The sequence below is a fragment of the Maylandia zebra genome, linkage group LG18 (genome assembly GCF_041146795.1).
Source record: "Maylandia zebra isolate NMK-2024a linkage group LG18, Mzebra_GT3a, whole genome shotgun sequence".
NCBI classification, from domain to species: domain Eukaryota; kingdom Metazoa; phylum Chordata; class Actinopteri; order Cichliformes; family Cichlidae; genus Maylandia; species Maylandia zebra.
Genome location: NC_135184.1, coordinates 1093535 through 1165623, shown reverse-complemented (window position 1 = coordinate 1165623; position 72089 = coordinate 1093535). Strand labels below are relative to the sequence as shown.

General features: G+C 37.4%; 2 protein-coding genes and 1 long non-coding RNA gene across 3 annotated transcripts in view; all 3 read right to left on the bottom strand.

Moving 5' to 3' along the window:
• The window catches only part of LOC143413522 (uncharacterized), a 3859-nt gene extending 281 nt beyond the window's left edge, over positions 1 to 3578 (bottom strand). The window contains exons 1-2 of the long non-coding RNA XR_013094121.1: positions 903 to 3578; positions 1 to 821 (exon numbers count right to left, since the gene is read on the bottom strand). The exon at positions 1 to 821 is cut by the window's left edge and continues 281 nt beyond it. This is a non-coding gene — a long non-coding RNA (uncharacterized LOC143413522). The remainder of the gene's footprint in view (positions 822 to 902) is intronic.
• An 8825-nt stretch (positions 3579 to 12403) lies between these two features.
• Positions 12404 to 58476, bottom strand: LOC101471379 (M1-specific T cell receptor alpha chain). Its single transcript, XM_076876971.1, has 6 exons — positions 58460 to 58476; positions 58289 to 58350; positions 15065 to 15271; positions 14815 to 14859; positions 14620 to 14727; positions 12404 to 12735 (listed from the first exon to the last, which is right to left on the bottom strand). Coding segments are annotated over exons 1-6 (441 nt in total). The 3' UTR covers positions 12404 to 12733.
• A 3930-nt stretch (positions 58477 to 62406) lies between these two features.
• Positions 62407 to 66917, bottom strand: trdc (T-cell receptor delta constant). The gene is made up of 5 exons (XM_076876746.1): positions 66718 to 66917; positions 66410 to 66557; positions 64193 to 64474; positions 63891 to 63917; positions 62407 to 63269 (listed from the first exon to the last, which is right to left on the bottom strand). Exons 3-5 carry the CDS (start codon positions 64341 to 64343, stop codon positions 63160 to 63162), a joined length of 288 nt encoding a protein of 95 aa, XP_076732861.1. The 5' UTR covers positions 64344 to 64474; positions 66410 to 66557; positions 66718 to 66917; the 3' UTR covers positions 62407 to 63159.
• Positions 66918 to 72089: the final 5172 nt, after the last annotated feature.

Below are 72089 nucleotides of genomic sequence, written 5' to 3'. Positions count from 1 at the left end.
CACATGTTGTGTCCCTCTCAGAGCTTCCTGCTCTGCTTCCATCAGCGATGAGAGTCGCACCTGATTGGTCGCTACATTCTGCATGTAAAGTCCAAATATGAAAATAACATAATAATAATAAAGATGACAGCACTGACCTCTGGCTCGTTCCTGTGTTCCCTGGTTTGCTTGATGCTGTTCTCTCTGGTCTGCACACAGACTCAGTCCAACACCAGCTGAGGTCCAGATGAGGGGAAATAACAGTGCTGGAGCTCAGTGAGGCTCTTCAGTCTGATCTGTGCAGCAGATTCAGTGTTTGAGGATCACGTTTTACACGCATGCTCAGCTGTCAGTCTGCAAACATTATCTGTTTCTTTCAGTCTCGTCTGCTGCGTTTTTGAATCCAGTTACTAACATGTTGTTACTGTTTGTCTCCTTTAGTGTTTATATGCAGCAGATAAACATGTGATGCACAGATCAGAGCACAGCTGCATTTCCCATGTGTCTGCAAAAGACTTTAGCTCTGCTGCTACACTGAAGAAAGTGATGTTGCTGTATTCTAATGTATTATATAGAAAGCATATTTGCCTGTATTATAATGACTTTAAATGGCCATATTTTTATTTCTTGAGAGGCACAAAGTTCCTGAAAGTGTGCAGGCTGCTTCAGCTGCAGCTTTTTTCCACCACGTGTGTTGGAAACATTCTGAGGTCGGGTTTTTCTTCTTCCGCATCTGCTGCCGGATGTTTGTCAGGTTGTGAGGCGACCTCAGAGCCTCCCACCGCTGCAGCGCCGCTTCCTCGCTCTGCCCTGCTGCTGCTGGCTTCCTGTCAGCGGTGAAACTGCAAAAACAACAAATAAAACCCACCAACAAACAGACACGGTGATGTTTGTGTGGTTACAGCCACGTCTCTGACACTCACACAAAAACAAGGTCGCACTCTTCATAATGAGGATGATGATGGTGACATCTGTAAACATCTGCAGGGACTCTAGAACAAAGCAAAGGACACACAAGGACAGTGATGTCACACTGGACAAATGCAATGATGAAATGATGAGTGAAACTGAAAGATGTGTGATGACAGTGGACGAAAGAGAAACACCAGAGTGAACGAGGTCTCCAAACATGCAGGGCCTCCAGCAGCAGCACCCAGGGTGGCGTCTGGGACCAGTTCTTCCAGTCTGAAACACTTGTTGGTTTATTTTCCTGTGTGGAGCTTTTTACTAAATCAAGTTGTGTTTCTTCAAACTCAAACACAGAAAACATGAAGCAGGTCAGAGTCCAGCAGACGGCTCTGATTGTGTTCATAATATCAATAAGGGAACATCGCTGCAGTGTGTAACACACGATGAAACAGTCCTAATAAAATACACAAAGTAACACTAAAATAATCCCTGAAGCCTTTTTCTGTGTCTGTTGGTGGAGACATCAAACAGTTCAACACTGATCTGACTGCTGCTGCACATAACACAGAAATCTCACAGCTTGTCAGCCTTCTTCAGATGCCAACAGACTTAATAAACTGATCCGTAAGGCCAGCAATGTTGTGGGGATGGAGCTGGACTCCCTCAAGGTGGTGTCGGAGAGGCGGATGCTGTCCAAGATAAAGACAATGTTGGATAACACCTCCCACCCACTCCATGACATGCTGGTCAGTCACAGGAGCTCGTTCAGTGAGAGACTGAGATTACCCATAATGCACCACTGAACGACACAGGAAATCTTTCCTGCCTGTGGCTCCCTGTACAACGCATCCACTTAACACACTGGTCACTGCTACAACTACACATGTTTCTTTTCCAGCTATTTATTTATGAGTGACTTATGTATGTATATATATGTATATATTGTACTATTCTTAGTTAGCGTATTGTCTGTCTTGTCTTAATGTTGGTTTATAATGGAGCACTGTAACAAAAAATAATTTCCCCCAGGGATCAATAAAGTATTCTGATTCTGATTCTGATTCTTCAGATGCATATGGAGGCTAATGTAGCAGTTTGTTTGCTTTTTGAAGCATTATCAAAATTCATTTTAATTTCAAAGCTACATGTGCAGAATCAGGAAAATTCACCATCGGAACACAAAGTCAAGGAAGTGATGAAATAATTTCAGATAATTACAGAAACAAATACAAATAAACTGAACTCGTGTCCTAGTAAATGAATCTTCTCATCAGACTAACTGACATATTTGTACATTAAAGAAATAAAACAAGCAGATTTTATTAAAAATAAAACTTTGTAAAGTCGTTAAAGTTGACTCGACTGTAACACTAAACTGTGTTTTTAGATGATGCGTCTTAAAGGCCCAGCCAAGGTTCGGTTTTGCTTCTGAGTTCTAAAAGTCCATAATTACTCAGTAAAAGGATTAGAAACTAAAACTATATAGATTTTCTGTTTATGACCATAATTGAGGTGTTTTTAAACATGAATTATGTTTATTTACTTTCTAATCAAATGTCTATTATAATATAAAGTGGAGCTTCTAACATCAAAGGTAAGCTGTGATTATTAAAGCTGCTCCAGTTTTCAACACTGAAACATTTGCTGCCAAAACACAGGAAGAAAGAAAAGTATCCAAGTAAGACAAAGAGCTTCGTTTATGCAACATTTTACTGAAACGTTTGGACTTTAGTGAAGATTTGGGAGCAAAACTTTTACTTTGGCCTGAAAAGTGTTTCCTGTTTGAGTTCTGACCTAACCTGGTACAGCAAACCCTGCAAATCCACAAGACTGCATTCTTTATTTATTCTACATGTTCTAACATCATCATAAACATACACGTGTGCTCACAGTAATTATCTGTACTCGTGTGCATTTCACTGAATACTGAACTTAGAGAAGGTCGGGCTTCATCGGAGCAGCTTCGTCATGTTTGAAAAATAAATTTAAAAAAGAAACAATAATTGTTTCTGATGCTGTGACATCCTGAGAAGGTTCTGACATCACAACAACAGAAGAGCTAAAGTCTGTTTTCAGCTTCCTGTCATGTCTCTCGACCCTTCGAGCTGGACGTTCAATGATGCTTCAGAATCTGCAGAAATCAGTGAAATTCACCCATGACAGTAAAGATATTATCAGACATAAATAAAAATAACTGCAGATATTTAACAGTTTGAGCTGCTGCACACTAACAAGAACAGCCACGATCACGGAGTCCTTCTTTCTGTTCACGTCTCAGAGATGAAAGCTTGGTGAAAAACAGAGTCGTGTAATATGAAACAGGTTTCTTTGGTCGTTAATATTTTCTGTAACACGTGCACAGATGCTTTTGGGTCTCCTGCTGCAGCTGTTGGCGTGTCCACCTGCAGACGCACCTGAGGTCGGATTTTTGGCCTCATCTCTGTGACGTGGAAACTGCGGCGGTGCCACCGGCTGCACACGTTTCATATTTAGGCGTCTAATCTGTTTTCTCACACCGACCGTGAGGCCACACCTGATCGTACATCCTTACCTCCAGCACCGCCTGACCTCGATTTCCCCGCCCACCCCCACTGACACGCTTCCTGTCCCAGCAGGCTTTGAGGCAGAAACCGCAGCCGCCTTCGTCTGTGACGCAGCCATCACGCTGCAGCTCGATCACATCGGGCGACCACATCCTGTGGAAACAGTGAGGCAGAAGATTTTCCAGAAGCAGCAGCAGCCAATCAGATCGCAGATACAAACACCTCCGCAGAATGACAGCGAATCTCTCACACTACAGAAAATGTGTCAACTTTCACACTGAGATAAAGCAGATTAGAATGAGATGCTTTTGATAATCATATGCATTCAGTTGTTGGATGTAAATGTGCCTGCAAATGAAAAACTTCTGTCACAACATTTCTGAAAAAGAAAAACTGCAGTTTTCTGCAGAAAACAGTCCAATATTCTAAAACTGTTCTTTGTAAATCATCCTTTAAATGAGCCTCAAACACAAGTAGAAAGTTGGCTTTGGGACAAGAATGCGACCGAGCTGAGGGCAGCATCTGATCAGACATGCACGGGCTTGTTACGCACATCTTAGATGAAAATGTCACACAAACAAAATCACACAAATTTGACTTTAAGGAGAAAAGTCGCATAGCTTTGCATCGCCTGCTGCTCCTGCGACTCAAACCCGCACAGAAGAAAATGGAAGGAGAGTTTTGAGCCTGCAGACGGCTGCAGTTTAACAAAACCGAGACACGCGTGCAGTCGTTCTGTGAGCAAATGCTTCCATTCTTCAATCTTGATAACCAAAAGTATTTGGACAGCAGGTCGTTCTACCCAGATGCATGGTATGGTTTATTATGGGATTCATCTCCCGGTTACTGTGACAACTGATGTTACCTCATGAAGCCTTGATCACAATTCAACTTCTTCAGTGTCTTTAAATCGCTAATTAACATCATCTAACAAACACTGACTGAGTGGAAACTGTTCTTAACGATCACTGCGTGCTGCAGGATTAAGATTAAGCATCATTAGAATATGTGGACGGGACTGCTCGTGCACTTCGAGCACAGAGTCAGTGCGCTCAGACAAACAGGATGTTTCACAGGTTAAATATTTATTTGAAAATTTGAAGCATTTCTCATTTTTTCAAAGATGTAAAACTTACAAAGAGAGAAGGTTACAGTTTGCAGCTAAAATGTCTTCATCTGTACATATTATATTAAAACACACAGTATATAGCAATAATGAGTGTGTTTATGTGTATATATGTATGTATTTATTAACTTATATATGTATATTATATCTTATCTGTAGTCATTTTTATTTAATTTAATAACTGTACAGTACTCTGTATATAGTAACCATCATCCTTGATGTAAATATGTAAAACTTGTGTATGTTTCTGTCCTGTGTCCTGTTTGTTTGTATATGTGTCTTTTTGGCTGCTGTTACAACCAAATTTCCCCTTGTGGGACAATTAAAGGATTATTCTATTCTATTCTATTCTATTCTATTCCAGAACACAAGTTTGCATACAGTATGTGTACAATACAGAGGTCAGAGGTCATGCATTCAGAGTGATGAACTGGATAAACTGACTTCATTTAAAAACAAAGTTTGTCAGCTGCAGTCTGAGCGTTTAATCTGCATGTTGTTCCATTAAAGACAGAAAAGAATCTAAAGAATAAACACAGACGGATCCTCTCTGCCCGTGGAAAACAGGTGGAGTGGAAGTGGTGTGGATGTCTCTCTCACACACACACACACACACACACACACACACACACACACACACACACACACACACACACACACACACACACACACACTGTTTCCACTGAGTGTGGTTGTGTAACCTGGAAGTGTCAGACCGACATGATTCATCCTCACAGATCTGATGATCTGCACTCAGATCAGTAAACAAATCAACTTTATATCTCACAGCAAAACATCCCAATGACGAGAAATGTGTGATTGGACCGTGATGGTGAACACGTCCTCTGTATCATTATGAAATGTTATGCTGTGTATGCACATGTAAGGTTCATCCAACCTGTTAGAAACTTCAAAGCACAAATAATCAAACTAGTGACACTGACAACTATAAATCAGGGTTATCATGATACTAAACTTTAACTTGATACAACTCGAACTTTTTCTGTTCTCAAACTGATCTCCCTGTTGGAGCTCAGTCTGGGGGGAGTTATTTTTTCTCCTTGTCTTTCCTCATGTGGTGCATTTCCATTGTTATACCTCTGACCTGTCTTCCCCATATGATGTTTTTGTGTAATGTATGTATGGTCGGAGGGTAAGATGGCGCCGCCATTGCGTGCAATAGGTCGGCAGCCTTAACATGAAATTTCCCCTTGTGGGACTAATAAAGGTATCTTATCTTATACCAGGACCCAGGAGAACTCTGGGTAGTCCTCATACTTTTCTGTCCCACGGGAAAAATCTTTGTCTCCGTCCTGCAACAGCAGAAACAGTGAACAAGTCATTTCTTGAAAAAGTTGTTAATCTTTCATTTATTTTCCAAATTATTTATTAGATTTGCCAAAATAAATCCTATTATAATTAATTAATTTTTAGGGGTTTTATCTGTTTTGAAAATCATTTAGATCGTTTCATCACATTTCGTAAAGGTAAAGTAAAATCTTAATCTGCAGGAGAGGCCAGCCACCCTTCGGAGGAAGCCCATTTCTCCCGCTTGTGCTCGCGATCTCGTTCTTTTGGTCACTACCCACAGCTCGTGACCATGGGGGAGGGTGGGGACGTAGATCAACCGGGAAATCGAGAGCTTAGTTTTTACACTCAGCTCTCAGACTGGTGCAGCGGCTGCAGTGATGCAGTGATGCTCCCGCTCCCTTCTCCCGTCATTCGTGAACACTCGTGAGATATTTAAACTCCTCCACTTGGGGCAAGAACCTGACCCAGAGTGGGCACTCCACCCTTTTCTGGCTGAGGACCCTGGCCTCAGACTTGGAGGTGCTGATTCTCATTCGCACTGCTTCACACTCAGCTGTAAACTGCTGCAGAGCAGTTCCAGAAAAAAACACATTACATAAAAGTTTGCATGAATTTGCATGTTCTTTATGTCACTGACAGAAATCTGACTCCCACAGATTACAGTCAATCTGTCAGTTACTGATACTCATCTCTACCTGTTATAAAGCACATCTGGCCCAGATTCTGTTTCTTCCATCCCAGCTTCCATAAAGTGAAGAAACCTTAAATTCTCCAGTATTTGTATACTTTTTTTTTTTTACTTTAAATCAGCTGTTTTAATTAAAACTTGTTTTAATTAACACTTGTTTTACTGCTTCAGGAAGACAAGACTTTGTTTTTGAAGTGAGATATTTTTTAAGGAAAATTGAGACTGTAATTAATATACACTTTATCAGCTTTCATGATTTATATCTCTTTGAAATGAAACAAATCTGAAACAAATAAATATATTTTCTTTGTTTGCTGGTGACACATCCCAAAGCCTCACGTCCACTTTGCACCAATGAGTGAGTTTCTACATTATTTATTTAAGTTTATGTTAAAATGTACTCACATGAAGATAAGAGCACACACACACACACACACACACACACACACACACACACACACACACACAGTTATCTTTGTATTGTTGTTGTATTTTGCGCAAACAGGAAACACAACAAACCACAGAGAGGATCGCAGCTCGCTCCAGTTTAAGCAGCTCTGCTGATCTCAAACACTGATTACTGTTTTCTGCATGAAAGAATTATCTTTAGAATCAGCTGCATGTTACAGACATCTTAGGAGTCATGATTGAAAATAAAAATTTAAATTAATTAAAATGTAAAAATGGTGCCGTGAACAATGCTGTTGACTCAGCAAGAAGGTCATGAGTTTAAATCGATGATGTTTGGAGTGACTGTCCCTGTGTGTTTACCCTGTAAGCTGTGTATGGTACACGCTGCCTTTAATCCTGTGGCAGCTGGAATTTCTCAAAGTCCATCACGTTTCAATGCAAAAAACAAAACAAAACCAGTTGAATTACCTATAATGTCCTGTTATTTGTTTAAATACTCACATTTGTTTAATCAATACTAAATGTTGTGGGTTGCAAAGTAACATTATTCTCTCTTTTTACATTCTGTGTGTAGTACAGAGGGTAAACCTTTCACACTGATACATAATACAACTGAAATATTATTAATACGTCTTCAGTGTGTTCAGTGTGAATTGGGGGCAAAATTTCAATTGTTTTAATTTATTGATTCATTTTCAAAAAAAAAGTCTTCAGATCAATTCAACTTATTTGAATTGAACTTGAACTTGTAAGGTAACGATTCTATTAATACAGAGAAAAACCCAACAATCAGATGACTCTCCATGCACTTTGGTGACAGTGGGAAAAAAAAGCTCCCTTTTAACAGAAAGAAACCTCCAGCAGAACCAGGCTCAGGGACGATGTATGTGAGGAGCAGGATTTTGAATTCTGGATTTAACAGGAAGCCAAAACAGGAGAAATCTGCTCTCTCTTTCTAGTCCCTGTCAGGACTCTTGCTGCAGCATTTTGGATCAGCTGAAGGCTTTTCAGGGAGTTTTTAGGACTTCCTGATAATAATGAATTACAGTCGTCCAGCCTGGAAGTAATAAATGCATGAACTAGTTTTTCAGCGTCACTCTGAGACAGAATATTTCTAATTTTAGAGATGTTGCACAAAATGGAAGAGGCCATCCAGGTCTTTATGTCCATAACATGCAACTGTTTCAGTTAGATTGATTGTCATTTTAACTGACTTTTTATTTTTATTTGAACTTTATTGAACTTTATTGAATTTTTTTGAATTTTATTTTATTTGTATTGTTTCATTTATTGTTGCATGTGTGTTGTTGCTACCTGTGTTTGATTGAGTAATTTCTGTAATTGTGAGACCTGGCCAAGATAGGCAGCAGCCTATCAAGGTCTGCCTTGAAAATAGGTTTTTAATCTCAATGGGATCTTCCTGGTTAAATAAAGGTTAATAAAATAATGTCTTAGTCCCAGGATGCACAGAGTGTTTCTTCTTCACTCAGTCAGTAAAATTATAATTCAGATCAGCAGTAATGACAGACTGATTCAATATTGAATCGGTGTGCAACTTTGCCAAAACAATGTGGGACTCTGTAGTTTTCTCTGGTCCCCTCCCCAATCAGACCAGGAGTGACATGTTTAGCCGCATGTTCTCCTTAAATTGCTGGCTGTCTGAGTGGTGTCCCAGAAACGATGTGGGCTTCATAGATAATTGGCAAACCTTCTGGAGGAAACCTGGTCTTGTTAGGAGAGACGGCATCCATCCCACTTTGGATGGAGCAGCTCTCATTTCTACAAATATGGACAAATTTATTAAACCCCCCAAAATATGACTATCCAGAGTTGGGACCAGGAAGCAGAGTTGCAGTCTTACACGCCTCTCTGCAGCTTCTCTCCTCCTGCTACCCCCCCAAAAACCCATCTCCATAGAGACCGTGTCAGCTCCCAAACAGACAAAAAACAAACTAAAAACCAGCAACAAACAACTTAAACATAAACAATTACAAAGAAAGAACAATACAGTATCCACATCTGAACCAAAGAGTAAAACAGTGAAATGTGGATTATTAAATATTAGGTCTCTCTCCTCCAAGTCTCTGTTAGTACATGACTTAATAATTGATCAACACATTGATTTACTCTGCCTTACAGAAACCTGGTTGCAGCAGGATGATTATGTTAGTTTAAATTAATCAACACCCCCGAGTCATTCTAACTACCAGAAATCTCGAAGCACAGGCCGAGGGGGAGGTGTGGCAGCAATTTTTCACACCAGCCTATTAATTAATGAAAGACCAAGACATACTTTTAATTCATTTGAAAGCCTGATGCTTAACATTGTCCACCCCAGCTGTGAAACTCAGAAACCAGTCTTACTTGTTATCATCTATCGTCCACCTGGGCCTTACACAGAGTTTCTGTCTGATTTCTCAGACTTTATATCTGATTTAGTTCTGAGCTCAGATAAAATAATTATTGTGGGTGATTTTAACATCCATGTAGATGCTAAAAATGACAGCCTCAACATGGCATTTAATCTGTTATTAGACTCAATTGGCTTCTCTCAAAATGTAAAAGAACCCACCCACCACTTTAATCACACTCTAGATCTTGTTTTAACATATGGCATAGAAACTGAACATTTAACAGTGTTTCCTGAAAACCCTCTCCTGTCTGATCATTTCCTGATAACATTTACATTTACAATAATTGATTACACAGTGGTGGAGAGTAGACTTTATCAAAGTAGATGTCTTTCTGAAAGCGCTGTAACTAAGTTTAAGAATATAATTCACCCACTGTTATCATCTTCAATGCCCTGTACCAACACAGAGCAGAGCAGCTATCTGAACGCTACCCCAACAGAGGTCAATTATCTTGTTAATAATTTCATCTCCTCACTACGTACGACTCTGGATACTGTAGCTCCTGTGAAAACTAAGGTCTCTAATCAGAAGTACCTGACTCCGTGGTATAATTCTCAAACACCTAGCCTTAAGCAGACGACTCGTAAGCTGGAGAGGAAATGGCGTGTCACAAATTTAGAGGATCATCATTTAGCCTGGAGAAATAGTTTGCTGCTTTATAAGAAAGCCCTCCGCAAGGCCAGAACATCTTACTATTCATCACTGATTGAAGAAAATAAGAACAACCCCAGGTTTCTCTTCAGCACTGTAGCCAGGCTGACAAAAAGTCAGAGCTCTGTTGAGCCAACCATCCCTTTAACGTTAACTAGTAATGACTTCATGAACTTCTTCACAAATAAAAGTTTAATCATTAGAGAAAAAATTACCAGTAATCATCCCACAGATGTAATATTATCTACAGCTACTCTTAGTACCATTGATGTTAAGTTAGACTCTTTTCTCCAATTGATCTTTCTGAGTTAACTTCAATAATTACTTCCTCCAAACCATCAACGTGTCTTTTAGACCCCATTCCTACAAAACTGCTCAAAGAAGTCCTGCCATTAATTAATTCTTCGATGTTAAATATGATCAACTATCTCTAATGATCGGCTATGTACCACAGGCCTTCAAGCTGGCTGTAGTTAAACCTTTACTCAAAAAGCATCTCTAGACCCAGCAGTCTTAGCTAATTATAGGCCAATCTCCAACCTTCCTTTATATCAAACATCCTTGAAAGAGTAGTTGTCAAACAGCTAACAGATCATCTGCAGAGGTTTATTTGAAGAGTTTCAGTCAGGTTTCAGAGCTCATCACAGCACAGAAACAGCTTTAGTGAAGGTTACAAATGATCTTCTTATGGCCTCTGACAGTGGACTCATCTCTGTGCTTGTCCTGCTAGACCTCAGTGCAGCGCTCGATACTGTCGACCATAATATCCTATTAGAGCGATTAGAACATGCTGTAGGTATTACAGGTACTGCGCTGCAGTGGTTTGTATCATATCTATCTAATAGACTCCAGTTTGTGCATGTAAATGGAGAGTCCTCTTCACACACTGAGGTTAATTATGGAGTTCCACAGGGTTCAGTGCTAGGACCAATTCTGTTTACATTATACATGCTTCCCTTAGGCAGCATCATTAGAAGACATAGCATACATTTACACTGCTATGCCGATGACACCCAGCTCTATCTGTCCATGAAGCCAGATAACACACACCAATGAGTTAAACTGCAGGAATGTCTTAAAGACATAAAGACCTGGATGGCCGCTAACTTTCTGCTTCTTAATTCAGATAAAACTGAGGTTATTGTACTCGGCCCTGAAAATCTTAGAAATATGGTATCTAACCAGATTCTTACTCTGGATGGCATTACCTTGGCCTCCAGTAATGCTGTGAGGAACCTTGGAGTCATTTTTGACCAGGACATGTCCTTCAACTCACATATTAAACAAATATGTAAGACTGCGTTCTTCCATTTGCGCAACATCTCTAAAGTTAGAAATATCTTGTCTCAGAGTGATGCTGAAAAACTAGTTCATGCATTTATTACTTCCAGGCTGGACGACTGTAATTCATTATTATCAGGAAGTCCTAAAAACTCCCTGAAAAGCCTTCAGCTGATCCAAAATGCTGCAGCAAGAGTCCTGACAGGGACTAGAAAGAGAGAGCAGATTTCTCCTGTTTTGGCTTCCCTTCATTGGCTTTAAATCCAGAATTCAAAATCCTGCTCCTCACATACAAGGTCTTAAATAATCAGGCCCCATCTTATCTTAATGACCTTGTAGTACCATATCACCCTATTAGAGCACTTCGCTCTCGCTCTGCAGGCCTACTTGTTGTTCCTAGAGTATTTAAAAGTAGAATGGGAGGCAGAGCCTTCAGTTTTCAGGCCCCTCTTCTGTGGAACCAGCTTCCAGTTTGGATTCAGGAGACAGACACTATCTCTACTTTCAAGATTAGGCTTCAAACTTTCCTTTTTGCTAAAGCATATAGTTAGGGCTGGACCAGGTGACCCTGCATGAAATTATTCATCTCTGGCTCTCTTCTATAGTGAGTCTTTGTCCATTCTTCCTCCCCTGACCCTTTGACGGCCACAGCAGATGGTCACTCCTCCCTCTCCTGGTTCTGCTGGACGCTTATAGTTTGTCAATAATTGACTTGCTTGATCAAAATCTGACAGTATTGTTCATAACTTCATCAAGTTTGACAAGGTCCTCTAAACTACTCACAGCCCGACACCATGACACGGCCTAAACCTGACAGATTGTTGTATACACTTACTGTTGTACCTCTCTCAAGGACGCTTCTTACATAGTGATAAAGATTTAAATTTTTCACTCCATCAGACCTGTTGACACTGATTTAGAGCTGTTCCTGTGTAATTTTACATATCCTAGCCTTTTACAGGTTCTTTGGAAAGTCTTCTGTAAAATTATAGTTAAACATGTGACCTACAGTCTGACGTGCTGTTGTCAGTAAAAATAGAATCATGCTATATAAATGCAAATAATCCAGAATAAAAACAATCTCACTGTGTTTTTTTTTCAGCTTTTATTACCACATCACACAAAGAAATGATTGAAAGGACAATCTGTTAAACATAACTGTGACATTTACATCATCAAGCGAGACAGAATTTAATTCATTCATAAAAAACATCAGTGACAATATGTAAAGATAACATAAAATCAAACTTTTTGGATCAATCAACAATGTATTAAAGGATAACTTCTATAGAGAGTTATTAACAGATGTATGATAAACAGGTAATATGATATTTATACATGATATACACGCTGAAGCTCAGTGAACTTCAAGTTTCATCCAGTCACACAGAAAGTTGTCCTCTTGGGATTTCTGTGAAGTTTCTGAAAGACAAAACATAAAAAAGAAATTTGATTCATGTGAACTGAACCTGCTTTAATACAAACAGTAAAAACAAACTTCACATGCTGCTGGTTTGAAACTTGACGTGTGTTATTGTCACAGTTTCTTTTCTATCCAGGAGACAAAGTAGATACAAGAAAAATGACACATTTACATATTATCTGTCAAGGCGCGGCTGTGTGGCAGGCAGGAGGAGGACCCAAACGCAAAACTCACAGACACGGGGATGAACTCAAAATCACAGCTTTAATGCTGGAATGGCAGAACATAGGAAATACAAAACTAAACTGGGAAAAGTAAACTAACATACGCAGAGAGACACAGGGAGATCCACACAGCAAGAGGGACGACGTCACACTGAACAGAGGGAGACGCAGACAGAAATACACAGAGGGTTAACGAGGGAAGTGGGAACACACGGGGAACACAGGTGACACTGATAATCATAACGAGACAGGGCGGGGTGAACTGAACACTGACGGGAGAGGTGAAACAGGAAGTACAGGAGGAGAGAGAGCACGAGTAGAACACCAACGTAACAGGCAGGGGAGACATGGAATAAACACGAAAGGGGACGAGGGCTCATAAATACATAGAGGGCACACAGGGGGAAGAGAGAGCACGGGGAGAACTTAGACATAATGGGCAGGGGAAGCATGGAATAAAACATAAGGAGAGACGAGGGCTCACAGATACACAGAGGGGCACACAGGGAGACATGAAGGGCAAGGGATCAAAACTAGAAGCCATAGAATAAATCACACACAAGTACAATAATACGAAAATCACAAAGAACTAAAAACGCTGGGTCAGGAGACCCGGGACCGTGACATTATCTAAATATGAAAACTGACCAAAAATATTCCTGCTGTTTTAAAAAAAAACTGTTGATTAAGACGTCAGGTAGCTCTCCTTTCTTTTACCTGGTCCTGTGAGAGAGTTTTCAGGAACCAACACCAAGAGAATCGTTTTCAAATGTAACAATTTCTGTTTTGTATGTAGAAGAAATAAAAGAACAGCTTTTCATACAGACAGAGCTTTAAAGAGTATCAAAGAGAAACCCATACACTGTTACTGAACCACGCGAGTCACAGGTGAGGACTCTGTAATATCCTCTGCTGCTTCCCACAGGGAATTTTTAACTCTGATAATCTCAAAGGCAAAACAAAAGATTTTATAAGATCACCCAACGTTCATGAGACAGAGTTTAGGAAGTTTGACATTCACCTTGGTTTTATCCACATCCCTGGATTAGACGATCAGGGAAAAAACAACTTTTCTATCTCGAGGTCGATGTATAAACTGGATCTTCGTGTGTCGTCTTGTATCATTTCCACTGAGGCAACACAGCTCCATGGACCGTATTTATCATTTTTTAGGATTTGTTTTGGTCAGTTAAAAATATTTCATCAAATTTTCATGTTTAAATATTGGAAATTATTTTTTTTTGTTTAAGAAGTCCAAACCGTTACCAAAATGATTTTATTGCCTCAACGTGACAGGATGTGGACTATGAACTCTGATCCAGAGCTTTGATTATCCAACAACTCCCAATGGACGTAAAGCAGATTTCCATTTCTAACATGCTCTAAGCTTGTATCACAGCTTGACTGATCCTGGGTTATTCTGCAGTCCTCAAATGTGGAAAATTGGCAAATGCAGGTAAAAGTTTCCCAAATGCAGGCTGCATATTAACTGTCAGTGGTCTGTGTACTAAAACGTTTTCTTCTCATTGGAAAATGAAGAAAAAGGTTCAATAAAGCTCGAACATGTTTGTCTGTCTGTGTGTGATGGAGATAACAGTCAAACATCTCCCCAGTCACCAGGCCACAAATACAAACACGTTACATTTGTTTTGTACTCACACTGACTAATCCACAGCCGCAGAGTCATTATGATGTTAAAGATGATGGTCTTGATGAAGATCACTCTGAGAGCCAGGATGGTCAGAGACATGAGGTTCACCTTTGGATCTGCAAACAGCACAATCAGAAAAATGTCAGCCAACAAACACAAACAGCTTCTTTCAATCCACCTGTTTAATCAGATCTAATACATACCTGGCTCCAAAACATCAACACATGGGCTGTCACCACTGCCTGGAGCTGGAAAAAATCAAACAGATAAAAGTGGTAATTAGCTTCATTTCAAAGTAAATCTGCCTTTAATGCAGATTTATGCAGTCTGACAATCAAATACAAATATGTAAGTTTAGGATTAAAGGGTTATGTACACACTATATATAATATATTCTTATGGAAAAGTAAATTATATGATGAAAATAATTCGTATGAATTTCTTGATACTTACATTCACAAATCTTTGGATCCTTCCCTGGAAAAATCACCTGGTTGTACAGATCCAAGTTTGGTGATATTGCCACAGCTTTTGTCTCACTGAATTCCGAGCTATAATTCCAATGATGTGATGCTGCTTTGTGTCTGCTGAACCCAGTTGCCAGGCACGCCGTATTGTTGCCTTCTCCCAGTTTGAAATAGGATGGCTCGTACTCTGTCCCTGAAAAACACAAACGAACAACTCATGAACAAACTGGAATAACGTGGAATTATCTGCATTCGTCTCAAAACCTCTGATCACTTGTTGACCAAAGAAACGAGGTTTAATCCAAAGAGACGAGTTCACTCACAGACACACTGTGATTCAGACATGGTCAAAAACATCTGAGCTGCCAAGATCAAACTCATCAAAAGGATAATCAGAATGATGCTGCACTCTGTAAAACACGGTTTCTAAACTTAGTAAAACTCTGCTGATGGTGTTTGTAGAGTTTTCCATGTTGGTAACACGAGAACACTTTCACTTAATGGCCTTTCCACAGGAAGTTTCTCATGTGGATTTGTCTTCATTTGGTCCACAGCAGGAATTTACTACTTCATCACAACACAATTACAACTTCAGGAAGCAGCTGTTGTGACTCACACGAGTGGACATATATATGTTGAAATTATTTATCTAATATTTTAAGTTAAATATATATTTTTTACCAGCGTTATAAAACATGTTACGTGACTCAGTCTTTCGTTTTAAAGTAACTTGTTTAAAGTGCATTCATGGTGTTTGGTGCAGTAGTTTCATAAAAACAAGTTATTTGTCTGTGTTGTAGTATTTAGTATTAAATAAATATAAATCTGTTCTCAAATACTGTACTCAATTAAAATATTAAATTGGAGCTTTTTAGTTATGAGCGCCTGCTTGCTATGTATTTATACAAAAGTTCATTTAGTTTCAAAAATATTTCATACCGTGAGGTGAAATAATGGTCAGATATTACTTTATATTACATTAAGTGCAGAGTATTTCCTATTGAGATCATATATTTAACTCACTTCTGAATTCAGGGAAATGAAAAACATTTAATAATTTCATTAATTTTTCAGGTTAATCAGACAATCCACTTACTTGAGGATGAAATTAGTGTGATTCCTGATCCAAATATGACTTTGTAATTATTGTTATTCACACTGCAGCTAAACCAGTTACAAAAACCAGTGCAGCTCTTAACCATGTATATGTAAATAATACTAGTTCAAAATTTGGTTCCATCACCAAATATGATGATAAGTTAAAGTATAAACTAACGTGCGCTTAAACGTCTCACCAAGTATAATAATAGTACGTTTAATTTCAGATCCTACATGGAGCTCGATCTGGATATTTTACTTGCTTCCTCTAAACAAGACGTCACCAACAGAGCATGTTTGGGACATGCAACGATAACAAATGTTCATGTTTGAAACTTACTCTTTCGTGATGAATCAGGATTTACGTTTGTTTACTGAGTTCTAATATTTTAGGATGTTCAAAAATGCTGAACATGTGTGAACAGAAAAATAATTTACTGATGGAAACTAATTTACATTTAACGACCGCACTGATACGACCACCCTAAACACTGCAGACAGATTATACGTAAATGCACTTACGTGACTGTACAGTAACTCTGACCCCAGAAGCAAAAACCAGCTTGTTGTTATTACTGTTCACACAGTGAATCAGTGGCATTCAAAAACTCAAACACTCCGTGTTTCACTCAGCTTCTGCTTCTTTTGCTAAATAAATAAACACATTTTTCTGTGTTATATAAAATGTTTTCCATCATTACAACCTAAATCAGAAATTCAGAAACAATAGTTTGGTTTACAGTTTGTGTTTTGCTGACCTGGAAGAGTTTGTTTGATTTAAGTGACATCATCTGTCCAAACAAAGACTGCTGCTCCTGTGGTTCCATCATCGCTCACTAAAATCACTCAGGTCCCATCAAATCCATTCAAGTTAAAAAGACTCAGTCTGGACTGTTTGGGAGTCAGAGCTGAAGTTTCCTCTTTTTCTCCACATCACTACTTTATTTTGTTGCTGTAGAAGCTTTTTTCTGAATAACACTTTTTCACTCACTTGTTTGAACTCTCAGACGACTTCCTGAACCAAAAATCAGTTTCCAATTATTACTCTTCACACTATGAACGATCCAGCAACAAAAACCTGCGATTCACATGCAGCAGCAGTGGAGCCCAACAGACAACAAACTGATATTAACTGAGTCACTGATCATGTGTTTACACTTTCCCTTTTCCCCATAATCTCTACAATTTGCTTTTGTTAATTATATATTTAATTAATCTAATTGGGTAAAAGATCCTTTGAGGTTTCAGGAAAAGTATCCAGTGTTTAAAAGAAAGAAGGAAAAATCAGCCAAATGAAACTGTGAATAAGGTGAAGCTGAACGAAGCTTAACTGAGGTTAAATGTATTTGTGTAATAAAAAACATGAAATAATAAATAACATTAAAAGTCTCGACCATGTAAGAAAATCCCAGCAGGTTGACTCTGTTCATCTGAGTTATATTTGTTTTCAAAGACTTATTTTTCATTACATTCACAGATTTGTGTGTGTGTGTGTGTGTGTGTGTGTGTGTGTGTGTGTGTGTGTGTGTGTGTGTGTGTGTGACTAAATGTGATAACAGAATTATCTTTAGAAAATTATGTTTTGCTCATGTCATTTAAATCTAACATTAAAAGCCGGACAGAATAATAATATTTACATTTTTAAAGTTGCAGATGCTGATAACTTATCTTCTGTCAAACATGCTGATGATGTGAGATTGGTGAAGTCGTGATTATTTAGAATTCTAACAGTGTGAGATTTACTAAATATCGAACGTTGATGTGCAGTTTTAATGAAGGGAAACTCTTACTCTGATGTATTTTCAGCTCAGTTCCTCGTCCAAAGATCAGCTTTCGTGTCCCATCATTCACACACTGACTTACTTCATCACAGAAACTGAACAGGTCAAAGTGTCGCCTGCTGTTTATGGATCGAGGACATTTAAGTGCAGACGTAGTCAGAACCAGTGTCTCTGGCCTGCTTAAACCTTAAAACCAAACATTAAGCTGTCATGTGAATGAAAAGCATTATTTCAGGACATTAGTTCACTCACTCGTACCTCGCACCCTTAAAGCTGCACTTTGTAACTTAAATGGTTATATAAATATACAGTGTTTGGACTCTTAGAATGAATAATAACTATCAAATTAAAATCAAACTAATAACTAATAACTTCTAATAACGCCTCGTTTTTCTTCTTCTCTTGCAGTAAACACGACTCACTCACTGTCAGAGAGGATGAGTTTCATTCCAGATCCAAACTGTAGTTTTTCATCAGCTGATGAGAAGACTGATCAATAACTTATCTACACCTTACAGGACGTTTGTGTTCAATGTCATTTTTCTCTCTGCATGTTTTTAGATAAATGATCTTATTTAAAAATTATTATTTACTAAAAATCTTTTTTGAGAAAAAATATAGATCAGTATTTTCTGTGACTTTAGAAAAAAAAAATCATATTCCAAATGTAAAATGAGAAGTGTTCAGTGATGTTTGTTTGTTTCATAAACCTACTTTTCTCTATTTTCAGCTCGGTTCCGTCTCCAAACACGAGTTTTCCCGTCCCATCGTTCACACAGTGAAACACTTCTTAACTTAAACTCAGTAATCAGCTGACATCTTCACAGTAACTAATAACATATATAATTATAAGAGTAATGATATTAACAGCTAAGCACATTGGATCAGTTGTGTATTTACCTCAAATTTAACCTAAAAGACTGAAACTCAGTGGTGATAATCTTATTCATCAACTTTGGTTTGCAGATGAAGCTGATCGTTTCAAGATTATTTTGGGTTGTTGAAATATTAACTTGTAAAATCTCTTAAGAATACAATAAATACAATTACTCCGTGTTGTGCTGACAAACTGTGGCTCTGTAACAGACGTATTAAAGTGTAATGATGTTCAAGAAGACGTCAGGACAAAAGAAAAACGGTTTCAAAGACAGAAAGGACCCATTTAGTTCTGAGTCATGATTAATAAATGATAAATGGCTCACGAGTTTGAATAACCAGCCTGGTTCCACCTCCAAAGCGGAGTTTTCTGCCTCCAGAGTCAGTCACACTGCACGCTGCTGCAAACCAAAAACCTGAACTACAAAACTGCATTTAGTGTAAACGGTTTGTTTGTGACAATAACTGCTGATAACTCAGTGAAGTGTTTCTTACATATAAACTCAAGTTTCATGCATTCAGTCATGAAATTATGAAATTTTGTCCAACAACTTTCTTGAACACATGAAACTATTGTGATGTTTCTTTTAAGTAACTGCAGGCACTTTACATTTACTGCTGAATTATGACTTTTTTCAATGGTTGGAGTTTAAAGCATGTTTTTGTGTGTAATGTTGTAGAGTTAATCTGAACGATTGCTCCGCTGTAATGTTGTGACTGATAACTTCTATACACCATCTTTGGATTATGAATAAAACGAGCTTACAGGCATCAACTGTGAGTTTGGTTTAAGAAAACAAAACCCCAACAAAGTAAATCACATCTGCATCTGATGACAATAATTCACCAGCTGATGTTACAATAACAGCTGACCTCACTTTTACTTAAGACTGAATATTAATGTAGTAAAACTACCTTCAGCCCCATCTACAGTTCAGACTTACTGGTTTCTACATGCAGAGCTGTTCCAGTGCTGAACAGGAGCTTAACGCCGTCATTCACACACTGAGAACAGACTCAGCAAAAACCAGTGAGGACTCAGCGAGGGCGAAATACATGAAACCAGTTTAAGGCTGGACTTTTGTTCCTGTGTTTATAAAGGATTTAAAGCGACTGGAAATAAAAAACACATATTGTTACCATAAGGTAGACGTGGCAGACACAATGTAACTGTAATTACCAAGGTTACCAAACCTCCACGTACTGAACTACTCCTTTGGTTAAACAGATGGACTTACTGAAGCCTTCACCACAGGTGAGTTTCTAAAGCCCAGAGTCAGTCACACACTCAGAGACTGAAACAGCACCATGAAGTGTGATACATGTAGGGGCCCGGTGAAGAATAACCACAGAGACATGTTTCTGATGTCAGTCATAGTGATTTAGTTCATCATGTTTTTGAATTATATTATGTGATATTTATTCTCCTGTGAGAACGCCATCTGACCATGATGAGGTCAGACTTCATAAAAAACGTAAAGTTATTCCTTTTATTTTTACATGATTTCATTTTAGTTGTTTTGATGGCTCAGCAGGAGAACAGCGAAAGAAATTAGGATTTATTTTAAGTCTTCTTTCTCCAAACTAACAGACTGGTTCGTCTTACACGCTTGACTCAATGTGTTTTGGAGTCAATTAATAAAAAAACTGTTTTTTATTAAAATGTTTTTGTTTTTAAATCTCAGAGTTAAACTGATTCTGTTAACAGCTGTTTAAATGTTCTGACGTGTGGCACGTTAAAACTACACGTGACTTTTATAAATCATTCTTTTCCAACTGAATCAAACTCCAACACTGTCATCAATAAACTGTATTATATATCTGGAATATTTGAATCCGACTCACTGCTGTTTACAGTCAGCTTAGTTCCTTTTCCAAAGAGAAGTTTCCAGTTTGCTCCTGAGGCAGTCGCACTGTAGAGCTGATCTCAGCATTAACTGGAGTCAGAATCAAATCACTGATGATGGGACAACTTTGGCGTTTTGAACACTTTGTTACTTTTAGTACGTTTTTTATCTGTGAGACAGTGAAGAGTAACAACATGCAGATGTTCTAGAAACAGACTTTGTGTCTACTTTTACTTCACAGATATCTGTGGACTGCTGGTATAAATGGGGATAGTTAGCTGAGAAACGTCCGCTGTATCATTTCTGTTCCCTAAATAAAAACAACTTACTTGATTCAGTTCTAACTTTTGTGCCCAAACCAAAGACGACTCTGGAGTTTCCGTAGCCAGTCACACAACAAAAAACACAATCACACAAACTGACTTCAGTTAAATGCATTTCCTGAGTGCACATGCCCACAAACAACATATCAACTTATTCATAAAACATCTTTGGATAATAATATTTTACTTTTTATTTTATTTTTTACCAAATCTCATTTGGCTTAAAATGAAATATTAATATATATAAAAATATAAGAGTAGCCAAAATCTACACGTGACAGTTATATGCAGGTCAGAGTGTGATGACGTGTATGTCAGGTAAACATTAACAACATAAGTGATAATTACAGAACTGAAAGTTTAAAGTTTCTGTCCAAATAAGTAAAAGACAAACTCAGATGTTTACAAACACTCACCTGACTGAACTATGAGTTTACTACCAGAACCAAAGACCAGCTTGTTTCCATAGTTATTCACACAGTAACACTAACAGTGACATAAACCTAAGCGATAAGCTCTGACACAGAAACTAAAATTAGTGCTGATGAAATGTGGAATAATCCAAAATGCAGGAATAATTTTCCATGTTTGGACTAACCTGGTTTTTATTACTAACTGTGGTTTGATTTAACGAACTGCTGGTAATAATTCCACTTACTGTCCATCACCGTCATTTTTATGCCGTTCCCGAAAACTATTTTCCAGCTCCCCGTCCCAGTCACACAGTGTGTGTGCGCTCAGCAAAAACGACCTGAGAAGGTCGTCGTCTGTAAGAAGCTGTGCGCTAATCAGTAAAGAACTGCTAGATTACTAGATTATTGGTTTGTGGTAATTTATGTGTTATGTTTTTTATCTTTATAGCTAAAAACCTCAACATAACTAATTATAACATGAAGAATATCATTAAACTGCAAACACATACAGAGGCTGAACTGTGTTTGTACAGATGTGAACAGTTACAGTATCACAGCCATGCGCCTGCTGGGTTTCTCTCTGTGTGTGATTGTAGGGTCTGCCTTACAGTATGAAGCACCCTGAGGTGACTGTAGTTGTGATTTGATGCTGTATAAATAAAACTGAATTGAAAATTGAATCATTACAAGAACTGTGTTTGTGTCTAATAATAATAATAATAGTGTAACATTGTTTGGGATGTGAAAAAGGACTTACTGGAGCTAACTGTCAGTGTAATGCCAGAACCAAAGCTGAGTTTGGATGATCCAGAGAACGTCACACTGTGACCGCTGTCAGCACTTAAACCCAGAGCTGCAGGTGAGCGTGAGTGAACGTCTTCACCTTTAAAGGTGTTTAAATAAATCATGAACGTCTTGATTAATCGAACTGCAAAATGAGTAAAATCAGTTGATTTAAAGTCATTGTCGACAACGCCACATAAAGGACTCACTTGGTGTTTAGTTGTTGCAACACGTGTAACTACTTAGGTAACTAAAGTACATGAAAATTATTTTTAAGTCCGATACTTAATATTTACTAAAGTTACTCACTGGTTACTATGGTTACTTTGGTCGTCCCTCCAGCTCACACAGTGGAGGCAACATGAACATTTACCCACAGCAACGATGGGCAGATAAGTGAAAACTTTGTCTGGACGTCATGTGTGTATTTTATATATTGTTGTTTTATTGCTGCTTCTCAAACAACTATTTAGCAAATTTGTTTAATCAAACTAACAGAACAGCAAAAATTTAAACTGCACTTACTGGAACTGACGGACAGTTTAATGCCAGAACCAAACAGGAGTCTGACGCCTCCAGTCACACTTGGAGAAATGCTACCACATAAACTCATAGCTGACACATGGAAGAGCAACAGGTAGTGAACACGTGCAGCATGTTTCTGAATCTGAAAATATTTCCAGTATTTGAAAATGATTAAAACTTTAACACGGGTCCGTTTTGAGTTTGGCTGCAGTTCTTCCAGATAATGATTGAAACATCTAAACTGCTCTGCTTTTCTAACTGTGGTGTCATAGCTGAAGGTGATGTAATGGTCATTAGTGCTCTGATTAAGGACTTCATGTTAAGTATCGTATTAAATCAAAAAGCTGTTTTTATTCACAAATCAACAAGCAGCTGTAACTGCTGTGGGCAGTGTTTCAGTCCTGCACTGAGCTCTCCTTCTCAGGATTTCACAGTTTCATCACTTTAACAAATGTACAGTATGTTACAGGAAACAGTAACTATATTGTTTATATATTATTTGAATTATTTGGATACTCACTGGCTTCAGTGATTAATTTAACACCAGCCCCAAAGAATAACCTCCAGCTTGCTCCAGTCGCAGTCACACAGTCGCTCCTCTCACACAAATAAGTGATCGACAGTGATGAACACTGAAGTCGTGATCTGTGAGCTGCATATATGGAAAAGCTCAACATGGACGCACAACATCACCAGTACAAGAGATACCAGTATAAGTGCACCAGTATCACGTATCCAATGCTCAGATAGTAAATGTGTTTTTCCAAATGTCAGTTTTTAGGTTTGTGAGCAGCAGTCAGAGAGGATGTGTTCCAGGCTGTACGTGCACCACTGCTCTAACCCAAACTTACACTTTTATAATCTGTCATTTACTATAAAAGCACTTTGAGCTCTGCTGAAAAGCCCAAACAGAAATGACATCTTTGTGTGGACGCAACGGTTAAAAACAGCTGAATGCATCAAAGGGCTGACTCACAGGGAGCTCGTTTAGCATGTTATTATCTCATATTTCACACAGTGTCAAAGTACAAACTGACACTCACTGCTTTGTAGAGAAACTTTGGTTCCTTCTCCAAAGATCAGTTTGAAGTTTCCTGATCCAGAAGTCACACAGTGGATCTGAGCTCAACACAAACTGGCTGCCACTGCTCACATGTGTGTGACAACACAACAACAGCTAATCTATACGTGGTTTTTCTAAAAGTAAATGTGAACAAAGACTTGTGATGTCCACTTATACAGGACATGCTGCTGATTATCTGTTTCCTCTTTATAAAGCTGGAAAGCAAAATGAATTTACTCAACTATTTGAGTTTTTACTTGAACTGTTCTTTCAATAACCATATTTTAGAGGAAAATATTGGTTTTATAGGAGCTTTAATTATTTTAAATCTAAAGATGCAAAATAAAAACAGTTGAACATGATGAAGTTTGTCTGTACAAAGAAGGAACGATGAGATTTTCCCACCTGATCGTCTTTTCAGAGTGACTGTGACTGCTTTACAGTCAGACTGAGCAACACTGTTGGAGGGTTTATTATTTGATTTTATGCACTTGATGTATAACAGAAATGATACTCACACATTTCAACAGTCAGCCGAGTTCCCTCGCCAAAAACTATTTTTCTGTTTCCACTTCCAGTCACACAGTGCGCCGACGCTCAACAACAACTACGAGCTCACAGTTTCATGTGTCAGGACACGTGTGTGTGTTTCCCCTGATGTCTGATACATTTAGTTGATATTTGGACTCTCACAAATAATTATTCACTGAATGATCAAACAGTTTGTTAACATGAAACACTGGAGCAGCTGATTGTCACGTTAATTCTAAATGTTTGACACAGCAGCTGTTTAGCGCACAGAGATACTCACTCGTTTCTACGATTAGTTTGGTTCCTGTGCCAAAGACCAGTTTGTAGCTTCCAGTCAGAGACGCACAGTGAAAGATATCAGCACAACTCCACGCAGAGACGGCTCAAACAGAGCTACAGTTGTCTGTGTAACATATATCGACATATAGACTTTAAAACTTTACTGACAGACTGAACAATTTTACTTGTTAAAATTTACCAGTGAAAATTCAGTTAATAAAAATGATAAAAAATAAAATATAAAACTTTTCATTGTGTCCTTCACAGAACGTTGATTTTGTTATAGAAGTTTAAATCATTAGGATTGGACGTTAAAGTCACTGCGATTAACATTTATAAAAATTGTTGTTTCATTATTTGATTTTTATCAGCGTAAAGCGCATCGTCATTATATTCAGTTTATTCTGATCGTGGTTTATTGTACTGGTCTTACTGGTTTCAGTGTTCAGTCTGATCCCTGCTGCAAAGACGAGCTTGTTGTTTCTGTTTTCCACACAATAAGAAACACAAACTCACAGTGACAGAGCTGCTGTCATCCAGCACACCAGATAACATAATAAATAAATAGAAAATATACGTTAAACCTTTGAATTTCACGATGGATCTTTTTATATCTTTGCAAATCTGCAGTTGAAGGTTTTGCATTTCTAATAAAAGACTTAACTGTTAAAAAAGAACAGAACTCTGAAGATTTCATTTCACTTAATAATAAATGAACTACTGAAATATTAAAGTGATATTTGTTGAATAACGTGTATATTATGTGTGGCTGATGGAGTTTGGCCGGTCAGACTCACGTGTTTGACCCACAGAACAAAGACATCCATCATTGTTCTCATTCACATGCAGCGAACATGTTTAGAGCTCAAACCATTTAAACATCATTTGTATTAAGTTTCTGTTTGTCTGAATCCTCAGGATTTCTTTTTCAGTGACGGAGTTTCACAAAAGCTGACTTTCCTCCTACTTTAAACATTTATATATGTGATATATTTAATCATATGGACACTAATGATACCAAGTAACCTTAAGATTAAAATGAATTCAACTTACTGGCAGCAACATGTAGCTTTGTGCCTCCTCCAAAAATCATCCTATTAACATTCACACAGTTCAAAGCGCCAGTGCTAAAACACCATCAGTGCAGAAACGCTGCTGAGATGGACTCCGGAAGCACAAATATATTTTTCAAATATTTCAATCAACTCTCATTAAATCATCATGTTAATCATTGTCTGTGCTTCTTTAAAAGAATCCCCATGGCAACGATGTTACTGATAAACGAACTGGACTTTTACTTTGGTTCCACAGAAAAGCTGAATTGCGGTCTGACTTTCTTTGTACCATTTTTCAGCCCCTGAATGTTGATTTGAATTCATATCATTACTTACAGGTTTCAACGACTAATCTGGTTCCTCCTCCAAACAACATCTTATATCCAGCATTCACACAACATGAAGCTTCACAGCACAAACCTGGATCAGAGAACTTACTGGTTTCAATGGTTAATCTGGTTCCCTTTCCAAACATTAGCTTAAATCCACCATCCTTCACACAACATGTCGACCCTCAACACAAACTCAGCACTGCTGTTTATTAGTTATGGTTTTACTTCTTCAGTGTTTCTGTTAGGCTGGTCTAATATTAACGTGCTGTGCTCGTATTTACTGATGTCAATGTTTAATCTGTTTATTTCTGTAGAACTAAAAGAGTTAAAATTCTCGTTTTTAGGATCTTTTGTTTCCACACGTATCTAAAGACTGACGATTTTCAAAATAAAAGTAGTACATAAGCCTGACATTTACTGAATCAGTTCCACATACGCACGTCTTTCATATGAAAACCACAGTGTGCTCTGTACTTACTGGGTTCCACAGTTAGTTTGGTTCCAGTTCCAAATATAAGCTTAACTCCACCACCGTCCTTCACACAACAGGACGACCCACAACACAAACTCAGCACCGACTCTGAGTCCTCTCAGAAAGATAAAAACTCATATAATTGATGTGATTACAAGCTGGTTGTGTTTTTTATGTTAACAATTGATTATTGAGCCTTAATTGATTATTAATATTGAGACCAAATAACTGGAAATGTTTTTGTTTTTTTTCTAAGAGCTCTTTACGTCTTGCATTTGTGACTTGCTGACACGAGTCGATCTTTGTTTGATACTCACTGCTCTCCACAGTCAGCTCGACTCCCTTTCCAAACATGATTTTCCAGTTTGAGGAAGTAGTCACACAGTTCAAATCATCTCAACAATAACTGGAGCTATAAAAGCATGCATGTTTAAATCTAGAAGAAATATACATATATATTCAATTAAAATGTATTTTTAATCAGTTATAAATGTGTGACGTACAGTCAGACGGGTCCTGGATAATGAAACTAGAGGATTACAGTGAATCATACTCACACAAATCAACAGAAAGCCGAGTTCCCTCAGCAAAAAGTATTCTTTGGTTTCCAGTCACACAGTGCAGCTCCCCTCAACAATAACTCTGACACGGTTTCATTTCAGGATTTCAATTTGCATTTGTGTTAGTAGATATTTAAGTCTGAATTAGAAATATCCAATGAGAGGTGAAACAAGCAGTAATAAATGAGAGAACAGGGCGATAGAAACATGGCTCCTATTTTGTGTCGTCCTCCAAACTTATGATTAGAAAACAGGAAGCTGCTGCGTGAATAATCACATGTTTGAATATTTCGTTTTAGTTCATTTTGAATTCAAACTGGACTTACTGGCTTCAACGTTCAGCCTAGTTCCCGACCCAAAGATGAGCTTGTTTCCAGTATACACACAACAGGAAACACCTCTACACAAACTCTACACAACTAACAGTGCTGCCGCTCATATTATTAATTCATCTGACTCATCTGAATAAATAACACAGTTGTTGATATTGTAAAATAATGTAATTTAAGGCAGAAAGTTCATTATGAAGTTCCTGTGTGTAATTATTATGGAAGCATTTTCAGAAAAACTGAACTGTAAAAAAGTCTTTTTAAACTTTTACGCTCCAAAATTTAGAGAATCAGTGAGAACCAAACAGACTGAAGCTCCACAGCAAACATGGTTTCACACACAGTTCGTACTGTGAGCAGTGAACCAGAGCCAGGAGCCAAAAGCTGAACCTGGAGTTCAGATTAAATCACATTTGACTTTTTCTGGTTGTTTTGTGTGAAACAGCAAAGGTCGAACTTCAGCCTGACGTTTCTCAGAGTCTGTTTTATTATTTCATTGTTCGTTTGTATCCTAACATAGTGATGATTTGTTAAAAAACAACTTTACTTATATCACTTACTGGTTTCAATGGTTAATCTGGTTCCTTTTCCAAACATTAGCTTATATCCACCTCCTCCAGTCACACAATGAAGAACTTCATAACACAAACGTCTCCAATGATTCATGTTGAAAGATTAAATCACTGTTTGGCAGGATTGCAGGTTTCTGGCTACACACCATTCTTCTTAACTTATTCTTATTTTATGCCACTTTGATCTACTGTCTGCATATCATTGGCTTTCAAATGATAAATGATCTGCATCAATTCCACATACGCACGTTTTTCATATGAAAACCACAGTGTGCTCTGTACTTACTGGGTTCCACAGTTAGTTTGGTTCCAGTTCCAAATATAAGCTTAAACCCAGCAGCATCCTTCACACAACAGGAAGACCCACAACACAAACTCAGCACCGACTGGGTTCAATGGTTAATCAACATGTTTTGTATTATTTCCTTTTTGACTGAGTGATTTCTTTTCATTCAGAATAAATTGATAACATTGGCAACATATGTTTGTTTATTTATTAAATATTAATTAATAGTTAAAATTAAAATTATTAAAATGATTAATTTCTTAAGAAAATGACCCATTAAATACTATATATGCTGTTTATATGCAAGTTTTACTCTGAGCTGTGTTTTTCTTTGGTTTCCAGCTGTTTAAAAATATTTCGTTCTCATTTCAACACTGATCATAATTAATATCATTACTCACTGGGTTCAATGGTTAATCTGCTTCCACTTCCAAATGTCACCTTAGCTGCAGCAAAAGTCACACAGCATGAAACTCCATAACACCAACCTGACACTGAGTCGTGCTGAACTTTGGAAAACATGAATTTCGTATTTGACAATTTTCTCTTTAAATAACTATTTCATGAGAAAAATGATCTGCTAAGTTATTTTCATAGTATTAACATGGCATTGATTCATCCTTCGTACAGGTATTTATGTGATGAAATTAAAAGTATTACTGAATATTTCTTCACTCTATGATGGTTTAATGAGACTCAGATGAGGCAATAGAGCATCACTGCCATTGTCCATTTAAATTCACACATTTAATGTCTTATATTGCTTTTAATACTTACAGGATTCAACAATTAATCTGGTTCCACTTCCAAAGGTGATCTTATTCCCACCACTAACAGTCACACAGCACACAGCTCCATGCCACAAACCTCAGCTGTGATCATCTCAAACAAACTATCAGGAAAACACGAAGACACAAGCCAGCATCGCCAAACTAACCAGACTCTGATATGCAGTACTGTGTTGTTTTCCATACTGAATACAGGAATTCTTAGTTAATGTCTTTGAATGACAAAGACAACATAGCAGTAGTTACATCGTTTCCCCTGATTTCTGTCAAACAGCCATATTTTATCAGTATTGACATATTCAGTCTATTCTGTCTGTTTGTGTTTCTTTTATTTGTCAGTTTTATAATCCTGTTCCTCATTTTCATCACTGTTCATCACACATTAATTAAATTAATGTGAACAACAATATTTGCTGCTACTGTTGCCTTATATGACCTTTATTTAAACACTTACTTGGATTAACGGTTAATCTGGTTCCCCGTCCAAAGATGATCTTATTAGCAACATTCACACAGCATGAAGCCCCATAACACAAACTAACACAAACTAACACAAACTAACACAAACTAACACAAACTAACACAAACTAACACAAACTAACACAAACACTGGGTAACTGAATTTTTCACCATTAATAATCACGCTGTTCGATGCTCTTTTCTAAGACACAGATATACATTCATTCTTAATTAGTGTCTATTTTTTAAAAGGTTTCTGCTTCTATTTTAGAGATGCAGGTTTCTAACGTCCCAGCATAATTCATCTCCACTTAATCTTAATTTTATTTTATTTTATAACAGTCAGTTCTTCTGCTGTGGTTGTTCAAACACACACATTATGCAGATGTGTGATTTTAGGGTTGTTTTTAAAAGTAAAAAGTCTTTCAGTAACCATAAAGACTATTCTATGACTATTCTATGACTATTCTGTCAGCGCTGCACTGAACTGTTTCATGTTTTCTTTTTCGTTTTTGTTCATTTGCTGTTGATTTGACAAACATGTTGAGACCGAATCCTCTAATATTCATAATCACAGATTTTCAATCAGTGTGTTTCTGAAGTTAATGTAAACCTTTTCTCATCAACATCTAGCATAACATAAAATACGAAGACTTACTTGGATTAATAGTTAATCTGGTTCCGCGTCCAAAGACGATCTTATTAGCAGCATTCACACAATGAGAAGCCCCAGTACACAAACTCAGCATTGAATAACGGAGCTAAACTACACTTTAAAAGCACATTTTTTACAGCTGATAATTATTATTCATCTTGTTTTTTAAGCAACAAATATATTTTAATTCTTAAATTTGGTCTTTTTTAAATGTTTCTGACGTGATTTTTCTAGATTTGTTCATTTTATTCTTACTGTTCTTGGGTTTTTGTTTTTAAGTAAAACACATCATCATAATACTCACTGGGTTCAATGGTTAAACTGGTTCCACTTCCAAACATTAGCTTTGTTCGACTGCCATCATTCACACAGCACGAAGGCCTTCAACACAAACTCAGCAGCCTTCTGTTAATATACATGTGATGTGATTTAAACTGTTACACCTGGACCTCTGTCCAAACAGTGTGTCGTTACAGGACCACAAACAGTCACACAACATGAAGACAAACACAAAATCAGGAAGCCTGCGTTCTAATTTGCTCCCATTTCCAAAACAGATTTAGTCTCTCAGCTTAATATTTCCTGATTTTCCTTCATGGACCTGAGTCAAGTTACTTACTTGGTTCAACAGTTAATCTGGTTCCACTTCCAAAGATAAGCTTGTATCCACTGCCACTCGTCACACAACATAAAGACCCACAACACAAACTCACCACTGACTTTGACTCAGCTCAGGAAGATCATAAAAAATATCTCTTACAGAATTTATGCTCTTGCATGTTGATATAAATGTTATGAATTATTTCTCAACATTTACCAAATTAATCATGTTGATTTGTTAAATACAGTTAAGTTGTGCTTTAAAAGTATTTTGTATTTATAATCAATAACAGTACTCACTGGGTTCAACCAATAATCTGCTTCCTCGTCCAAATATCATCTTAGTTGCACCAGTTTTCACACAACAAGAAGCTCCATAACACAAACTGAGCAAAGGGATGGACTGAGCTGCTGAGATCTTAATTCTAAACATTCATATTCAGATTTGATTTAATCATCACCTCACATGTTTTTACACTTTGCTGTGTGATTTGTCCTCACATGATAATGTGCATTAAAGTAAAAGGATTATACTGGTGATGCTGGTCATGATTCACATATATTAGGTTTTAATGAATCAGTTCATCAGCATGCACTGTGTTTAAATATAAATATAAATAAAATCATGCTCCACTGCATATAAATACTTACTGGTTTCAATGGTTAATCTGGTCCCACTGCCAAAGAAGATCTTATTAGCATTGCCAGTATTCACACAGCATGAAGCTCCATAACACAAACTCTGCATGTGACCAACTGTGATCCACTTATATCTTTGTAAAATAAAGGAAATCAAATTTCTAATATTAAGATTTGAGCTTTATTCACTTTTGTATTTCAGATTATTTCTAAAGAACGCTCATTTGAGTTTCCCCCTGTTATTAATAGATTACTACTTCTTAATCAACTTAAACCTTTATTAGCTCTGTGAGCTGTTATTACACCACAGCATCATGTAGATCAAACAAAAACTCTTAATTTGTGAAAATTTGATGTTTTGAAGTTTTCCGCTTGACAACAGTGTTATATATTTCTGGTTTGGTGAGAGATATATTAACCCTGATTTTCATAAATATCAGAATTGAAATGGTTTCAATGATAGTTTTAGTTCCGCTTCCAAAGAAGATCTTATCCTGACTTTTAGCAAACACAAAACCATATATTCTACTTTACTGACATTTTCAGTTTCTCAGCTTGATATTTCCTGATTTTCCTTCATGGACCTGAGTCAAGTTACTTACTTGGTTCAACAGTTAATCTGGTTCCACTTCCAAAGATAAGCTTGTATCCACTGCCACTCGTCACACAACATAAACTCACCACTGACTTTGACTCAGCTCAGGAAGATCATAAAAAATATCTCTTACAGAATTTATGCTCTTGCATGTTGATATAAATGTTACGAATTATTTCTCAGCATTTACCAAATTAATCATGTTGATTTGTTAAATACAGTTAAGTTGTGCTTTAAAAGTATTTTGTATTTATAATCAATAACAGTACTCACTGGGTTCAACCAATAATCTGCTTCCTCGTCCAAATATCATCTTAGTCGCACCAACATTCACACAGCATGAAGCTCAGTAACACAAACAGCTAATGGATCATGATGCTCATGTTTCATTAGCTGCATAGTTTACTTTAACAAAACAAGCAAAGAACGACCGTGTGAGAAACATTAATAATCTGCAAATTTGGATTGTTGGTGTACAGCTGACATGAAGAACATTTATTTCCATATCAGTGAATTCTTTGTTGATAATGTGATAAAGATAACAAACGATTGTTTTTATTGTACTTTTGATGAAACTCAGATGAGACTTTAAAACTTTAGCATGAACACTATGTTCAGTCAGAATAAGGTGTGATATAGTTTATGATTTATGTGAAATGTTTCTTTTACTCACTGGATTCAACAGTCAGTGTGATTCCTCTCCCAAAGAAGATCTTATTCTGACTTGTACCAGTCACACAACAAGAAGCTCCATAACACAAACTGAGCAAAGGGATGGACTGAGCTGCTGAGATCTTAATTCTAAACATTCATATTCAGATTTGATTTAATCATCACCTCACATGTTTTTACATGTTGCTGTGTGATTTGACCTCACATGATAATGTGCATTAAAGTAAAAGGATTATACTGAAGATGCTGGTCATGATTCACATATATTAGGTTTTAATGAATCAGTTCATCAGCATGCACTGTGTTTAAATATAAATATAAATAAAATCATGCTCCACTGCATATAAATACTTACTGGTTTCAATGGTTAATCTGGTCCCACTCCCAAAGAAGACCTTATTAGCATTGCCAGTATTCACACAGCATGAAGCTCCATAACACAAACTCTGCATGTGACCAACTGTGATCCACTTATATCTTTGTAAAATAAAGGAAATCAAATTTCTAATATTAAGATTTGAGCTTTATTCACTTTTGTATTTCAGATTATTTCTAAAGAACGCTCATTTGAGTTTCCCCCTGTTATTAATAGATTACTACTTCTTAATCAACTTAAACCTTTATTAGCTCTCTGAGCTGTTATTACACCACAGCATCATGTAGATCAAACAAAAACTCTTAATTTGTGAAAATTTGATGTTTTGAAGTTTTCCGCTTGACAACAGTGTTATATATTTCTGGTTTGGTGAGAGATATATTAACCCTGATTTTCATAAATATCAGAATTGAAATGGTTTCAATGATAGTTTTAGTTCCGCTTCCAAAGAAGATCTTATCCTGACTTTTAGCAAACACAAAACCATATATTCTACTTTACTGACATTTTCAGTTTCTCAGCTTGATATTTCCTGATTTTCCTTCATGGACCTGAGTCAAGTTACTTACTTGGTTCAACAGTTAATCTGGTTCCACTTCCAAAGATAAGCTTGTATCCACTGCTAGATGTCACACAACATAACGACCCACAACACAAACTCACCACTGACTTTGACTCAGCTCAAAAATATCTCTTACTGAATTTATTGTCATACGAGCTTACATAAATATTTTAGCTGGGTGCTGCTGATTTTTATTTTTTATCTTTTATCTTTATTTTTATCTACAATTGTTGTTGTTGTTTTCATGTTACAAGCATTGTGTGTAACAGAGCAGTCGTTAGCCTTAAGAGTCCATTTCTAACACTGACACCAAATAACTGGAAATGTTTTGTTTTTTCAAAGAGCTCATTATATCTTATACGTTTGACTTGCTGACGTGAGTCCATAAAAGGAAAGATGTGATTTGCATTTTTGTGACATGAACTGTGTCAGATTATTCAATATTCAAATGCATTTGCAGATTTGTTATTATAAAATCTCTCCATCAAATATATCACATGTATATAGAATTTTAAAGTGAACTGAGCTTTTGTTTGTGTTCCAGTGATTACGTTGTTATTTTATTTATTTTATATTTACAGTTGTCATTTTAACACTGATTATAATCAATAACAGTACTCACTGGGTTCAATCAATAATCTGCTTCCTCGTCCAAATGTCATCTTAGTTCCACCAACACTCACACAGCATGAAGCTCAGTAACACAAACAGCTAAAACAGGATTTTCATGTTTCGCAAACACGTTGATGTTTTCATTAAAATAACTGCAGTAAAAATCTGCAAGCTTAGATTTATGATGTACAGCTGATACTAAAATTAGTTATTTTTATATCACTAAATTCTTTATTCAGGTCAAAGATAAGAGTCAAACAAACTGTATTTATTGTACTTTTGATGAAACTCAGATGAGACTTTAAAACTTTAACATGAACACTATGTTCAGTCAGAATAAGGTGTGATATAGTTTATGATTTATGTGAAATGTTTCTTTTACTCACTGGATTCAACAGTCAGTGTGATTCCTCTCCCAAAGAAGAGCTTATTCTGACTTGCACCAGTCACACAACAAGAAGCTCCATAACACAAACTCAGCAGAGCTAAAGATCAGAACTGAGACGTGAACTCAAAACATTCATATTCAGACACGATTAAATCATCGAGATCCTCTCACATGTTTTTACATGTTGCTCTGTTCTTTGACCTCACATGGTTGCACTGGTGATGCTGGTCATGATTCACGTATAATTAGGTTTGTATGAATCAGTCCATCAGCATGCACTGTGTTTAAATATAAATATAAATAAAATCATGTTCCACTGCATATAATTACTTACTGGTTTCAATGATTAATCTGGTCCCACTCCCAAACAAGATCCTATAAGCATTGCCAGCATTCACACAGCATGAAGCTTCAGAACATAAACTCTGTGATCCGTATTTGCAGAATATAGAAAATTTAATTTTTCATATTAAGATGTGAGCTTTTTTAGATTTTGTATCATGAAGTGTGTGATTCACACAAAAAATAATTGTATTTATAGTAGTAACCTAACATGAACTCCATCAAATAAATTAGCTGTGGATCTATTTTAGTGTTATTTAGAAAATAATAATTTCATATATTTATTTAGTTTTTTAATCCAAAGATTAATGCAAATCCATTGAGTAAAACCTTTATAATATATATATGAGTGACTATACTTTATCCTGCAAATACGATGACATTGTGTTTTCCACAACAGTGTTATGTTACTGGTTATATGGTTTTACTATTATTATTATTAATATGAAAACTTACTGGCTTCAGTGTTTAGCCGGGTTCCACTGCCAAAGAATATCTTATACTGATTTGCACCAGTTGTCACACAGCATGAACCCCCATTACACAAAGTCCCAGTAAGGAATTGAACCAAACACATAGAAACCAGTAACATTTTACAGTTTCATGAAAAGCAATTGTACTAAAGTGTTTCTACAGTAAAGCTAAATGTACTTAACTGATGTTAACAGTGGTTTGAATTTATTACAGATAAACTGCACTCAGTGCTGCTGTCAGAGGCATCTCTATGATAATATAAATAATAATTATAATCGATGTCAAAGCACTTACTGGGCTCAGCTGTTAATCTGATCCCTCTTCCAAAGATCAGCTTATTCTGGTTTGAATTAGTCACACAACATGACACACCAGCACACAAACCAGTAACTGACAGGAGCCAACAACAGTTAAAACAATTTGAATGAAAAGACTCAACTAACTTTACTTATTTGTCTTCTAACTCATCCTTCTTTAAACACACGGCTGACTTGTTTACTCAATTATTTCTAAAATGATTTTCAAACATTATATTTTTTTAAATCAATTCCACTCAAGTTACTTCAAATTGTAACTTTTAAAAATGATTATTATAATACCGCAACTACACACAAACTGGGCTACTGTTTTTTGTTTGTTTGTTTGTTTGTTTGTTTGTTTGTTTGTTTTTTGTTTGTTTGTTTGTTGTTTGTTTAAAGGTAAAAACAATTTCTAAGCATATTTCATGCTAAACCATTAAAACATATATCAGCACTTACTGGGTTCAGTGGTTAATCTGGTTCCACTTCCAAAAATGATCTTATAACCACCTCCAGTTTTCACACAACATGATGCTCCAGCACATAAACTGTGCTGTAACATCAGACGCCTTTAGAAATGCTTTTTCTCCTCTCAGAGTGAGGATATGTCAAAACTGTATTTATATTATATTATATTATATATTATGCATCTATATTTAGTAGAAATACTGTGTAAAGTCATAACATCCACTTTTATTTTGTATCTTTGTGTCTTATTTTTGTATTTCAAAGTAAATGTGCTTTGGGTAAGATTTCTTTTTAAATTGACAAATGTTCAAATTTCAGCATGTCAGCCACTGACACTGACACATCTGCTTCATCTTCAGGGAATTTCCTGCGTAACCTGCTTTTGTATTAAAAATATGATTCTAAATGTTTACTTTTTACTTACTTTGTTCAATATTTAGTCTGGTTCCTCTTCCAAAGGTAAGTTTCTGTAAGCCAGCATTCACACAGCATGACGCTCCCTCACACAAACTGAATCAAACTCCGTTCAGAGAATAAATTCGACTCTGATGAGCTTTTTGTACGAGTGTTTGGTTTTTCTGTCAAATTGGTGTAAAATTGTTCAGTTTAGTGCAAACTTAAACTTAAACATTAGTTTTACATTTTAATCACTTTTCAGTTTCTACAAAACAATTGGAGGTCAGAGAGTTTGCAGCTATCCTTTTGTTGCTTATTAGATTATTATTGGTTTACTTGCACTCATATACATGAACAATAAACTTACAGGTTTGGATGGTTAATCTGGTTCCACGTCCAAAGATGAGCTTGTTTGTATTTTGAGTCACACACAGTGAAACTCTGTTGCACAAACTCAAAGCCGTTCACATGTGAGACTGGTGAAGAATATTCAGCTAATATAAGTTTGAAATAAGGTTTTATTTGTTTGTATTTTTATAGCAACCTTTCCTTAACAAACTGTATTTGCTTATTGTTATTTATCAATAGCAGTACTTACTGGGTTCAATCAGTAATCTGGTTCCAGTTCCAAAAAGGAGTTTAAACTGATTCCCAGTAGACACACAATGTGATGCTACACAACAAAAACCCAGCAGTGGCCCTTTACTACTCAGAACAACTTTGTAACACAACAGTTAGCTCTCATTGTGTAATTGTCATTGTTCAAGATCTGCATCTTATTTACAATATGAAAGAAAACAACTTTGGTTTCATAAACTTCTTTAACACACAAACAAAAGGTAAAATATTATTCTGCTGTCTGATGTTCTACTGAAGGGAACTGGATTTAAGTTTCAATCAAAGTAATCTTCTGTTATGTGTCCATAGAAAAACCTGCAGTGAGTTCTTCCTACTATTGCTTGTATATTATAAATATAAACTTTACATTACTTACAAGATGTATTTGCGTTGAGTTTTAACACTTTGAACATATTTATTATGCAGAAACACAAACTGACTTACTGTCATTAACATATAGTTCGGTGCCGCGTCCAAAGATAAGCTTGTTTGCACTCCCGCTGTATGTCCCACAGTCTGCAGCCTCAGCACATTAACCTGCCTGACTGCAGCAAACTGACAGTGTTTATGAAAAGCATTAATACTGTTTCATTTTGTATTAAATCTTTTTGTTTAAATAATTACATTTATTTATACTAACAAGCAAATTCTTGGTGAAATATAGAGGGTTTCAAAAATAACCGAAAACATCAACTTTAAAGTTTCCCAAATAAAGTGGAAACATCAGTGTCATCATCACCTTTTTAAAGCTAAATCTTCAACAAGATCGAGTCAGGTTAAGTTTATGTTAAGGAGATAAAATGTGTCTCTTCTTTGCTCTCAAAGATTTCCAAAATAACAAACTTCTGGAGGGCAGTGCTGCTGTTTATATTATCTATCAATAAAAAGCATTAACGTTAATCAAAGTGTTTGCAGTAATGAAAATAATTTTTAGTAATCCTTTTATACACTTACTGGGTTCAATCATCAGGCTGGTGCCGCTTCCAAAGGTGATCTTATATGTACCAGTGTTCACACAGCATGAAGCACTGAGACCAAAACTAAACCATTCACACAAGCATGTTTTTACATTTGATACTTTACAGGAAAGTCCTGTCTGTAAATTGTAACTTTAAATTTCATTTAAGATGTTGATTTGACTCTTTTTTTTTGCACTTTGAATGATTTTTTATACTTTGATTGGATAATAAAATTTGTCTTTTTTCTTTTCATGCACTCAGTGTTTCACCACTAAACCAAAGAGTTGAACTTACTGTCATTAATGAATAATTGAGTGCCACTGCCAAAGATCACCCTGTAGTTCCCACCAGTGTTTGTCCCACAGTCTGCAACCTCAGCACATTAACCTGACTGACTGCAGCACACTGACAGTGTTTATTCATTAATACTGTTTTAGCTTTATATTGAATCCTTTTGTCTAAATAATTACATTTAATGAAACTAATAAACACATTATTTGCTGAAATATGCAGTAGATGTAAGTTAGACATGCGTTTGTACTGCACTGATGTGTCTTTGTTTAATGCACATTCAACATGCACAGATTCAGCTTATTTTAATGTTTTCAAATAAACTAGTTTCTCATTTGGTTTACTGGATGTCTTTAAAGGTTTCACTACATTTAAAGTGAGTTTGCACATACATATGTATGTATGCAAGTATTGATATATTAAATGATGAATGTTAGATTTACTTACTGGGCTCAACATTTAATCTGGTTCCCTTTGCAAAGATGAACCTGCTTCCAGTATTCACACAGCATGAAGCAGCAGAGCCAAAACACAGTGATGAACTCATCCAAACTGCATTATGTGGCCTTTGACCTGCTGTTTAGTTATTATACACCATTAAAATATTGATTTTAAAAACTTTTGAACATTTGTTTTATGATCCACATGTGAGTAATCGTCAGTTAAGGTGCATTGATGATGTATATCACTTCATACTTCATGTACTTGGGTTTCCATCACTAAAAGAACTGAACTGAACTTACTGTCAGTAACGTAGAGTTTAGTCCCACGTCCAAAGATAATCTTGTTGCTACCACTGCTGTATGTCACACAGTATGAAGCTGCAGCGCATAAACCTGACGCACTCAGTGTTTCCAAAATAACCAAAAACATCAACTTCAAAGTTGAAGTGGAAACATCAATGTCATCATGACCTTTTTAAAGCTACATTTTAACAAATTTCACTTTCAGTTAATCAATAAAGATAAAATCTGTCTCTACTTTGCTCTCAAAGATTTCCAAATGAACAAACTTCTGGAGGGCAGTGCTGCTGTTTACATTACAGTGACGTTATAAATGTGTATCTTTCAATAACAATGCATTAAAGTCCAAAGATTAGCAGTAATAACAATGTTTCTGGGTGATCCTTTCATGCACTTACTGGGTTCAATCATCAGGCTGGTGCCGCTTCCAAAGGTGATCTTATATGTACCAGTGTTCACACAGCATGAAGCACTGGGACCAAAACCAGTGACAAACTGAACCAGGCTCCATTCACACAACTGTGTTTTTACATTTGATACTTTACATGAAAATGCTGCATTTAAGATGCTGATGTTAACTTGTTTTTGCACTTTGTAGGATTTTTAATGAATAATTAAAGTTGTTTTTTCACACACTCAGTGTTTCACCACTAAACCAAAAGAATTGAACTTACTGTCATTAATGAATAATTGAGCGCCACTGCCAAAGATCACCTTGTAGTTCCCACTGCCATATGTCCCACAGTCTGCAGCCTCAGCACATTAACCTGACTTACTTACAAATACAGCCTAAAATACCGTTAATCCCATTCAAATGGCTACAAAGAGTCTGAATATAATGTGACTACAATGTTACCCTAATAGTTACTATATTACTCTGTTACTTTTGTTCTGCATCACAGAGGTGATTTACATTCACCGTGATGTTGTTTGTATTCTTCACTGAGATAATAAGTCTGGATATAAAACAAGGAGCAGCTGTGCGTGCACATCAAATATACAAGATAACCCAAACATCATGTCTGCTTGTACATGTGTAAGTAAGAAAACTCGTTTCTGAACTGAACTTACTGTCGTTAATGAAAAGCTTAGTGCCACGTCCAAAGATGAGCTTGGTTAAACCAGATGTCACACAGTGTCAAGCCTCAGTGCAAAAATCTACAACTACACAGATCTACTCAAACCTGCACCGTAACTTAAAAAAATAATAAAAGTTTCGAGATAAGTCTATTATTATCTACTTTATTGAGTTATCTCATAAAAAGCCAAAGTATGCACTAAGATTTTGTTTAAATGCAGTGAAAGGAACAGCATCTTAAAAATGTTTGAAAGTCATCTGTCTAATCACTAAAATCATACTGAAAAGCTGCTGTGTGTCATTTTCTAAATATTTCACCTACTGTTGTTTTGTTACAAGTTCCTTTAAAAAAAACTTCCATATAAATAATATTGTAAGTTGTATCAGAACTCACCAGGTTCAACGGTTAACCTGGTTCCTGCTGCAAACAACAGCTTTTGCCCAGAATTCACACATCATGAAACTCCAGAACACAAACCCAGCATCAACTGAGCCAAGCATTTAGGAAATATATAGATGTATGTATAAATATATTTAACATTAAAACACTGCAAATATGTTTCAACAGCTGTTTATTTTAATGTTATTGAGTATGGCATAAGCTCCTTTTTGTGTTTTCCTTTTTTTATTGCTGGTGTTTGTATTATTGGAAGATTAGATGTTTTGTTTTTTGTTTTCATTTATAAACTCCATAAATGGCTGTAAATGTTGTTTTTAACCTGAACTAACTTCACTTCAAATGACCAGTTTACCTGACCGTTTACAATAATACATGTAATTACATTTTTCACTTACTGGGTTCAATGAGTAAACTGGTTCCTCTGCCAAAGATGATCTTAGCTGCACCTCCAGTATTCACACAGCATGAAGCACTGGGACCAAAACCAGTGACAAACTAAACCAGGCTCCATTCACACAGCCATGTTTTTCACCACTAAAACCAAAGAATTGAACTTACTGTCATTAATGAATAATTGAGTGCCACTGCCAAAGATGATCTTGTTAACACCAGAGCCGTATGTCACACAGTGTCCAGCCTCAGCACATTAACCTGACTTACTTACAAATACAGTCTAAAATACCGTTAATCCCATTCAAATGGATGCAAAGAGTCTGAATATAATGTGACTACAATGTTACTCTAATAGTTACTATATTACTCTGTTACTTTGGTTCTGCATCACAGAGGTGATTTACATTCTTTTTGTTTGTATTCTTCACTGAGATAATAAGTCTGGATATAAAACAAGGAGCAGCTGTGCGTGCACATCAAATATACAAGATAACCCAAACATCATGTCTGCTTGTACATGTGTAAGTAAGAAAACTTGTTTCTGAACTGAACTTACTGTCGTTAATGAAAAGCTTAGTGCCACGTCCAAAGATGAGCTTGTTTAAACCAGAGCCAGATGTCACACAGTGTCAAGCCTCAGTGCAAAAATCTACAACTACACAGACCGACTCAAACCTGCACTGTAATCCAATAACAACAATAATAATAATAATTTGGGAGATGAGCCATTCTCATCTGTTATTATCTACAATCCTTCTGGGCAGTGCTGCTTTTTAAATTACAGTGAAGTTGAACGTTTGTATATTTTAATACAAAGCATTAAAGTTACATTAAAATATTAGCAGTAATCATAATATTTCTTTGGTGTTTTGCTTTTTGTAGAATTCGTAATACTCTGAATGAATAAACAAAGTTGTTGTTTTTTCATGTACTGAGTTTTTCACCACTGAAAGAACAGAATTAAACTTACTGTCGTTAATGAATAATTGAGTGCCGCTGCCAAAGATGATCTTGTTAAAATTAGTGCCAGATGTCACACAGTGTCAACCCTCACTGCAAAAATCTAGAACTATAGACGTATTCAAACCTGCACCATAACTCCAGAAATAATATTATTTTGGAGATAAGTCTGTTATTTTCCACTTTATTGAGTATGTTGTTGCACATTAAGTTCATTTTGCACATTAAGTTCATTTGTACATCCATCTACATCCACATCTGCATACCTCGCTTGTCTTCACTTACTTATTTTTGCACTCATTTATTTATCTTTAATTATTTTTATCCTTATTTATCTCGTTCCTTCAACCTAACTTGGCATTTGTGTTTGGACAGCAAAGGAAGAATTTCATTGCACAGAGAAATACTATTTCCTCTGTGCACATGACAATAAACACTTTGAATCTTTAATCTATTGTATAAACTCATTCTTATTTTTTATGTTTTCCTTTTTATTGCTATTATTATTAGAAGAAGATTAGATTTTTTTTTTTCATTCATAAGCTTCACAAATGGCTGTAAAAATTTTTTATTTTTTTTTAACTGGAACTAACTTCACTTAAAGTGGTCCGGTGGAAGACCAGTTTAGCTGACCGTTTACAATAATACATGTAATTACATTTTTCACTTACTGGGTTCAATGACTAATCTGGTTCCTCTGCCAAAGATGATCTTAGCTGCACCTCCAGTATTCACACAGCATAAAGCACTCGGACCAAAACCAGTGACAAACTAAACCAGGCTCCATTCACACAACTGTGTTTTTACATTTGACACTTTACATGAAAATGCTGCATTTAAGATGCTGATGTTAAAATATTTTTGCACTTTGTAGGATTTTTAATGCTCTGAATAATTAATTAAAGTATTTTGTTCCATGTACTCAGTTTTTCACCACTGAAAGAACAGAATTAAACTTACTGTCATTAATGAATAATTTAGTGCCGCTGCCAAAGATGATCTTGTTAACAGCAGAGCCAGATGTCACACAGTGTCCAGCCTCAGTGCAAAAATATAGAACTATAGACGTACTCAAACCTGCACCTTAACTCCAAATAACAATAATAATTTTGGAGATAAGCCATTCTCTGCAATTATTAACTACTTTGTAAAAGTACTTTATTGTACTTTTATATCACAAAAAGGTTTGCAGTAAAATCTTTGCCTAAATGCACTGAAAGGAACAGCAACAACAGTTTAATCCGATCTGTCTTTAGTAATAAACATCATACTGAAAAATCACTGTGTTGAAAACATTACATTTGTTTTGTTACAAGTTCCTTTAAAAACCTTGCATATAAATAATATTTTAAGTTGTATCAGAACTTACCAGGTTCAACGGTTAATCTGGTTCCTGCTGCAAACAACAGCTTTTGCCCAGAATACACACATCATGAAACTCCATAACACAAACTCAGAGACAGCAACTGGACCACGCTTGTGTGTTTACATTGGAGACTGTTGCAGAATATTACGGTCAAATAAGATTAATATTAATCATATTATTAATAAACATTTAACATTAACGACTGCTATAAATGTTTTATAGTGACAAATCCTGAAAAACAATATTTCATTTTTATTATTTCATTATTGTTACTTTGTATGGTAAAATGTACTCAAAAACTAATTTACTTCATTATGTTTAAATTGGCGGCTGCACTTACTGGGTTCAATCAGTAATCTGGTTCCACTTCCAAAAATGAGCTTACGCTGGTTTCCAGTAGACACACAATGTGATGCTACACAACAAAAACCCAGCAGTGCCCGTCTGAACCCAGCCATTTAAGAAAACATCATTTTAACAACTGAGACCGTCCACTTTAAAGTTCAGATGGTTCTATTCAATCAGCTATGTGGTAAAAATTAACTCCAGAATAACCAGTTACCTCCCAGTATATGACTGCCATGTTTTCAGATCTGCATCTTATTTTTATATCTGAAGATAAAACAATATTTACTTTGTTTTATAAACTTCTTTTGTCAGACAAACAAAAGAAAACACATTATTCATCTGACATGACACTGGAAAACCAAAAGGCTGCTGTTTATACATTAAAACTTTATACTTTTAATAACTACTTTGATTTGTTTGTATTGAGTTTTATTTATTGAATTTTAAAGCTTTTTTTATGAGGTCAGGATTTTACTTACTGTCACTGACATACAGTTTGGTGCCGCGTCCAAAGATGAGCTTATCTGTGTTGTAAGTCACACAGTCTAAAGCTGCAGCACACAAACCGGACTGACTGCAGCAAACTGAAAGTGTCATTGTGACCTTTTAAGCGCTAAATCTTTTGTTTTAACAAAAACATTTCAGTTAATCAATAAAGATAAAATCTGTCTCTACTTTGCTCTCAAAGATTTCCAAATGAACAAACTTCTGGAGGGCAGTGCTGCTGTTTACATTACAGTGACGTTATAAATGTGTATCTTTCAATAACAATGCATTAAAGTCCAAAGATTAGCAGTAATAACAATGTTTCTGGGTGATCCTTTCATGCACTTACTGGGTTCAATCATCAGGCTGGTGCCGCTTCCAAAGGTGATCTTATATGTACCAGTATTCACACAGCATGAAGCACTGAGACCAAAACCAGTGACAAACTGAACCAGGCTCCATTCACACAACTGTGTTTTTACATTTGATACTTTACATGAAAATGCTGCATTTAAGATGCTGATGTTAACTTGTTTTTGCACTTTGTAGGATTTTTAATGAATAATTAAAGTATTTTGTTCCATTTACTGAATTATTCACAACTAAAACGAAATAACTGAACTTACTGTCATTAACCCGTTTGTGCCCAGATTTTTTTCAGAGTTGTAAGGCATATCATTTTATCAGTTGAGTCCCTCTGAATCATGTTATGTATTTATTTTTTCCATTTTGTACTTTTTTTTGAAGAAAATAGCATTTTTATGACTGGCAACAATTGTTGCCAGTAGTCACACAGCTTGTCACTAGGTCAAATGTCACCTAATAATAATAATAGAGAAGTAATAATAATAATATAATAAGAACAAAATAATAATATAGTCATAATAAATAATAACAAAAAGGTGAAGCCTCAGGTTCCCCCTGTATAAAATTCAAAACATCAAACAATTTGAACTGATTTCTTTATTCTCAATTTTTTTATACTCAAAAACTCAACAAACATTTTTTTCTTAGAACCTCTAAAAACATATATACATATATAACATATTTCTTCCCATACATTCCATCATCTTTCATGCATGTTCTACTCAGTGTGGTACTTCTTGAAGCACTCCACATGTAGTGGCACATCACACTTTCCACACGCAAATGATGTGCGTCCGCCGCAGTTCTTGCATCGCTTGTACCTGCTACCAGTGTTGCAGGGCCAGTGGTTCAAATTATCAAACCTGGTGGCATCAGTTATCGCCACCGCCATTGAAGATCTTCTGCCCTGCCTACTTGGCTTTGTTCCATGGCGCAGGAGGAGGGTCTGGGCTACCAGCCTCTGGAAGGAGAGGAGATCCTTCTCCCCGCTTTTCCAGGACCTAAATGAATGACAAAACAAGCATGATAGATGCATGAATGTGCATCGTTTCATCCTTTCTACAACGCCATGCCCCATATGTAGAATGTTCTGTAAAAGCAATATCACACTTGAGTTTGTGATGTTGGTCTGGATGCACTGTTGCTCTTGTCGACCGAAGAGCACTAGCGATGACCTCGAGTCAAACATCACCAACTCGATTGTGATATCACTAAATAACATACAGCCTTGTGTACCTGTAATAGCACCAGCTGTTCACCATGGCACTGTTCAGGGCCCAGCTGAAACATGGCCACCACCACTTCTTGGACCGGATGTTGACTCTGTAGCGGCTGACAAACTGGTCATGCAGGTCCACTCCTCCCATGTGTGTGTTGTAGTCCTGGATACACTTGGGCTGTCTGACCTTGTCCATAGTCCGCTTCTGTTTATTCCATCTCTTCGCCTCAGTTTCGGTGAACTCCCTCTCCATGTTCGACACCACGGTGACCACGCTGTTGTCATTCCACCTTACAATCAGCTTCTCTGCCTCAACCAGATACTCAGCATCTCCTCTGGGTGTCTTCTTGAAGGTCTGGGGTGCTGTGAAGGGAACGTTATGGAGCTGAGTTTGTCGCATCGTGCCACAGCTGCCATAGCCTCTCAGGGTCATCTCATCCACCAGGGACAGGGTTGTGAAGAGGTTGTCGTGGTAAAACTTGACTCCAGGTGGCACTTCAGCTTTCTCTGCCAGGCCAAGGCCAAGGCCAAGGCCAGCTTTGGCCGCAATTTTGATTTTTTTGAATTTCCTGTCTTGGTTCTTAGTTTTGTGGAGCATGGGCCCAACAATCTGACTGGTCACATTTTCATTTGTGCCACTGACCTTTCTAGTCTCTGTCTGACTCACTGAGGATGAGCACCCAGGATCATCATCGGGGGGATTTGGCAGCTGCATGTCCGAATTAGGTAGAAAGCCTTCACCTTTGAGTATTCTTGATGGGAGGCGGTTATGGTCACCAGTGGCCTCATCATCAGATTGGTCACTGTCACAGTCTGTGTCATGTGCGTGCATTTCTGACTCAGGCACAACTGTGATGTCCGCCACAGTTTCAGAGTCCTGCAGCATGGCCAGGATCTCTGCTACGGTGTACCTAAGGAAAGGACAACATACATGTTAGCTAGCAAGCGAATTTTAGCTAGCAAGAAAATGATGTATGGTAATGTATAAAAATCCTATACACAGAGGCCTTGAATACCTGTGAATTTATTTAGCTAGGAATTATTCTAAAAGGACTAAAATGAGCCATTGTACATCATTCTACAATTTTAAATAAGTAAATTAGGAGCAATCCTGCAGACAGTGTTTTCCTTTAGTTAGCGACATGCTATGTGCCCACTGGCAACTTTTGTTGCCACTCACAGAAATAAGCCCATGAACAAAAAAATATTTATCCTAGGTACAATTTTTTTGGGGAGGGTTACTCTAGAGACTTGAATGATTAAATAATTATAAATATGTTTGGGGGGAAAGTCATAAGAAATTTATGAAAATTACCTCTTTCCAGGATGATTTGCATCCGCCATGTCTTCAGCCAGAAAGAGCGGGAAGCAGATGATGTCATGCGATAGGAAGCACTTGGAAACGATTTTTTAAAAATCAAAACCTTTGTCTAAGTTGTCTACTAGCATATAAGTGGAAAAAGTTGCATTAGTACCTTTGAGATTTTTTATTGTGAGTCGAAAATGACAGTGATAAACTTTGGCAACAATTGTTGCCAGTGGGGCAAAACGGGTTAATGAAAAGCTTAGTGCCGCTGCCAAAGACGATCTTGTTAGCACCATATCCAGATGTCACACAGTGTCCAGCCTCAGTGCAAAAATCAACAGCTATATAGACGTATTCAGACGTGCATCATAACTCCAAAAATAATGCAAAGTTTGGAGATCTAACTCTAAGATTTGCACTATGATTTTGTTCAAATACATTGAAAGGAACAGCATCTTAAAATGTTTGAAAGTCTTCTGTCTAATCACTAAAATCATACTGAAAAACTAATATGTGTCATTTTCTAAATATTTCACCTACTGTTACAAGTTCCTTTAAAAGAACTTCAATATAAATAATATTTGAATATGTGTCAGAACTTATCAGGTTTATTTTTATATTTAAACACTGAAAATATGTTTCAACAGCTGTTTATCACAATGTTATTGAGTATGGTATAAGCTCAGTTTTTATATGTTCCTTTTTATTGTTGTTATTATTAGATAAGACTTTTTTTAGTTATAAACTTCATAAATGGCTGTAAATATTGTTTGAAACCTGAACTAACTTCCCTTCAGTGACCAGTTTAGCTGACAGTTTACACGTAGTTACATTTTTCTGATTTTCAGTCATATTTGTGTTCAGTATCAGCACTTACTGGCTTCAATGAGTAATCTGGTTCCTCTGCCAAAGATGATCTTATTGAAACCTCCAGAATTCACACAGCATGAAGCTCCAGCACACAAACCCATGTTGTCACGCACAACCAGCTAACGCTGTAATTTAAACTGTAGCAGTTTGGTTTGTTTTTAACATGCTTCTTTACAGTCTCTGTGCTTTTGTTTTCCTTTGTTAAAAACATATAATAATATTACAAAATCACATCTACACTGCAGTCAGTGATTGGCCAGCTTCTAAAGACAATCGTGTTTACAACTACAGTTGTTTTTATAACTGAAAATCAGCTGATAGTTACATGATGACAGTTTATAGATCAAATGTAAATTGTAAAGAAATATTTTAGAGATGGACATTTTCATCTGTGTTCATTATGGTCTTGATTTATAAGGTTTTTATGACTTTCTGATATATTTATGTAGTGTGTAAATTTTATTTTGGATTATTCTGAATCTACAGTTTAACGTACAGTAAAAGTGCAACACACATGTCGGTTTGACAGTTTCACCTGTTTTTCCTTTAGCTTCATTATTGTTGTCTAAAAATTAATATTCATGTTGTATAACAAGCACTTACTGGGTTGAATGATTAATTTGGTTCCTTTTCCAAATATGATCTTAGTTCCACCTGCAGCGTTCACACAGCATGAAGCTCCAGCACACAAACTGAGCAGGTGGTTGACTGGATCAAACTGACAACCTTACACATGATTGTTTAAGGTTGTGATTTGTCAAACATTGAATGTAATTCTGTTTGTTTGTTTTTCTCATTTGTTTCAAAAAAGCCAAATTATTTTGGTGCTAATCAGTTTTGTTACAATCACAATTTTTCAGACACATTTTTCTTTTAAATTGTTTATAGATGCAGAACACAAATAAATAAATAAATAACTGATCTCTGTCAACACTCACGGGGTTCAATGATCAGCCTGCTTCCTCTACCAAAGATGATCTTTTGCGTATTCACACAACACGAAGCTCCTGAACATAAACTCAACCTGATCCACTGGATTCAAATCTGTTTATATCTTTAGGTAAAATCATCATTGAAAAATATTTATTGATGTTTAAAGCTGACAGTTTTTGTAAGTTGAAGTGTCATAATTATTATAATTATCACGTGTCAGTCTTTGAGTGTCGTTTTGAACCAAACACCATCTGGACACATGAATATTCAGCTCTCGGTTAATGAGCTTGTTTTCTTAAAAACAGCTGTTTTACATGTATGATAAATGTAAGCTCTATTTTTACTTGGGTTATAAATGTGTTCAGTTCTGTGATTTTACTGTTATTATTCAGAAACAGCACATGAACAGCATCTGGCTTTTGTCTCTCTTCTGCCTGTTAGTGACTCGGCTGTGAAACACTGTAAGATCACATGTTGTAATTCCAGAAACACACTTCTGTCCCTCGGGCATCAGTCACTAACCTGGCTCCACTTCCATAAACAATCTTAGATCCACTTTGTTTACTTTGTACCAAACAGTTTTCACCAAACTACAAATGAATGTCAGAAACTCTTAACAGACACTCACTGCTGTTGACTATCAGTGTGGTTCCTTCCCCAAACACAATCTTCCATCCTCCACCAGAGGATGTAGTCACACAGTATTTATGACCTAACACTTAATCTGAGCCACATCACCTCCACAGCGTTCAGCTCTAAGAGCCTCAAATTAACATTTTTTTATCTTTTACACAAACATATAAACATTTCCACTGATTTAGGAAGCTTTGGGGGGTTTAGTAGTCTTTGTCACAGCTTGCAACAGAATGTGCGGTTATATGATCACAGTCAGAGACTGATGCAGAAAATTAAATGTGCAGCAACAGCAGCCTGCAGGTTTACTGTAAGTAAATGAGCTTCAATGAGAATAAAGAGATAAAGATGAGCAGACTTACAGGTTTCAACGATCACTTTAGTTCCTGTTCCAAACACGATTTTACCGACACCAGAGCTCTTCACACAGCAACACACTGCCTGACAAAAAGCACAACTACACCAACACACTCGTTCTTCTCTGATGTTCTCAGGATTTAACAGCATCGCTGAGAAAATCACTGAGTATTCAGACCAGAACACAACAAGCTGAAACATCAACGAGACGCTTGAAACTGCTCAGACTTCAGCTCGATTTCATCTGTTTCACACAAACTCACAGCTGTTACTGAAACATCACCAAGCTGAATGTGGCAAACTCACCTTTCTAACAACTACAGACTATTTATTTGGACTTTTATTTAATGACTCACTGAACATCAAACATTAGACAAAGAGCTTGAGTCACTAATTCAAGCAGACAAAATTTTATTATTATTGTCTGTTAGTTAGAAACGTCTTACTTGCTTCCACAGTCAGCAGAGTTCCTTTACCAAACATCATCTTCTGTGCTCCTCCAGTCTTCACACAGCACAAACGGGCTCAGCAAAAACCAGCAGCCTGCAGCAGCTGCTGAGCTCCAGAATAATATGTTCATGATGTTTATTTTCTTACAACTATTTGTCAGGAACAGTTTGATGTCCTGATGTTAGGACTAACACGTAATCTGATTTTTTAAACAACACCAGCTGCTGTGTTTCTCGCGGTTTGCAGATAACATGTTTCTAACTCAGTGTTCAGCACCAATAACCAAACAGCAGCGTTTCACCTTTACTGTTCACACTCACTAAAAACAGCTCAAAACTCAAAGACACAGTTAAACTGTAGCTTTTCACCTTCAGTCCGAACGTCCTCATGAAAACGTGTTTAATGTTCGTTACCTGTAGCTTTAACTTAAAAATTAAACTTACTGCTGTGGACGTTCAGTCTGGTGCCCGATCCAAACAGCAGCTTGTTATAATCAGTACTCACACCATGAGAGGCAGCGTGACAAAAACGGCTTCCTGGCTGCTTCTGTGTCTCGCTTTAATAAACTGTCCTGGACTAGAAACATGCTGCAGTATGTTGTGGGTCAGAATCTGTCCTCACAGTTAGAATCTGAAAACAAACATCTGAAATCTCGTGACTGTTGTTGGTGTTGAACTTACTGCTGATCCAAACAGCAGTCGCCCGTGAGAGCCGGTCTTCACACCACGATGTGAACCAGGAGCTCAGCAGCACAGCCTTCACACAGACTCATCCCATTTTAATTTAAAAAAGGGCTCAGCAAATGTTTAACTCCACTAAATCAAACTTGCAAACCTCAGACATTATCAATATGCACAATTGGTGTAAATTTTTGTTTTTCCTCATTTATTTACAGAAAAAATTATTTTAAGTGATCAGTTTTTGATCCTTTGATCTCTTCATTATATTTATTCTGATCTTTGTTTTGAAGTTTTGATTGAATCCATAACAGAAGTGAAATAAAGACGTGACAGCACTTACTGGCTTCAATGATTAACCTGCTTCCTGCTCCAAAGATGATCTTTTGCCCAACATTCACACAACATGAAGCTCCATAACACAAACTCAGCACAGCGTACCTTCATCAGCGTCTTTGACTTTTTTATGAATGAACATGAACAAACTTCTAAAGTCGATCACGTTGGTCAGTTGTGTTTATTACGAGTTAATGTTTTTGTTGTGATCGTGGTTTATCTGAAGTATTAAACAGATGGATCGTTGGCTTCAGAGCAAACAGACTTCACTTCACATATGAACATTTCACGGCTCTGCAGTCACTTTCTGGGCCAACAGTAAATAATCTAACTTGAGTTTTCTGACCTCTTTCTATTTGCTCTGATGGTTTTCTGAATAAAACAAAATGTAAATTCTGACATTTTCCTGTAGATCATGGAAATCGTTGAAAGTGATCCAGAGTGGATATGTTTGACGAGTCCTGTATGTTTGATGAATGTTTTTACTCTTCATTGTTATTCTAATTGTACCTGTAAAAGCAGCGTTTTATTTTAATGCTCAGTTTGCTTCATATTCCAGCGTTTAAACATTTGGTGTTGCTTTGTGGCCCAAATTCAAATCCATTCATATTTAACACACTGCAGATGTTTCACCTCTGTTTGCATTACTGCAGTCAACTTAAAACCATGACTGCTGCTGTCACTTATATATGGAAGTGTATCAGTACTTACTCGGCTCAACGGTTAATCTGATTCCTCGTCCAAAGTTAATTTTTTCTGAGCCAACATTCACACAACATGAAGCCCAATAACACAAAGTCAGGACAGGATCAGCCGAACCAAACTCTGTGTTTGATCTTTACATTTAAAAACACAGAAGTTTAACATACATGATAAACATAAGCTCAGCTATTTTCACTACAGTGAAGAACAAAGTGTTTTATCACAAGTTTGTTCAGGTGATGTATTTTCTCCTTTTATTCTTTATCTGTGTTTATTTATCTGTATAAATGTCACAGAGATATTTGTAATTTAGAGATAATTTCACATTTCTCGCTGATCTTCTGACCTTTGAGGGGTCAAAACATGTTGATTTAATGTCCCTCAGCTGTAAACACTGGTCCTCATTTAAATGTGATTTTCACAAATCGAACCTGATTTTGCTTGTTTGCCATTAAAAAAAGGAATAAACAATAAACATTTTCAGCACTTACTGGTTTGAATGATTAACCTGGTTCCACTTCCAAAAAGCATCTTATACCCAGTATTCACACAACACGAAGCCTCATAGCACAAACTTAGCAACTGAACAAAAGCTCATCTTAGACGTGATTTCTGACTTTTTTAACTACTTTTGACTTTTAACTATGTTATTTTATAATTATTAATCAGAACTGTCGTAGAAATATTTATATTTACAGTAACTGTACTGCATATAGTATTGGTGTCCGTGAGTAATCCTTTGTTAGTTGAAGTAATTACTGTATTTTTGTAACTGCACATTTTACAAGAAATCACAGATTGTGTGATTTTATGCAAATTTAAAAATACATGTAATTTTTTTAAATTTCTTTACTTAAAATGTTTTGTCAGTTTCTACTTTTGCTTTGATCAACTCTGACCTTCACACACTCACTGCTGCTGATGATCAGTGTGGTTCCTTCCCCAAACACAGTTTTCCATCCTCCGGTGGAAGACGTACTCACACAGTGTTACTGATCACACACTTAATGTGAGTGCAGATCAGCTCCACATCACTCAGCTCGAAAAGGCTCAAATGAACATTTTATCATCTTTTACACAAACCTATATATTCTCTGTTTCACTGTATGTAGAGGGAAGGCTTAGCTTTAAATACTTTACAAATACCTGACTGTGTCCAAGCAAAACAGATAAAACTTACTGGACTCGACCGTCACTCTGATCCCAGAACCAAAGACCAGTTTCTGGTAGCTTCCAGTTTTCACACAGCAGCAGATGTCGGTGCAAAAACATCACTTCAGTCTGTGTGAGACTGATATAATAATCTTAATATACTGTCATGTTTTCTGAGTTTGGTCTTTGAACTGAAGATAAGAAATGAATTTTGAATGCACAGCAGTCCTGTCACCACACAGCTGAACGTCTCTGATGAACTTTAGTTTTTAAGTGTTTATTTATGATCACAGTCAGAGACTGATGCAGAAAATTAAATGTGCACCAACAGCAGCCTGCAGGTTTACTGTAAGTAAATGAGCTTCAATGAGAATAAAGAGATAAAGATGAGCAGACTTACAGGTTTCAACAATCACTTTAGTTCCTGTTCCAAACACGATTTTATCGAGACCAGAGCCCTTCACACAGCAACACACTGCCTGACAAAAAGCACAACTACACCAACACACTCGTTCTTCTCTGATGTTCTCAGGATTTAACAGCATCGCTGAGAAAATCACTGAGTATTCAGACCAGAACACAACAAGCTGAAACATCAACGAGACGCTTGAAACTGCTCAGACTTCAGCTCGATTTCATCTGTTTCACACAAACTCACAGCTGTTACTGAAACATCACCAAGCTGAATGAGGCAAACTCACCTTTCTAACAACTACAGACTATTTATTTGGACTTTTATTTAATGACTCACTGAACATCAAACATTAGACAAAGAGCTTGAGTCACTAATTCAAGCTGACAAAATTTTATTATTATTGTCTGTTAGTTAGAAACGTCTTACTTGCTTCCACAGTCAGCAGAGTTCCTTTACCAAACATCATCTTCTGTGCTGCTCCAGTCTTCACACAGCACAAACGAGCTCAGCAAAAACCAGCAGCCTGCAGCAGCTGCTGAGCTCCAGAATAATATGTTCATGATGTTTATTTTCTTACAACTATTTAAGTTTAATGCAGTTGTTAGATTGTGGACAGTTATCATGATTTCTTATGGTTCTGATATTATTTTCACTCTGCCAAAAAGAAAGAAAAGATTATTAAATACTAAATATTTTTTATGTTTATCTGTATCTGTTTGTTTGGATTAATGGACGCTGCCATCAGTTTAGTTCATTTCCAACAAGTTTAACTGAACACATAAGCTCATTCTCTATGTCAGGTGTGACTGTTACATCATCACAAATCGAGGGAAAGGCTGATTAAACGAGTGTCATGATTCTGCTGAATACGTTTAGTAGAAGAAGAAAACTACATTCCAGCAGCTTTAATAATTGAATTGAAACTTACGGCTCTGGACGTTCAGTCTGGTGCCCGATCCAAACACCAGTTTGCCATAACCGCCCCCAGTATTCACACCATGACACACGACGAAACAAAAACCTGGTTCTGCTTCTGTGTCGTTCCTTCTGTTCTATTAAATTCTTTGCTGGCAGAAACGTTCCTGAGCTGAAGGTGATTTTCACACTGACTGTAAAGAATCTGCGTTGATGCCGTGCTTCCACTATTAGAATATGAGAAATAGAAATTCAGTCTTGTGACTGATTCTAGTGTTAAACTCACAGACGTGGACATTTAGTCTGCGCTGATCCAAACACCAGTGCTGTGCTTCCAGTATCCACACCGTCGACTAAACCATGACACAGTTTTAAGCCTTTAGTTGTCTGTTTGTTACTAAACTGAATCCAAGTGTTTCAAAGATTTCTTCTTTCTTTACTTCTGTGCTGCCAGTACATGAAAACATAACTTTTGCTGTTATGTTTGTTTTGTTTTCATAATATTCTCTTCATGAAACAAATGTAACTTTTACTGTTGAAACAAGTTACAGTTACCTTCTCTCTCTTTAGAATAAATGTTTAAGTTATTAGATGATTTCATATTTTCTTTTATCAGCAGATTAATGAAACTTTCAGTCTAAACTGACCTGATTCGACCATCAGCCGAGTTCCTCCACCAAAGATGAGTTTCTCTGCACTTCCTCTCACACAGTGACTGACAGCTGACTCAAATCCTCACACAGTCTTTCTACTTTTGTTTTGGTGTAAACACAATCATTAAGAAATATTCACTGAGACATTATTATAGACAGAAATGGCAGCAATGCTGAGATTGTTTGTTTTTGAAGAACCACCTTCATCTCACTGAGCAGACGAGGAGTAAAATGTCTGACGTGGAGACTCAGTTTAAAACATTTTGGCTGCTTCTACCATGAAGTCCTGTCAAAATTAAACTGGTTAACAGGCTGTGAACTTGACAGCGGTGCAGCATGACTGAACCGCACTGACAGATAACATGACGGGAGATTGTAGTTACAGATCTTCTTTGATTAGAGTTTTTATTTCCAGTCCTCGTTCAGGAGAATATTTTACTTTTTACACTGAAATGAACTTTTTTTCTGAATGAAAACTTTACGTCTCTCATAGAAAAGAATCTGTGACAGGTTCAGGACCTAACCATCGTTTCTGCATTACAACAGTTTCACTTTGACTCGTTCTGATGGCGAAACCTTCACACATGTTAAACTGGACTTTGAGCTCTAAAAATAAAATCATGTTGTTCTGCACATAATGTCCTACATATTTGTTAAATATATATTTAAGCTCACCGGAGTTGACAGTCAGTCGAGTTCCTCGGCCAAAAATCATTTTCTGTGCATTTCCTTTCACACTGTGACTGATCGCTGAATAAAAACCTCCCAAAGTTCAAACTCATGTTTCAGTCTTAACTTTGAATCGTTTCAGGTTTTGATGATTGAAATATTTTCATTGCACTAAAACAGGGATTTACCTTTTTAAAGAAACCTTAATGACTAAATATAAATCATTAAAAACTGAACTCTGTGTTGGATTAAAGTATTGTCTCCTCTGATTTTATGTTTTAAGTCTATAAAATCGATAAAATCTTACCCGATTCAACACTCAGTCGAGTTCCTCGGCCAAAGATCAGTTTGTCTGTAGTTCCTCTCACACACTAACAAACAGTGTGATAAAAACCTCACATTCATCTTTTAGTGAAAGGTTCCTGATGAATCGTTTTTAATCCACTGACTGGTTTCAAATGACAGAAACATGTGTTTAATATTATGGCAGTGAACAGCTGGAGGCAGCCGTGTGGACAGAAAGACAAAGTTAATGTTGAACCGTCCAACATGTAATCAGGTCTAATTACAGCTGCATCATAGTCACTTATAAACAGCTATCACGCACGTTTGTCCTCATTTTAAAGTTCAAACAAACATTCGACTTTCAGCAGAATCATTATTTAACAGTTTTCTGTTTGACTTAGTTTTCAGCTTCTGCTACTTAAATAAGTGAAAATATTCAGTGTTTTGCAGAAACTTTAAATAACTTGGGTTAAATGTTGTTTAAGTTCATGTGTTACTGACAGATCTGTAAAAATCAGGCTTTCATTGAGATTCATGTGCATCAAACACATAATCCTGGATGATCACAGTATTTAACATTTTCTGTGATCTGCAGCTTCAGTTCATGTTTTACATCGTTTAAAGTTACTTACTGGACTCTACACTGAGTTTTACTCCTGGTCCAAACACGGTCCTGTAGCCTCCCTGACCAGTCACACTAAGATACAGCGCTCAGCAAAAACCGCTGCCTGCACTGGGACCAGTTTAACTGCTCAGTTTTCTCCCATCTGAGTCAGAATAATACAAAACTTTAACGTCTGCTCGTCACCTCTCATTTTTCCTCCTTAGCCCTACAAATGTAAAAAACTGTAAAACTCACAAACCTCACTTTCACCAACAGGAGTCTCAGTTTATCAGTTTTTATAACGTTAAGACTTTTTGTTCAGCATTTCTTTTCAGAATGTTTTCCTTTTTATTTATTGTCATTTTTCTAATTTATTTAGTTTAAATTATTTTCTTTCCCTACTTTTTTCTTTTTACTCCATCCTGGATTTGCTCACCTCCTAAAACTCATTTTACTTAACTTTGCTTGCACATCCAGTCTGCATCAACTAAAACTGAAGGTTCTTTAATGAAACATGTGTAAAATCATGAAAATAAAAAAGTCTTACCGCTTTCTACCATCAGTTTGGCTCCACTGCCAAAGAAAACTCTGTTCGCTCCCTGATTATTCACACAGTAACAAACACTGAGACAAATACTGCTGCACAGTTTAATCACGTTTCACATCAGGTCTTTGTAGAGTCTCAGTTTTTGGTTTGTTTTTACGTTAAAAGTCACATAAAATGAACAAATGTTATTTATTTCCATTTGCAGCCAGTTTGCACCAATAAAACCATCAACACTAAGACCAATAAAAGCATTTTTTTAATCTCACCAGTTTGTACGGTCAGTTTGGTTCCTCTCCCAAAAGTCATTTTGCCTCCCTGGTTATTCACACAGTAACACACACTGTGACAAATACCTTGTTTGTATGAGGACTAAGCTTCTATTTGATTTTCACTGAAACCTTTTGGTTTTTATTCATCTTGTTGTTTTTGCATGAATCTGTATTTGTTTCCAGATTTCATGCTGACATCTTTTTGATGATTTTTATCTTTTGGTTTACTTGGTTGTTTCTGTTTGGAAATCATTTTATAAATGTGTTCATATGTTTTACTTCACGATCTGCAGCCTAAATTCAACTTCAATGAGACAAAAATGTAAATCATGAAATAATAAAGAAATCTTCTTCTTACCAGTTTGTACGATCAGTTTGGTTCCTTTACCAAAATAAAGCCTGTAGTTTCCCCCCTGAGTCACACACTAACACACACTGTGACAAATACTGCTGCTCCCGTTATTCTCCAGATGTTTCTGTTTATTTATTCTGTGTCATTTATAATGTTGCACTCAGTCTCATTCTGTGTTGTTTTCATCTGTTTAAACCAGTTTAGTCGTTTCATCCCAACATTTAAACTCAGGATCACCAATCGTGTTTTTAACTGCGTTATTTTCCCAGACAGTCGTCAGCCTGCAGCGTCAGCCCATCAAACTGAGCGAAAACCTTTCAAATATGTAATATTCAATAAATGCAAACAGTGATTGCAGACTCTGAGCTGATCATAAAATCGTAAACCCGACTCCACGTTAAATCTTACCCGTCTCTACGCTCAGTTTGGCGCCGCTGCCAAAGACAAGCTTGTCGTTTCCTCTCGTCACACTGCAGCAAACGCTGTGACAAAAACTGCTGCACCATGTTTCAGGTCAGCTTTAGATTTTCACTCACTTTCATGTCGTGCTTATTTCTTTCATGAATCCGTCTAACACACGGTGCTCGTGTATCCATGGTTACTGTCTGCAGAGTCTGGATGGTTTCAGTAAAATATTAAAACATTTAACCGAGTCGCTCGTTTCACAGTGTTAGTCATAAAAATGAAGAAATATAATCATCTTACCAGCCTCTACTGTCACTTTAATTCCTTTGCCAAAATAAAGTCTGCTGTTTCCTCCCTGATTCACACTCTAACACACACTGTGACAAATACCACTTTTGTCTTTCACAGCTTACATTTGATGTTTTCACTGGAAATTTAACTTATTTCATATTTTTATGGTGTTTATGGACAAATTTGCATGTGTTTGTGCTTCTGTTGGGTTCATTTATTAACTGATCTCATTGTTTTACAGTAGCATGAGTCATATTTTTATTCACGCTGTTGAACATTTAATCGTTTAATCAACAAATCTGAATTCATTTTAAACTCTTATTTTATTTGCATGTGTTTGTCTGTGTTGCTCACAGCCTGATTATTTCTATCAATCAAAATCTGTCCAGTTCTATAAATACACAAATGCAACACACACATAAACTGTCTATAGACGCACAAAAACGAAACACTAAAGAAAGCAAACGTCCTCCTACCTGTTTCTACAGTCAGTTTGGTTCCTTTGCCAAAATAGATTTTGTCGTTCCCTCCAGTCACACAGTAACACACACTGTGACAAATACTGCTGCGCTCTGTTCCTGCTGTTGTTGTGTCTCTTCGTTAATCTTCAGGACATCTGTTTATGTGTTATTTTAATTATTTGTCTCAGATATTCAAACTTGTGTCGCAGTTTTTACTGTTTTTGATGTTTTTTTCACTCAATCCGAACGAATCAGACAAAATTGAAAGCGAATAAAACTCCTGACTGCAGGTTCTGTATTGACGCTTTCTGCGCTGTTTTCATTCAGTGTTTGTTTCTTCTTCTCTGAATGTTTCACATTTTGTGCTGAGCTGAAGCTTCACACTGTGAGCTGATGTTTCTCACTGAGACTGCATGAAACCATCTCAGTTTGCACTAGTTAGAATCTACAAAAAGTAATAAATTAAAAAAAATACAAATGAAAGTTATTTTTAAAGTCTAAAATCATTTAAGCAAAGAAAACTCTTACCTGTCGCTACAGTGAGTTTGGTTCCGTTGCCAAAATAAAGTTTGTCTGTCCTCTGATTCGTCACACTGTGACTCACACTGTGACGAATACTCACGGACTCGTGTGGATGTCAAATATTCAGACTTTCTGTCCGTGATCAGTGTTTTTGTTCCTCCTGTCACCTTCACAGTTTGCATTTGTTTGCTTTTCTTGCATGAACTGGTCGTTTCTCTGATGACAGTGTGAAACATTTAGATAATTACACATTCATTAAAAGAAGCTTTGCTATCAAAGAGTAAAACGGATCTTTCCTCCACAAAGATTGTGTCATTCACTTTTTTCTGTGTTGCTCCATTTTGTTTGTACGAGACTTTGTTTATCCTGTTTTGTTTGTTTGTTTTTACGTAGAAATAACATTTTTTTTTAACACTGTTTGTTCAAATTAAAATCATGTAAACTGAAACTTACCCGAGACGATGTGGAAGAGTCACTGTGCTCGTTTTCAGATATCCACCTTAATCCTTCAGACTGAGTCTAACCAAACACGCTGTCTGTGTTCCTCTGGATGAAGCATCTGTGTTTGCACAGCTCACCTGTGTCCCCTGATCCAGTTATTCCCACGAGTGCCACCTCTGTCAGAGGGGTGTGGCCTAAAACCCAGATTACAAAAGTTCAAATTTACTTGTTTTTTAAAGCTTTTAAGAGCTCACACAGGTCACAGTGCGGTGCAGAAATAATCAGCGTTGCATGAAAGGATTATTCTGTATAAACGATCTCCAGCTCCTGTGGCCATCAGTGAAGTTTAGCTGTGTTACAGTTTAAGACTAGAACTGAAGTTCAGTTCAGCTGATCGTTGGAGTTGTTGTCAAACATCAAACTTCCTCAAACTTCCTCTAAAAGTGAGTCAGTCCTGCAACACTTACGTGTTCACATCACATCAGACGTAAACATGTTTACAGCCTCAATCTTCATAACAGCTGATTTTAAGCTTAATGTTTGCATTATTGGGGGCGTGGCCTCTTTGACTGACAGGTGGATGGTGACACAGGTGGTCTGCTCGGCTTCACCTCAGTTAATTAGAGTCCCTGAACCTGTTTGTGCTGTTGGAGCCTTTTTAATGACCAATAATAACCAGCGACCAATAATACAGCTCGCTGAGCGGCTACTGGCACTAACAGAGCTTTTATTTAGATGTTGTACAAACTAGTATCTGCGTTAGCTTTTAGCTATCACCTGATTAATATTTGGTGATAATCCACTCTGTAGTCATGGTAACCTGATAACAGGCTGCCCAGCAGGTAAACTATGATGTCACTTCCTGTTGAGAGTTTGTCTGGATAACAGGAGGAGGTGCCCACAGTCAGACGGATGCACGGCAGAGAGTGATGGAGGCTAATGTGATGGAAATGATTCAGTCAAAAATGAGTCATTAGTGTAAAAGTAAAAGAAAAATGAGCTGAAAGTTTAAAACAAGATGACTGACAAACAGTTTGAAGTGTGTGTGTGTGTGTGTGTGTGTGTGTGTGTGTGCGTGTGTTACACATAAACTCACAGTGTGTTTGCAGGAAGCCTGACTGAAGCGTCTCTTGGATCTCTGGACGAACGCCTCCTCTGCTTCCTTCTCTCACACACAGACTCATCCAGGACTACATTTATAGTTTGTGTGAGACGCAGGAAGCAGAGCTGATGTGACCTGTTTCTCAGACAAACTTCACCTGTGGCCTAAAAACAGTGTGAATAAAAGATCCAGCTGTTAGTGAGTATTTTGGGCTCTGACCCAGTTTGCAGAATAATTTGAGCTTAATCCAAGTTTCCATGTTTGCTAAGTACAGTTCAGTCACAGCGCTGCTAACCTAATTCATCTGACTCACATTAGGCGGGCCTGTGGCAGTCAGACTCAGCCAACATCATCAGGCCACAATGCTGTAAACGTGGGCAGGTGTGCAGGGCCCAGCATACCTGATGCTCTCCCTGTCCCGTCCTCTGGGGGGCAGAGTCTCTCTGTGGCAGCTGCGTTTGTGTCACTTCTGTTTTTAGAAACAACTCTGACAGGTTTGAGTTTTCAGGGTGAAGCTGCTCCAGTGTTTGGTTGATGTTTTATTTGTGGGAGCATGTACACAGATCAATACCAAATGTCCATAAAGCAGCACGATAACGAGGTTTAAGATTTACATGGAAATCAAAGATTCCTGCATCGAACAGTTTATCATTTATGCATCTGTGAGCTTGAAGAGGAGAAACCTCCGGCAGCTTTTACAGAGCCGAGCGCTGAAATTCTTACAACCATCAAAACAGGACATTTGTCTCACGAAAGTGTTTTAAACATGTTTTTCTGTTTGTTGTATCTGATTTTAGTGTGTGCTAAAAGTCAAAGTTAATTAACAATAAAACAAGAGAATTGCATGTTTTCCCTTCAATGATCAGTGTGATGCTGTAACGCGTAACTCGCTGTGAAAGTGTTGCACAAAGCGTGCGAGGAAACGAGCTGCTCACAGCTTCCTGTCGATGTGAAACTGAGCTTCTTGTTGGTTTCTGTCTGATTTTATCTGCAGCTTCACGTCTGACTGTTCAGCTTTCAGTTGAACTGTGGTTTCAACTGAAAGCAGGAAGACTCAGTGAAGCACGATGAGGCAAACGGGGTCAACTGATGACGACGTCACAGGTCCAACAAGACGGAGACTTCACCTGTGAGCAAACTTAAACTGTAAATGATCCGATTGGAGGGAAGCTTTTAATCAAAGAGCAATCCTTTATTTAACCCTGTGGCAGCTCACATGCTCTGTGAGGGTGCAGCCACCAAAGACCTGCAGTGACTGATGATGCTGCCCAAGTTTCAATCAGTATCAGAAATGGAAGAGACGATTCAAACACAAGCAAGTTTATTTTGTATTAGAAGCAAACGACGTTTCAGTGAGAGCGGAGAGTAAAACGTACAGACAAAAATCAGATACAAACGATGTTGTTACAAACGACAGGAAGTAAAACTAAACGTAATGTTTGTACAAACAGCTGACAGGTTGTATTTACAGCAGGACGAAGCAGAGTGAAGACGAAGCTGTCAGCACAGCTCGCCTCACACTTTCACACATCAGCAGATTTAACACACGACATGGTTCTTCTTGTTGAGACCATCAGGGCCTTTCATGTTGAATCAGTTCACTGGATTCATTAATTAGTCTTTGTTCTTTCAAACTAATGTTTAAATGAAAGTTTAGCTCCAGATGGCGACGTCAGCGAGCTCAGCACAGCCACGCTGCACGCTGACGTCAAGTCTTTGCTGTATTTTGTATAAATAATTTGAAACATTTAACAGATTTTATGTTTCTGGTTTAATGTTTTTTGCATGTATTTACAACAAAATGATAAAAATGTGTTTCAGGAGTTTCCATGTTTTTCCATTTGGGTCAAAATTTCTGAGTTTACTTTTAGATTTTGTTGGAATTTGAAACGTTGCTCTTATATGAAGGCAAACGATCCTAAAATCAGACCCAAAAATGTTTGTGCTATAAGTGTGAATTTACAGGAGACTTCCTGAACGTTTGTGCTTTTATCAAAAACAGGAGAAAGAAACTGAAGCTGAAGCTCTGATCCGATGTCGCCGACCTGCTGATGGACTCAGACCAGCAGACCTCTGATGGTCAGGATGGTGTTGAAGGCCAAAGTCTTGGTGAACAGCACTCTGACTCCGTTCATCACCAGCAGGTAGAAGTTGAGCTTTGCTTTTTCTGCACAGAAGAGAGACAGACGCGTTAGCTCGGACTGAATCTTTGACACCAACACGACTTCAGCAGGAAGGTAAAAGAGATGAAAAAGGTTTCCTGTGTCGATCGTCACCACAGATGCTCAGTTACACAGAGACAAAGGACACAGAAGAAATTCATTTTCACGACTGCAGTTTAATTAATAAACACAACTCTTTATATTTATGTTCCTGCATGTTGTTTGTTAACGTGAACACATCAGTGTGTTGTTCTCTGCACGGATGCATCAGCACTCACACATGAGACCGAGGCTGAACTGATGTTTTATCATATTTACACTTTAGTTCTATTTTACTTTTATTCTCTTTTCTTTTGTTTTTTTGTTGTTGTTTGTTTTTTTGGAAATGAAACTTTGAGTAAAAAGCAAACAGATGTTTTTCTGCTGCTCTCTGATATGAACTGCATGTTTTGTGTTTGTGTGGCTGACATTATATATTATATATAATATTTGAGGTTACACAATAATCTTTCATTGTGTGAATGAATTCTAAATCTTCCCGACAGCAGTGATGCTGTTAGTGATGACGATCTCCTTCATGTGACTGTGAAGGAGCTGAACGTGTGCAGGTGTGTTTGCACGCTCACCTGGGTAGACGCTGCTGCAGGCGTCATCTGTGTGGAAATATGAAGTGCATTAATCACAAACACGCTCGATGAACTGTTACCCGAAATAATATAAGAAGGGTTTAAATTTCAAATGTCAAACAAAGTCTCAACCGTCTATGACATGAAATCATTTTATTGATCTTTTTTTATTAATGACCATGTTTGCATGTTTGTGTTAAAAATAAAAGATTAAAAGTGTCTGAAACAAACACAGCTGAAGTTTAAAGTTTATGAGTCTCACACTGACGTTACTTATTGTTTCAGTGAGTTTGTTTTCATACCAGCTTCGTTATTGGTGGAGACTCCTAACAGCTCGCAGGAGTGGATGGTCTCGTTGCTGAATCCAACAAAGTAGTAGCTTTTAGTCTTTGTGGACAGAACGGCGTTGCTGATGTTCACGCTGACTGGGCCCCCCCTGACATTCATAATCATTTCTCCTTCCTTTGGATAAAAATCAGTGGCCAGACAGACCTCTGGGCCCAGAGCATCAGCGGGCAGCGGTGGATAAGCAGAAGGTGCCAGAGGGCTCAGAACGTGAAGGGACGGGGTCGTTTTAGGTCGATCTACACAGCAAAGCAGGACAAACCAAAACCACACAGACAAAGTTATAAAGTAGAAAATAACCAAGTTTCAGTGTCCACAAGACAAACGTTAATGTTTCAGCTTTAAAACAGGTTCATTTATCTGACATTTCTAAATGAAATCTTATGAAACACTATAACTCCAAACATGATGACTCAGGTGACCCTGAATCCTTGATTCTACATTTAGAAGTGCTGTGATCGATATTTCAGTTCTGTTACTTTATTGATTGTTGTGCGTTTGTGTTGCAGTTTGCAGCTAAGAACAGTGCGCTCGTGTCCAGGGTGTCTAAATGTTAGTAAAGACTGTGCGATGGAGAAGACACACAAAAGTCTTTCCCCAAATTCATGTTGTATAAAATTTGTACATTAAACTTCAAGGATAACAAAATAGTTTTAGTTGTTCTTTGTACGTACAGCCGGCTGCAGATCAGCTGTTTAGTCGCCTGCTCTGACATTAGTTATTAAGTTTGTGTGTTTTTTATAAGCCGACTGTTTGACACGAAGCTCCTGTGGACACAAACTAACAGTCAAACTGAGAGGAAGCCGACAGTGAACTGAGACGCTGCTCGCTCCGCTCCGAACACTTTAATCATTTTATTTTAGGATTTAAGAGTTTGACACAAACACCGTGACATTGAGCCAATAACACCCAGCCATCATGTAGCATGTTTGTTTGTATTTCACATAACTAACGATGAGTTCTTTGACCTGAGAGTCAAATTTCAGTCCGACAAAAATAAAATAAACTGATTTTGGTCCAAACAGCCAATAAATGAAAATCAGAGGTTGAATGTTTGAGTAAATATTAAACTTCTTTATTTCTGTTGTATAAACTTTATTTTCAGATGCACTTATCTTTGTTTAATGCAGCGTCCACACTATATATCATCACTTGCCGACGTACGTTCGGCCAAACTGTTCAGTTCTGCTTTTTTATGCTTTACACATAATTTATGACATAATCACATGTGAGTGTTTCCTTGAAAGCTTGGATATAAAAACAGGTATTATCTGTGCCGAACCTTCAGTGCTTTAATTTGATGTTTTTGACGACAACTGAACTTTTCTCACAGCTTTTACCTTAATTTTCAGTTCAGACAGTAACAATCAGAAAGTCACTGTGAGCTCATGTTGAAGAGTCAAGTGTTCAACTGCCAAAACCTGAACTTCTGTCCTGTGTAGTATTTATTTATTTATCCAGGATTTTCTTTTCTCTGTGCCAATTTGCAAAAGCAGCTTCATGAACATGATGCATTTTCTTTTATTTACGTCACTAAAATTGTACACATTTATAACTCTTCTGCCTTTTTTGTGCTTTACAGTCCTTATCAGCAGCTTTCTGTTACATTTTGTTTTGTTGTTTGTTTGAACAGACATTAAATATATCTTTACTATTTGTACTCAATAATATTTTCAGCAGACTCATCAAAACAAAGACGTTTCAGAGAATTCAGGCCGACTTTGTTTGATTTTATATTTTCAAAACTCGATTTTAAAAACAGAATTTCAGATTTTTAAATCTGACAGTTTGTTGGTTCGTTGACATGTTTCTGTAGCTAATGTTCAGCTTTTTTTTCTTTGTTACTGCCGATTATTCTCCTTTGTTTTACTTTTGGCTTTGCTCTGTCATTATTTGCAGAGTTACAACACACCAGCTACATGTTGCAGCTGACTTGACTCTATTTTGGACACTTTCACACTTTGAATGAACAGAAAACAGGATTTAAGGCATTTTCAGGACATCCTGTGTCAGGCAGAGCAGCTCTGTCTCACAGCAGCTCGTCGTCACATCGCTCCACTACTGATCCATCAAGTTCAAGCTTTAAAACATAAAAACTCTGTTTTGGACTAAACAGACCTTTGAAAGGAAATTATTTCTCACTGTATCAGCCAAGAAAAAGGGATTTTTCTTACCTTTAGGGGTGACGGTGAGACGGATCGGATTTCCAAATGTTAGTGCATCACAGTGTTACAGCCCCGTACAAAAACCTCTCGGCTGTCAGAAGTCCTCAGAGCAGCTCAAACACGTTCAAAAATCCACTTCCACAGGAAAGACACCGAGCTGTTACACCAGAGGAACAATCAGAAAGTCATTTGTAAGTTTTCATCAGGTTAAAGTACAAATATAAAACCGTCTACCTGCACATAGAGCAGAGGCGTGAGGGTCAGAAAAGTGAAGAAATATTCATTTCCATGTAGAATTCGAGCTGCCGAAGACTCACCTGAAGCAGATGTTTTGTTTCTTGATGTTTTTCTGAACTTTGGCCGATTCCATGTTTTAAAGACGGTTCAGATGAAGCTGCAGGGTTTTTGTTCAGCTCTGTGTGGATGTTCAATCACTGTGGACCACCCCAACACAGTGAAAAACCCTCGTACAAAAACCTGTCACAGCAGCAGGAGGAAGCAGATGGGAGTCGCTGCCACATGAACAAAAACTCACTGTGACTGTTTCTCTGTGACTCTGTCTTTTACTGACGGCTTTACTTCATTTCTGCATGTTAGGAAATAAATGCTGCAAACACATAAATCAAAGTTTCAAATACCTTTCACGACCTTATTGCACTTCACTGTATTTGATTTAACAAATATCTTCACTTGCAAAGTGCTGCGTAGGGAGAGGAGGGATTTTAAGGAAACTTGAAGCACACTGAGGAAGAGGAGCTAAATGAAGGACATGAGAGGCCGTCCAGGTACAGGTGATACACAGAAAAGTCATCAAGGAAATCAGAAAGAGCAGGAAAATACAGAACATGGAAAAAGATGAACAAAATTAAAGATTAAACACCAGGAGAAACAAAAACGCTGGTAAATGTGCTAAAAATGGATTATTTGTAGTACAAGGAGTGCGAGGCAGGTCTATCCTGTGCAGGCTGATAGATGAGCACAGGTATGGATGGATGGGAAATACTGGAAGGGCAACAACACAGTGTGTGTGTGGCACAAGGCTGCTGAACCGTCCATCATCTTCTTGCAGTTTCCTCTTATTTTGTTTGAAATCCCTGAGAATGAATTCGGCAAACACTAGGTTATATTTATCTTTGCTAAGAAAAACCGCAGTTCTCTCTTTAGCTAGCAGACATGCACACAAACAGTTTATGATATTTGTCGAGATGCTGTTTGTTGGACCTGCCGTTGCTCGCCGACTTCCTCAACTATTAAAACAAATTGTATCACCTGCTTTGGAGTTTATAGAAGGTGGCCATCTTGGTTTTCCTTTGCTTCAGTTTGATTTTCTTGTAGTTACCTTTAGTTTAAGTTAGAGTTTGTCATTGCACCCATTCATTCTTTTTGACCAATAGCAGACCAGTTCTTGTGAAAAATCCAGTTGATCAATTCAAGGATCATCTTTGTGCAACATAGTGCTAAAGCCAGGTGGAGAGAGAGCGTGGACCCAAAGACAGTGCAGAGGCAAGTTTGGTTTTCACTAGTTTATTATGCATTTACAAGTTATGGTGATGTGATGTAGTGTGAAGGATCTCTGTTTCTGCTGCACAAGGGACAACGAGTCTCCGAGGAAAAGACACTGCAACAGAGGAGAGAAGAGTTGATGATCGGAGGGGAGAAAATCAGAAATCTCAGTAACACAGGTGAGGTGAGGGGCTAACTTGAATCTGCAGGTGAGTAGACGTGAGGGGAGGGAATCAGGAGAAAGCAACTTCCAAGCTGTTTCCAGTATTCCAGCAGCCAAGGAGGCGAGTAACTCAGCATGAGAAGAGATACAAGTTAGTTTCAATCAAAAACATGCAGAGAATTTCTTCTTGGCCTGGTGATGATGTTAGGATTGAAAACCTTTGTTTTGTTAGTATAAATAAAACTGTTTTATTTATGTTTATATACACACTGCAAATGTGCTCAATGAGTTGGCGATCCATCTTTTGAAGGTCGAAAGCGTCGTTCGGCGTGACTGTCCGAACTGATATTGTAGGAACTGTATTGCAGAGGGTTGTTCGTAACACACACACACACAGAAGATGGTTAGAATAAGTCTCTGGGTTAGAGCGTCCGTACAAGATGTCCTGAACCAGAACTTAGAATCAGTAGAACAATGGATAATAACATTGTGCTTTTCTGTGACAGAGGAGGAGGAGATACCAGACATTATACTTCCCTTAGGCAGCATCATTAGAAGACATAGCATACATTTACACTGCTATGCAGATGACACCCAGCTCTATCTGTCCATGAAGCCAGATAACACACACCAATGAGTTAAACTGCAGGAATGTCTTAAAGACATAAAGACCTGGATGGCCGCTAACTTTCTGCTTCTTAATTCAGATCAAACTGAGGTTATTGTACTCGGCCCTGAAAATCTTAGAAATATGGTATCTAACCAGATCCTTACTCTGGATGGCATTACCTTGGCCTCCAGTAACACTGTGAGGAACCTTGGAGTCATTTTTGACCAGGACATGTCCTTCAACGCACATATTAAACAAATATGTAAGACTGCTTTCTTCCATTTGTGAAACATCTCTAAAGTTAGAAATATCCTGTCTCAGAGTGACGCTGAAAAACTAGTTCATGCATTTATTACTTCCAGGCTGGACGACTGTAATTCATTATTATCAGGAAGTCCAAAAAACTCCCTGAAAAGCCTTCAGCTGATCCAAAATGCTGCAGCAAGAGTCCTGACAGGGACTAGAAAGAGAGAGCAGATTTCTCCTGTATTGGCTTCCCTTCATTGGCTTCCTGTTAAATCCAGAATTCAAAATCCTGCTGCTCACATACAAGGTCTTAAATAATCAGGCCCCATCTTATCTTAATGACCTTGTAGTACCATATCACCCTATTAGAGCACTTCGCTCTCGCTCTGCAGGCCTACTTGTTGTTCCTAGAGTATTTAAAAGTAGAATGGGAGGCAGAGCCTTCAGTTTTCAGGCCCCTCTTCTGTGGAACCAGCTTCCAGTTTGGATTCAGGAGACAGACACTATCTCTACTTTCAAGATTAGGCTTAAAACTTTCCTTTTTGCTAAAGCATATAGTTAGGGCTGGACCAGGTGACCCTGAATCCTCCCTTAGTTATGCTGCAATAGATGTAGGCTGCCGGGGATTCCCATGATGCATTGAGTTTTTCCTTTCCAGTCACCTTTCTCACTCACTATGTGTTAACAGACCTCTCTGCATTGAATCATATCTGTTATTAATCTCTGTCTCTCTTCCACAGCATGTCTTTATCCTGTCTTCCTTCTCTCACCCCAACCAATTGCAGCAGATGGCCCCGCCCCTCCCTGAGCCTGGTTCTGCTGGAGGTTTCTTCCTGTTAAAAGGGAGTTTTTCCTTCCCACTGTCGCCAAAGTGCTGCTCATAGGGGGTCATATGATTGTTGGGTTTTTCTCTGTATCTACTGTACAATAGAAAGCGCCTTGAGGCGACTGCTGTTGTGATTTGGCGCTGTATAAATAAAATTGAATTGAACTGAATTGAAATGAATACCAGACGAGGTCAGACATGGACGGGGAGGACCTGCAGGAAGACAGCAAGGCTGCCTCTTCCGTGTGGGAGCAAGATAGCCTAGTAATCTTTGTTTTTGTCTCACTACAAAGTTGTACAACCCGTTGAGGGTTATCCTTCTTATAAAGCAGGCTGCTGGTTCACACAGAGGTCCACGGCTCTCTGTAAACTTCTCATTTCAACTGCCAAAGCAAATTAAATCTTTTTCAAAGACAGAACTTTCTCCTGAAGTTCGGTCTGAAAAATTTGAACACAACAAAAACCATAAGGTAGTTAATGGACTGGAGGAGAGTTGGTGGAGATGCTGATCTTAAATGCTCCTCCTACTGATTGCCAGCAATGAAGAACAGGTGGACCAGGCAGGTGTGGACTCCGGGCTCCAGCCAGAGTGGGCGGACACTGCAGGACCAGGCTGGAGCAGTGAACACTCACTGAGCACTGAGGAAGCATCTAGTCAGACAGCTGAATCACCTCAGTGGGCTTAGATTTTTCTGTTTTATCAGTTACAGTTTCCTTTGTGTTCTGATGTTTGAAGGATACTGAACTTGTTTTTTAGTGCAAACCTCAGATGTTAAACCAGCCAAAGCTCCCTGCAGTCAGTGAGGTGAAAATCTCTTATCTATCAGTTATTTTGCATCATGATAGGAAACCTCGAAGCTGCGACAATGGCTTACTAAATTAGAGATCTACAAATTAGCACAGAGAGCTACACTACAAATCAATCAATCAATCAATCAATCAATCAATCAGGGCTTTATTCGCCACGTGCAGGTTGCCCTGCAGTGAAATGTGTGTGCGTGTCTATAGTTCAGCTGAGACAGTGTCCTTCGCCCTGCCAGGCTAAGTAAACAGTCTTCCAGCCAACCCAGGTGGCCTTGCATGGAATGGGAAGAACAGTCATCACACAGTTGTTATCAGGGTGTTTTGTTCAGCTCCAGCCTTGAGACCACAGCTGGCGCCGAAGGGATAGCCGCATTATGATGGTGGTTTTTTCTTTAGTGCGAACAACTCATGAGAATTTCAAAGTTCTCTCAATCTCCCGTTGGAGAGCAGCGAGCTTCTCCATGATGTTATCAAACTTATGCTCTGTGATGTTGTCATTCTTGTGCTCAAAGAGCTGATTCTGAGAACTCACGACCGCCGAGAGCTTCTCCAAGATGTGATCCAACTTTCGCTCAGAGGTGTTATTCTGAGTGTTATTAGAAATCTCAGCTTTAAGCTGCCGTGAACACTCAGAATAACACTCAATGAGCCCATTTTGAGAGCTCACGCCTCGTCCCATCGTTTCAATCCCAGCGGGCAGCCTTGTGGGGGTTTGAACAGCCGGTTCCACTTTCTTAATTCTTCGATAAGTCAGGGCCAAGCCAGCTCCGATCAGCAAGAACCCTGTTACCATGGTTCCAAATAGGTAGATATCTTCAGCGTCTTCGATCGACAGTTAAATGAAGTTCAACACAGGTTTTCTTTGGATTCATTGGCTCCACAAAACTAAAACTACACTCAGACATAACAGATATCACAACAGAGGTCATCAGCTGTCAATGTGCAAGATCATGTTGTAGTTCATTTGACTCCTAAAATGATCCCTATGAGTGCTGCCTAATAAAATGAAATACAGATGATGATGATGATGATGATAGAATATAAATAAAAGTTGAAATCTGTAAAGAACATTTAAAAATATAATAAAATGTAACACTGTTGCAAATAAGACAATCTGCTGCAGAGAATCTGCATTCTGGTCATTTAGTGCACATAGCGGTAAAATAAGCTTTTTAATTCTAGTTAATTCTTTTGTAACTGAGGGAGCGTGTGCTCTCAGTGCTGCTGTTTCTAATGCGATGCCTGCACGTCTGACCTTCAATATTCAAGCTTACTGTCCCACAGCCTTAGAGGAGATGCGGGAATCACTTCAGTTTGTTTGGAGATCAAAGTGAAATGGATCGACTGAACAGGATTTCTTGTTGTGTTCTTGCAGCTGCAGTTCCAGCAGCAGAAAAGAGACTTAGCTGTCATGAACTGGCTACACTGGTGGTAAAACCAAGTCAAGAGCAAAACCCAAACAGGGAGACGGGGAATGGTTGTGCTTAAAAGTCTTTTATTAACAAAGTTAATAGAAGTTTGTATGTTGCATTGGCAG

Coding starts and splice junctions, on each gene's coding strand:
- LOC101471379 (XM_076876971.1), bottom strand. Junction 15,272..58,288: donor CAAACTGAGCGTAGAGACGG/GTAAGATTTAAC, acceptor TGTGTTTTTCAG/GGACAGAGTACGAGCCATCC. Junction 14,728..14,814: donor TGTTGATGTTTTGGAGCCAG/GTATGTATTAGA, acceptor TGCTGTTTGCAG/ATCCAAAGGTGAACCTCATG.
- trdc (XM_076876746.1), bottom strand. CDS start 64,343: ATGATTATGAATGTCAGGGGGGGCCCAGTCAGCGTGAACATCAGCAAC. Junction 63,918..64,192: donor CTCCACCAATAACGAAGCTG/GTATGAAAACAA, acceptor ATTTCCACACAG/ATGACGCCTGCAGCAGCGTC. Junction 63,270..63,890: donor CTGCAGCAGCGTCTACCCAG/GTGAGCGTGCAA, acceptor TCTTCTGTGCAG/AAAAAGCAAAGCTCAACTTC.